Here is a 72,089-nt window from a genome sequence, read left to right as displayed (position 1 = left end):
ACCGCCTTAAGCAGTATTTACCATTAAAACATGAACTTTTGAATTTAGAAATATTGTAAGATGTGCTATTATGGCAATTATTATGAAACTTGTGTTGGGCAACATTTTGTGCCGTGCAATGTTTCACTGGTCTTACTTTCATTTTTCTTTGCATAATTCAAAATTGTTTGCAATGAGTTTCAGTCCCATCAACGTTTGATTTGACCCTAATAGTATTAACTTCTCAATAGGCTATCACTTTATAGCAGCAATTTTCATATAACATTCAAAGAAATTGACGTTCAATCAAAACAGCCAGTCATACACTATATTGATAGGTCATTATTTATCTGTAATAGGAACCAAGAGGATTATTGAACCTTTTCCGTCTGTATTTCATGTAACTTCCAGACACATCAGTGCGAAAAACACCTGCCCTGTTAATTGTCTTTTAAATGTGTAATGTTTTTGCTCATTCTAGACTGTCTGTACACAACAAGCAATTCAACCAATTGTCATTTTTTTTAACCAAGTATTATTTTTTTTACTAAATGATTTAATGTATGTGTTAATGATGTTTTACGTAAGGGCTAATGTATTTCGCAATAATCAATGAAAAAAGGTAAAAGCTATCAAGAGGTACAAATCGTGAAAAGAAATGAAGTTGATTCATTTTCTAAGAAATAATAATTTAGCTACATGTTCATTGTATTCTTTATAACACCTGTTCAATGATAATAAGGCAAGTAGAGAGCCACTTGAAGAAACACTTTGAATAATTTGTGAAACATAATATAATGATACATAACCTCGTCGAAAGAAAGAAAGAAATATATTTTTTAAGACTTTTATAAAGATGCAATGTTTTGTTTACGAGCATAGATTGTTATCTAACTATAGCTCTGTTACATGCAATGATTTTTAGATTTTAGGATGAACAAAAATGATCGTAAGCAAAGTCTATATAAACTAACCGTTACTTAATCGATTATTTTTTTTTTAATAAATAAATATGCTTCGTAAATTTCAGAAAAGCACGGTGTGATTTTTTGGCAATCATTATTCATATCTTTAGAGGAAATATCTTCTTTCATTATGAACTTTCTGTTGACAAACCAGATATTTTGATATAAACAGATACTAGAGTACACAAAAATAAATGGTCAACTCCTCATCTATTATCAAACACATAATTATCATAATACAATTAATAGTATAATGTTTAGTGATCTTCTGGGCTCCTTTGCGGTGGTTCTGTGTTGCTGAGTCGTGTGGGGTTTATGTTCATTGAACGCCGCCCTTTCTTGTTGATCTTGTTTTTCATATTTCAACCGGTTACTCTCGTATGACTCCACGCACTGTTAGCAAACCAATCAATTACAGGACGTAATTTAAAGGAGTTTGTTCCAATACAACATACTGCTAAACCAATTTATAATTTGCGAAGTGATATAGTTATGTCTTTCCTGTAAAATCAATTATGTTTCTGTTTGGTTACAAATGTTTGCAAAACGTTAATGAAGACAAATCTGCTCATATCAATATCGTTAATAAAAATATTAGTTGTGTCATTCCTGAAAGTCTCTAATGGGAAATATCGATGAATTTCTGTGTTATTTCCTTCTTTTCTCTCATAAAATACCAGCTTAATACAAATATAGACAATGTATGGCCGGTAAATCTTATTTTGCATGACGCATCCGAACTGTGTCCTTGATTTTGTTTCTGTTTGATTGGTTGTTTTTAAAGCTTATATTTAAATTATATTGTGGTGTTATATATTCAAGCTTATTATAAAATGATTTGTGGTAATGTGTGTTATAATTCATTCATGAAATGTATAAAAATTACCTTGTTCATCAAAAACTAATTTTAGGTATTTTGAACAAAAAAGAAAGGTACTGCTTTGTTAAGTCTGGCAAGTGTATTGTCTAGATTGTGCAGATAAATCAGCAAAAACAATATTTCAAGTACAGGCACATATTTATAAGATGTCAATGAAAAGATTAACAAATATTGAATACATTCATTTTAAAATATGTTTAATCAGAAATACGTAAAATGTTTATCAAATATATCCCTTTTCTAATATGAAATCAATTATAAATGTATTCAATATAAAACAATAATTTAGAGATATAAAGATCACAACAGGATGATAAGTAAAGAAAGTAAAAAGATGATTATCTTATTTATTTATTATAACGTATAAATTTTATAAGTATTATAAGTAAGTAAGTAAACACGTTAAAATATGACAATTTACAAAAATCATTGATAAATAATCAACATAATACCCGGTCCAATAAAGCTGTAAGTCAATTAAAACATATTTTATAATTATCATACTATATCTATCATCAGCATTGTAATATAAATGACAAAGACAAAGTTATGTTGTTTATTGATAGGTGGCGGGATATATGGGTCAAATGTTGCATGAATGAGATAGAATTGGCGATTAATTGTTGATTGTAATTGTTGTGTATCTTATAAATAGTTTATATTTGGTAGTACAATTAAAACAAAAATTAAACAAAAATAATATCAAAATGGAGTAAGAACATGTTTTTCTTAAATCTTAAGTTTTATATTTTTTCTTAGTTTAACATCAATCAATTTCTTTCTACAGTACATATGTCAAATGTACTTTTTGTCTGAAGTCGTTTCTTTGTTGACTTATTTTTAAGCAAAATAGTTGGCAGACACTTTCACTTTCAGACAATAGATAAGAATAAGAATAGTATAATATTTATTCCAGGACGGAAAAAGAATTAAATATGCTTATACAAGCACAGACACAGCATCAACTTTATATAAGACTGACTATAAACCTAACATAGTTAAGATATTAGTAAGTGTTTGCAGGAGGGTTTCTTTCTTTTGCAGAATTTTTCCTTGATAATCTCAGCTTGAAAAATTGCGAGACAATACTTAAGTACATGATCACATATCAGACAAGATTGTCTCTGTTTTGTTTTCTTACATGATATCGTTGAAATAAGGTTTATATCAAGTATTGCTTATTCTTGTAATATTAACAATTTGACCTCATATGTTTGTAAACCTAATATTTGACATTTTAATTTTATTTTCAAAGTAATAAAAGCTACGAACACAAATATTTGAATAAGTATCAACGTGGCGACAGTATATATATAATATATTCTTTTGTCATTTCCTTTTTATATTATTATGACGCATGAAATTGTGATTCTCATACTTTTTCTTATTACGTGATTGGGATCATACAATCATCCTCGGCATATCACGACAATCATATTGTGGTCAACAATGGAATAAATCATTTAAACAGTCACTTATTACCATATATTCAAGCAGCAGTTTTCATTATTATAGATACGCTATTCATTAAACACGACCATGCTGAGAATTAAGTTTTAAATGAAACTTTGGATGTATTTCAACAATTCAACACGCAGGCAAAACAACTGCCCGAACGAAAAGAAACATTGAGAAATCATCAGTTTATGGGTGTTTTTTAATGTTCAATTACAGAGTCCGGTTACGTCTGTTGTTGATAACCAATATTCTATATTTACGAAGTACTGAAATTTTGCTGAAGAATCGGCTGAAAGGAAATTGAGTATTAGCTTTTCATCTTTGAATGGTCCACCTTAAAATGTTTTGCACAAATAAATATCTTAATTAGATAAAAACAATTATCATACATTGATTGTATCTATAGTTAATTATTGTCGTGATACTTACCTTGTTATATTATTTCATGTAAAATACCGATACTTGCTTATAGTTAGGCATGAGTATCAAATATCATAATATGTGGAATATATCATCAAAATGATAGTTCTTCTTAACAGTAGGGTCAAAAATGCCAATTTGATAAATGCTATGGATTTAAATGCCTAAGATGTATTTGAAGTTAAAAGGAAGGTGCATAGCCTACGACATACCAAAAGAATCTAACTTAATTAAATGCTTCATCACCAGCCATGTAGAGCAATCTATGCAGTAACATATAGTATATTTCCTACTCAGATGCGACAGTTAATACAAATCTTGAATTTCAGTAATTTCAGGGAATTTTATTTTCATAATTTACAGCATGCATTGTTAAATATTATAATATAACACTCAATTATACAGAGCCCTCGGTGATAAATCGGTAGTTTTAAGTTTGGACCGATTACAACGTATTTAACACTGATATCGCGTATTGGTCACATGTTTTCCAACTGCTTTGTTTTATCGGTAAAACAAAAACATGTTTTAAAATCTCGATCGGTGAAAATGTTTACATAAAACAACCTGTTTACAACCGATATCACTGATATGTCACTTATAAGCAATCGATTAAGTAATACATGGCGATGCCTGTCCGAAAAGTGCGTCGCGTGCCAAATTTTATACACAATTCATTCATATAATTCATATAAATTTAATATTATCTATAGATTTATTACTTTATATAAAATTAAGTCATTTTAAAATATCTACTCTAACTACTTTTAAATTCTCATTATCATTATTATAACGTATTGGTCGATATTCCCGGCACACGTCAAAACATTTTGCATTTTGATACGTATATGTTTGAATAATTTACGTATATTAATTTTTCAAACATTTGATTTTGTGTCTGCAAAAAATCACATTAATTTCTTTTGCCGATATCATGATGTCATCTCAGAATTTTTTTGTTTAATAATGTTAGAAACGACCGAGAAACTAACGAGTGGAAACATAAATTATAAATATAAATGTAAACTTGTTTTAATGATATATGTATATATAATCTAACTGTGTTATAGTACTTTGTCATCTCTAAATACTCTGTTTGATTGGCATTGTACTTTCATGCTGAAATACGTTGTGTATATAATGTCTATACAATGATGAGATATAAATCAAAGCACAGAAGGCGCTGAATTTGTTTGTGTCTCAGAATATCAGAAACATTTAGGTCGAGAGATTACATGTCATTTATTTGTTCTGTTCATTATTTATTTATTGCTTATAAAACACATACAGTAAAGGTAAGACATACATTCTGAACTAAAAATGTGGCCGCTTTGGTAAAGGGCCGAAACGTCCGGGGCCGAAACGTCTTGCGTAATTTGGGGCCGATCTGCTTTGGGCCGAAATGATTCGAAATCCCTGATTTTTACTTCTGTGCGAATTCGCGCAAATTAATAACTTGAACAAACTAGTGTTTTCTGCAAATGAATTCTACAATCATATAATATTCAAACAAAGATTCAAAAAGAGAGTTACACCATTACCGCAAAAATTATTCTGGCAGCGGAGTATCACATCCACATGATTCATGTCATGAACCAATTTGGCGTCGCTTTATATATAAATTAACACACATATGTGACCTAATTAAAATATATGCGTTTTAATCAATGTTTCAATACTGTTACAAACTTGTTTGTTTTATGCAGTCAACTTCTACATTTATCTTCTGCTTAAAAAAACAAAAACAAATGATAATGTACAACAAAATTGTATGAATTTTTGTACAACCTTTCTTCTTCGTTTTTATTTTTCAGCGGGTTTTGATCAAGTGACAAATCGATGCCTTTTTTATATAAACAAACGCATTTTAATAGAATAGTACAAAATTGACGTATTTATAATCAAAATTATTTGAATATATTTCCGATAAGTTGTTGAAATTTAAAGAATTGCACACTATTAGAAATCTTTGACCAATTGGGAACTATTCTTCTGCTATCTGAGAATGTGTGAAAATTAATGCGCCTGTAAGTTGAGACTGACAGACTATTTGCGGATTTGGTAGTTAACGATATTAGAGTTTGAAATTCTGCTAACATTCTTTGTTTGGGTCGACCCAGACAAATAAGATTTGGTTTGTTCAAATGACGACGTCAGCAGAACGTGCAGGACAGATATCCAGTTTTGTTTGCACTTTAAGATTTTACAACTATTTCACCGAACAGAACAGTGAAGCAACATATCACGAAAAGAAATGTTCAATAATGAAGACAAAAATAACAACCCAAAAAAATGTGGACCGGTCTCCATCACCTATTTTTAATATTAAAATGAAGTGTAACGGGTCGCATGAAATTAATGTCTGCCAGCCTGTCGTTTAACAGAAACTAAAAACAACATGTTTCAAGACTGTTTAAGACGACACATGCCTAAAACCGCAACGTAAATATTTTTAATTCCATGGTCCGGGAGACTGCTTTAAAAATAGCGCTACGTGTCGGTATTACATCGTCTTTTGTAACTTATAACGTGCGCCGATAATTATAAAGTTATCATGGTATTTATGTCATTCTTTTGTTATATATCGATATTTTCCTGTAAATATTTGTAAAAATGTTTTAAATATAAGTGTAAATATTGTATTAAAATTCGAACCTATTTCATTTAGATTTTAAATTGTTTGTCGCCAACCCTCGAAACGACGATGGGAAAACAGATGAATTTTGTCTCTGTGTGATCGGTGATCAATCGATTGCCGCCATCGTGATACCGGTTGGTTTAAATTTAACGGAAGATTACAAGGGTGCGTGAGCTCATAATACCCATTGACGGCTTGAATGATGGAACTAAAAGGTCATAGTTTCAGGTTGCTTAGAAGCTCATTTACTGTTGTAGAGTTACCTGCTTTCGGCTCATAATTCATATCTTTGGCTAAACTCTGTGTAAAATTGCATGGAGGTAAATAACAACCAATATGTGCTTCAAAATTAAACCTTTAAGGGCAAGACTTGTGACATGTCAGGGCTCTGTACTCGAAAGTGAAAGCTTCTTTTTGTGTCCTTTTGTCAGACGGAGGCTCATTAGCCATATATTTCATTCATGTATTCGGTTGCTCGATAAACTCATCAACAACCAATTACTCATTTAATGTTTAGCACCTTTCCATCACCGATGGAAAAACGAGAAATACAACCACGCACAACAACCAATCAAAAAATTGAGTAACTATAGATTGAAATGACCGTTTGTGTTACTGATCCATTATCATTATACAAACTGATTTGCTTTTTCGTTATTTACAACTTGACATAATTATTACTAGATCACGTGAGACAGCGTTATTTCACTAATAAAGCTGATTTTACTAACCATTAATTATTTGTTTTATCTAACACATCTCATTTTTTAAAGGAATAAATCAATAAACTAGTATACACTACACGATATATTCATTTAGTTAATGGCAATCTTTAACATATGAGATAATTTAGTATATATAGCAATACTCTTAATTATTGAAGCTCATTATTTCTAATGAACACCGGCTAATTGTGTGATTATTCTTTCAATAAAGCATGATTTTTTAAATGTATTATAAACTAAAAGTTTACGCTCAATGTGATTATTTTAATTATTTTATTACGTGATGCAAAAACAAAACCAACAATAGTTCCCGTGCTATCACATTACATTCCGTACTAGATAATAGCATCTCGTCACAAGACATTAATGAGAAATAACGAAACATTTCATTAACTCATCAAAAGATTGTTTAGAAAAAACAATACAAAATGCATTATCTATTGATACTTCTAAATATGACAATGTTACAGTAGCCAATAAAGAAAAAATGCTGCAAAACAATATAAATGGAACTTTGCGACTTAGCATCGTATTTATTTGATGTAGATCTAGAACACTAGAACACAATTAGCCTTTAATTGTCATCTGATATCATGCAGATATCATGATTATTGTTTTGTTTTGTTTTACTTTTGAAGTATTCTGGTTCAAAATTTAAAATATAATTTTGAAAAACAAGATGTATCATATAAATAGCTTCATGCACTTTTTAAAATATGTTCATTCACAAGGAATTACTTTTGTATTTTCAGGGAATAAGTTTGTTATTTTTTTTTTAATTTTGTTCCTCATAAACAGTTGCTCTGAATAAGTATTATCATAGAAAAATGATTTTCCTTTTGCTTTGCTCGACAAACTTTTTCTGATATTTGTCATTTTTCCGAGTGTTGTCTTTGTATGGATTTTTATGTTAAATCAAAATGAAAATCTTAAAAAAACTTCAAGTAAAGAATGTTCATGTGAATTTTGTTCAATGTGAAATTGAAGAACTTTAATTCAATTTCAAATCAAACATAATTCAATGTATAAGGAAACACTAACGTTCTTACAAATCAGCATAACACTTGGCATTCCAATTGGATTAATTAGTTTTGGAGGTGAAACAATGTATCACTTTTTCTTAAAAGAAATAGGCTGACAAATGTTCCAATAAAATTAGTTTCTGTGCTTTCTTGTTTTTGTTATTAACTTATGAAAATCAAAAGTGCAGACTTTAATCACTGTCAAAGGAGAAGTTGTAACAAAATATGCATGAGTTTATATTCTATTTAAAATTCAAGTCAGGATAAAATATAGTTTGTGAAATTGACATATGCATCATTATTATATTGTATAACATCATTCTACAAATACTAGTCAGTCAATTAGACAAACATATCAGAAATTTGTGAACAGAACGTTAAAGATTCTTTTGAATTTTAAAATACATTTACGATAGAGTCGGGAGAGAGCTGCAATCAATTGTTTTGGTAACATCAGTGGCGCTAGGGTTTGTCGGTGCATTGTATCATAAAATTATTTCTATATGCAAGTTATTGGTGTCGATACACTTTAGAGAAAAATAAGAAACGTTCAACGAATACATGTCAAATGAAGTTATACTGTAAAAGTATGACAACGATATTAAAGCGTATAAAAACTAAATCCACAAATAGTCTTGTAAATATGTTTAGTTGTATAGAACAACTATGTGATAGGAAATTAATCTTCCTTTTTGGCTTTTGGATTTTCTTTAATTTATTTATTTAGTACATATTTGTATTTAATTATTACACACACAACAATGGTGATATCTTTAAGCAGTCTCGAAAAAAACATCATATGCTAAGCATATTTAAGATGATTTCCAGTTAGGTTTGGTAATATATGGCGATGTTAAATTGAATATTTAAGGAAGTTATGTCAGGTTTATTGATTCACTTCTAATTAATTTACGATCTTCTTACACTATAAGAAGGTTTGTTGTGTTCGTGTTGTATTCATTTAGAAGATACTAAATTTATTGATTTATTATTTATTTATTTATTAATCAGGCGATATAATCTGTTTTGAATGTAAATGTTTTATTAGTAATTTATTCTAAGTTTGCTTGAAACTTTGTGTATTAAAAACCAAATCTTTTATAATACAGTATTTGTGAAAAACTACTCCACTATCATTTTACTAGTTCTCTAGTTGACAAATTGCCATGTTTGATTTCCTTTACACATTTGTTCGTTCAAAATGGACCCCTTCCATTCAATGGGTAAATACGCGTCTTTGTTCGTGATGTCTACAAAATATCCTTTGAAAATGTTCTGCTATGACAAGAAATCATTCATTCATGCCAAGAAAACATGGCATGTGTTTAGAAACTTTAAGAAACTTGGACAGGTTACATTGACTCTTCTTACGACATCTCAACACTTCTTTGAAGAAGTACAAATTAAAGTTATTCTTACTTATAATTGACATAAACATTTCTAGTTAAAAGATAGCCGCCTGTGTATGTACTTATGTGAAGCGGTAATAATTTACACGTTGCTTAGAGCAGACAAATCATTCTACTGTTGAAAAAAAGTTACTTTCTTCTTAGATTCAAATGCAAATGCAATGTTGCTTAAATTTCCTTAGTACTTTTACCTCATTTTTTCATCATATTTTCTCAATTTTATTACTATAACAATATGTGCCTTTGAAAATAAAAACTCTCAAATAAAACCTCCAATAATATAGCGACAAAAGAATCCCGTCGTAAATCAAAATAAAACGCGGCTTATATTATCCTCAAAGATAAAACGTAAATCAGTTCAGTATTATTATTTTCAATTCAACTGAATTATCCAGCAAGAACCAATTTGTACTAAACATGGTTGTCTTTTATTTGAAATACACACGCACACGCGCGCATGCACACGCACACGCGCACTTAAAAGTAGTCCCTAAAACAGCAAATATTTGAAAGCTTCAAGGTTATTTCTAACGACAAGAGTGAAAATAATCTAAGCTCGTTTTGATTTATCATTTTCATACTCGACACACTGCCATCTATGCCGAGGGTTTACTTTGCCGAGTAATTAATGTCACTGATTTAATCGCGTCCCTCTCACAAACCGCTGTCGGTTTGAATCTCGTTAGAGACTTTAGGTTCTGCCATTGGGAGAGCTACAATACTAGCTTACGGAAGGTCAGTGGTACTACTCAAGCGCCAGCTTGTGCCTGAAAAATGCACGAAGGGGCACCTCTATCAGCCAAGCGTGAAATTTGCCGTTTTGTCTTCATAGTGTTTGTGTGACAATATCTTACAAGAAAACTACGATCTACGCTTTCTGTTACTAACAGTGTAGTTTCAAAAGTCATTAAATACTATCTTTATAATACTATCTCAGACCATACCTAACAATAATCGATACAATAAATAGTCCACTTTTCTCATTTGAATTAGAACATTTCCTATACTTCGTTAATTTTATGAAGAATTATTTCTGAAATATGGGGGGAAAGCGACGGGAGCTACTTTCTTATTTTCCTTTTGTAAAACATTTTTGAAAATGATAAAATTCGTTGATTGGTGTTAGCAAGCGTCCTTATGAAAGAATAAACATTTGTTCTGCCATTGATATTACAACATAGGAATCCATTTATAAATTTCTATTAACGATATGTTAAATATGATATGCTTATGTGATTAAAGTTTGAAATACAGGAAGCTATCTTAGTAATTTACAATCGTAAAATGATATAATAAACATACACAATTATATCTCTTTATTATAATAATACAATGAAGAAAGTATGCTGAGTAAAATTCAATCTACATTTGAAACAGCTTTTTTAAATATATTTCTTCGTCTACAGACTGAAACACATTATTTTCAGATTCAATATATATTTATTTCATTCATTTTATACCAAATTATTACCACTAGACTTTTTAATTCTTAAACAAAATTTAATGAAAGTATCTACAGATATGATCGCTTTACCTAAAGAAATGCTATATCTTGCAATTATTAAAACCATGTACGTCCATGTTTAACTAGCTAGCGTAATCAAACCATTACGGAACTTTGCTATTCTATCAAATAAAATATTTATCGGAATTCAAATTAGATGTTCCTATGTCGTGTTTGATTACAGAAAACGATATTATATCCTGTATGTAGTGGATGTTTGCCAAAATATGATACTTAAGTACATATATAAAAGGCTTTTATAATCATTTGAATGTTGCATGAGTCTCGCCGTCTTTATATAATCAATTTTCTCCTAAATTTATATACAATAATTCTATGACTAACTTTATCGTGACTGTTGACTATTGACAATTTGTCTGATGGACATATCTCTAAATGCTGGTACAAGTTACATGTGAGATAAATAGCCGGTCACTTGTGGAAGAATTAGATATTACTGGTTAGTTATCTATGAAAACCAGGGAGGTGGATCGGTCCCCGATATATGTTAAAAGGGCTTAAAATCTGGCAAGAAAGTTAAAGTACAAAGAGTTAAATTACTAGTACAAGAACTAGTAATCCGTAGAACTGCAATTATTCTGATTAAAATAAATGTGCCCTGGAAATGTTCAACAAATACCTCTTTATTCTTTTACCCTTAGAAAAAATATGGAAAACAATCTTTTGTTAATAATAAAAGTGCAAACGATTGTGTTTTCTTAATTGTACGCTTATTTCTAAAAAAAAATATTGCAAACCATACATGTCTCATACTGCTCTTCTGTCAATTGACTCTTCATATCTTTGTTAGTAAGAAATAAATTGATATTGTGTTACAACATTGTCTGCAACAGACAACAACAGTTGTCCAGATAATGTCAATACACAACATATGGATAATGTGTTATTGAGCAAACATTATATATGAAGAAAAAAGCAGCTTTTGCTGTCGAGTACGGACCCCGGACATATCACCAGTCAAGCCCTTAAAGAGCACAAAGTGGTGATAATTTATCTCCATGAAATTTCCATGGAGTATTAGTCAAATATTAGAATTGTTTTGAGCCAAAGGTAGGCACGGCGGTAAATGAGAGCCTGGGTAGCACAGTAGTACAGTAGCCTCAGACAATTTTAACGAACGATGCAGAATTGTTCACAAAGGGTTCTAAACAGTGATCACGTCTTGCAAAATGAAAAGAATAATAATAAAATACTTATAACTGAATAGTATATAACTTGCTTTGTAGCACATCTTCACTTCACCTCAACCTATACGTTATATCCTTTAAGTATTTAAGCCATATTATAACATCAATAATAACAGCTTGAAAATAGGCTTTTGAAATTGTAACATAAATATAACAAACGTGAAACATTCTCTGCCCTGTACTGTACAAGGAAATATAAAATATATGAACAGGTCACGAAACAATAATCTCATGCAATGTAATATTAAAGGGTTAATATTTTATTCATAAAAATTTAAATTTAAAAGCGTCTTTGGGGGTATCAAAAAAGGTCTTTTATGGAATCATGTTATAGATTAAATTTCATTCGAAAACATATTAAATTTTAGTCACGAGTGATTTATAAAAATTTTTTTCATAATTAAGTAACATTCAAAGTTTTTTTAAGTAAAGGTAAGTTGCATTAAATTCACATTTGCATGTTAATGAACTCACTGTAAGCTTAAATACTGGAAATTAAAAGTTATCCTCATCAATTTATTCTTTCACTTTTTTAAGTGTTTGAAAAGAATGCATTTGTGAGAATGTACAATTAAAGGCCCATTATGCCCCAGCAATTCTTTTTTTTTTATTTCTCAAAAGCTGTATATTTTAGTGTCCTTTTATAGTTTCCTAAAAGGCCACTTACCTGAACCATCTGTGCTTCGGTTGTTTTTTTGCAAATAGTATAGTTATAGTGATTTAGTATTTGGTATGAACGTAAAATTGCTGCTTTATTTACATTTTGCTACTTTAATGACAAATATTTACACATTAATTTTTACTTTCTTCAGGAAATAAGCTTCAAATAAGCTATTAAACCATTATTTAAACGTTATAAAACTCATTTTGCCGTTCCTTAACAAGGAAAGAATAATTGTTTCTGAGGCTTAGACTCCCCCATTGCATACTGGCAAAATCAACAAAGATAATGTTATATTAAGTACACAATGATATAAAAATGTATTTTCTTCTTAGAAAGATAAAAACGCATTTATGAAATAAGCATTTAATACAATCCTATATTTAACCATCCTTTATAAACCTAACATGATTTATATTTTAATATACAGATCAGCTAATTACAGTTCTCTCCCTACATTCTATACTCAGGTCAACTGCGTTGTAAAAAAAAGAATATCAGGTAAAATTTAAGTACTTTATGTTCATGTAAGGAGAATTCATTCATACATTAATCCATATCAGAAAAGTTTAATTAGCTGATTAAGTTTCTAGAGAAATATTACGGGATTCAAGATAAGAATTGTCTTAAAGCTATATTATGCTAAATTTTGATATTTGAAAATATTTAAAATTGCTACACTGTCTCTTTGTAAAAATAAAATAAACATATTTGGACTTCACACAAAGTAGATATGATATGTTTCAAACCATTAACACTACAAGAGGCCACAATATGATTACATAGTGTCACTAAAAACACCTGGCACTTTACTTATAATAGGGATTTCAGCGTCCCAAACATAGTTTACTCATTCTTTTGTTCAACTTAAACTATTTAGTAAGGATTTCAAAGATTTCAATTAACTTATGAGATAAAATTATTTTACTCAAAGATGAGCATAGTATATCTTTAATTTATTAGATTTAACATAACACATATCTTAATTGTAGAAAATAATGAGAAAAAAATTGAAGACATAATTCTAAATGAATATTTAAACATAAAATGAAACTTTGCTATCATGTTTAAAGTATCAAGAATACAAGAATATTGGAATTTGTGTGATGTACTGTTTTAATAACAAATGCAGTGAAATAAAATCCGGTAAAACTCCGTTTATTTTTATTCCTTTTACAATTTCTTGGAGAGTCCGTTGATTGATTTTTGTGAGGCCTTTTTACAGGTTACCTTATTTATATAGACATATATGAACATATATATAGTATCAAACAGTGATGTATTAAGAATTATTTAACAACTATAAAAAGTATTCTAAATTCAATCGGGGAACAGTGATTTTCCTGTATTTTGTGTAAAATAAGACATGTAAGAAGATAAATATGTGATTTATAAAAAATAAACAGGAACTCCTTGAAAAAGAGGGGTTTAACCCCTCGAAACGTTGGAGATAGAAAAGTTTGTGTAGTAGATAATTATAAAAAAATGTATACAAGGTAGAAAAGAAATAACCCAACTATTATACGAAAATAACATTGTTATATGCACTTTTTCGTCTGCATATTCTCACTGCAGTCTGCTCTTTAGCGTTGTTATCAGCCATATAAAAACAATTTTGTATTCATTTTAGTAAGCTATTCATCTCTAAAATCATTTTAAAGGAATAGGAATGGATGGATTGATGTCTGTCTAATATAAATATTCATCATTTAAAAAGAGGTACCATGACAGTTTTTCTGTTGACATCAATCCTATAAGTGAGAAATTCGTGTTTTAAGACACTATTTTTTACTTGAGAAATAAGTTCATGGGCGCCGCCATTTTGGCGTTCTGTCATTCTCGCGAGACAGACGAGACCGAGATTGTGACGTGTTACACCCACTTCCGGTATAGGTGTACACGCTGGTTCAACTGAAATATATCTGAATGAAGAACTTATTTATCTTATTGCGTACATTATATATTATTTATGAAAACATCATATGGAACTGAATTGCTTTAATTAATTAACTGAAGACACCGCGACATTAATTATCATTTGTCCGATTTTCAAGCTTGCTGATGATCCCACCACATGATTTAAGCAATGACTACTTAATTTTCAAAGATAAACCATCAATTTAATTTGGGTACTATGAGAAACTTCTTCAAATTGACGATATATCCTTTTATTTTGTACTTAATTTTCGCTAGACAAGCTGTCCGAATAGGGTACATCGCCGGTCATGTATCTTTTTTTTCAGCGTAAAATATCAACTAAATCCAATATGCAGAGATCTGCTGAGGACGCGATTTTCAGCCATTGACGCTAAAAATGAGAATGGCGCAGGAAAATCGGCAGCCAGTCTAATATCGTATGAAAACAAAACTGTCCATTAGGTTATTTAGGCACCCAGTCAAAACTGGTACCAACAGCAACAGGTTGCCCATTCCCCTGTAATTACGCATATTCTCGGTTTATCCACGTTATCTACTTACCCAATTCCTTTCCCACACAGATACGCATTTCTACTACCGTAAAATTAATCCAATAAAACAAAAAATCATAAATCTACTTAATACTAAAATGATTATTGGTAACTGAAAAAAAATGTGTTGCTATTTTATGACATGCTGTAATTTACTTAATTTCCCCTAAGGTCATTCAGTTCACTGATGAAGCGTAAAAAAATAGATGTCTATTTCGTCATTAGAATATTTGACAAGGGTGATTAACCAATCAGGGCTACATTGTGCATGATCAAAAGGTCTGTCGGCACAGAGGCATACAAGGAGCAATAAAGATCGTCAGTACACAGTGTGACAGGAATATTTGGTGCAAATTAGGAACAATTAAAATGGACAATGTACAGTATTAGACATAAGTAGTAAGAACCAGCAATTGTGTGAATAAATTATGCAAATTAAATTTTTGGCAGCCAATGAAAATGTTTTGCCAGCAGTTAATATTAGGCTACGATAACGATGCGCAGCTTGCTTCCGACTTCCCTTCGTGGCGTGCACGTCGCTCGGAAGGCATAGGTCACACCAGATGGGTGACCTAGTTAGGTCACTTAGCTGGTGTGACCTAACCAACGACGAAGGGTGTGGCCCTAAAGAGAGCTGCTGCTCCCGGAAGAGGTGCCTTTCCTCTATTGTCAACCTTTGTTCATGAAGCGAGGAATTTGGTCCTAGAGAAGGTCTACGACGATCGACAGCATGAATAGACCTCCGTCGCGGCTCTACGACATCGACGACGTTGCAGGCGAATAAGTCCTCCGTTGCAGGCTTTACGTTACCAGCAATAGTAATAGAGGCCGACTAGTCTGGGACATATGGGAAACCGGCGCCCAGTATAAATAAAACCAAAAACACACACACACACACATGCGCAGCTTCATACGTTGACAGACATGTTAACAATTTACTTTTCAAAAGAATTGCTTATATTTTGAAATGTCTACATCAATTATAACATATGTTCACACCTTTTAATTTGAAAGTCAGAATCAAACTGCAAAAACTTAATTACATGTACTATTAAGAACACGTTTTAGTAGGATTTTTATAATAATAATAATTATCGCCGTTCAATAATTAACAGCCAATTATTCGTTTGTGCGTTTGTTTGTTTTTTTTAATTGCATTATTTGATTGTGAAACTTTGTTTAATAATAACATGTGTATTTATTAAATCTCTGAAACATTGTTTAATTACATTAAGGTGAGACTTTAATGAACATAGCATTGTTTGGAGTAACGGGCATCACTGGCCTGAGGTGGTGCGACCGGTAGACGTTGATTTTTTTCTGTTTCTTTATTTTTTATTATTTTTTGGATATGGTTACGTATTTTGAACCATAAAAAATCTCCTCTACACCTCCTGTGAAAATTATATTGTCTGTTCAATACTTTATTATATTAATATTTCCCTTTGATTCAACTAGATTTATCATAAATCTAAAGATGTGGGGAAATGACATCACGCGCACCTGTTTTAACACGGCCAATACACAAACATGGCCGCGCTTACTGATTTGTAGAAATCGGTGATTTAGCGATTTAAATTTTGTTATCATTCGTGTAATATTATTATTTGCCGGCAGAAAATTTGCAGATTTATTATTTATAGTATTCTTATTCTGAAATCAAGTTTTTATTCTAACCTTGTCTTTCCCTTTAAGGTGGGAAAAATAGCATAGCTTACGTAAAGTTGAAAAAGGTAAAATGGAGTAAATATTAAAGTATGCATATTTTGAGGTAATAAATAACTACAGTACTGCTAACCTGAATTAGGAACGATATGATAATAATTCCATGCTGAAATAAAAGCTTCAAAATTGTTATTTATAATTGCAGTCCCTTTCTAAATGTTGCAACAATATGTTATATATTTTGGCTCCTACAACTGCAGGAATATTCTTTCGCATTTTACATTGATAAATATACACCTTTAAATATATAAAGATTATATTTTTAGTTTCATAAATTTAAACCAAAAATCATTTCCTCTACAGTTAATGATTGAAAAAAATGGCTTTAGTAAATTTGTTTAAATTTGCTTTCGTCAAAATTTAGATTAAGTTTTTGCATCCACTGGTGAACTTACTTGTTGGTTGTGCGATATAAGTATTCAATAAATGGTAATTATGTTTGATCCATTGTTATTCATATTCATGCTGTGTTTTTGTTGTTTTGTTTGTTTGTGTTTTTTTGTGTTTTTTGTTGGGTTTATTTTTCGAATAAGGAGGCAATTTTGGTCTATTAGCTCTTTGTACGTCATTGATACTAGGAAACTGTTTCAACATTTCATTTATATTACTCTTAATTCAACGAAAAATGAAAAGTTTTCATAAAGCATGAATATGTTATTAAAATCTTCTAACGAAAGAAAAACATCGTAAGAATCAAACTTATCTAAAATATAGTATTCGGCGGCTTTAGACCGTGAATTTAGAAATATAATAAGGTCTTTTGTTAGCAGTTAGCGATCTATTGTTTTAAAACAATGATATTTCTGCAAATGATTTGCTGCTATTTATAGGGTACTTATCTATATATGTAGATAAAGTATTAAATGTATATTTCAATAACACGTTTGAAGCGCTTTTTTGCAATTGTATCTATACATCTGGACATCGATATTATCCTATTTAGTTGTGCATTGTATTTATGTATGTATTTAAATAGAACTAACATGAAATACGTCTATGTTTAAACACACTGTCATCCTTGAGACTTCAAAGATTTACCAATTTTTAAGTAAAACTGGTTTTATTTATATCATCGTGTCTTAGAACATACTTCTAACTTCAACACATTAAAGAAAAATCAAGAAAGAATTGTATCCGTCTATCCGATATAAAAATGAAAATGAAAGAAAATGTTTAAACCAAATTTACTAGCGTTTATACAATTCACAAAACAACATGATAACAAAAATTGTATCACCTTATGCATGCAAAAATGTAGTTTAGCGAAACATTTCAGATGGAATGAAAGAAATACAAATCGTTTCGATAAATAAACAAGAAAACAAGTACAAAAACTTTTGGTGCAGCATGGGAATACACCTTCCCAAAACGCTTGAAAACAACCAAAAATCCATCTTCTTCTTGTTTTTCAACAACACAATCTTCTCGCTTTTAAGAAAATTCAATCAGAAAAGTTAACTTTGTTTTGTCGTTTTTCGTTTCATAGAATAATCACATTTGAACTCTGATCAATTACGTTAAAGCCTTTGTAAAGATATTTTTCTTGCAGATATAATATGTTCATTTAAGTTTCATTCAGGTCATAAGCTTATTGAACTATGTGACATTTTACTTGCAATTAATGGTTCATACGTCATTAAAATGAGCTTAAACATATTGCGCATCACAACAGAATAAGAAGTTACAGACAAGAAGAAAACATTTATAAGTATGAGTGAACAAGACTTAAAAAAGAATTCAAAACCTTGCATGTATAAAGAGTTACATTACTTCAAAAAGGACTATAAAATTGTTCAATCGCATGTTAAAGAGTTGTAGTTTTCGGATCGGAAAATGTATACTAGTACATGCATGCATATTCCACGACATATTTAATAAATAAGGACCATTTACCTTCCATATCAATATATCTTAAACTCGGATTGTATCATTTGTCCTTACTTTAACAATGCATTGCTCAAATGAAAATTATACATATACATAACTTTGAACTTGGTCGTCTATATTTATTATTAAGGACGGTTGCTTCCAAAATGTGCGATTTCGAAGATTTTTTTCTACCCGTTTGTTTATGCGCGACTTTCTTTTTGGTATCCTTTTTGGTACCACTTTGGTAACCTATCCCGAGAAATGCTGTTACTTGAAAACAACTGAGTGGCACTCTTCTTGTTGTTTTTATTGGTTGTTTATGATCTTGTATTTGTTTAACACTTCACAGCTTTACCACGGCAACTAGCTCCTTGACGCTATCATAAGTGATCAGTGTTGTCAGCATATCTGATAGGAATGAAAGAATTAATTAACCATTTTCTGTCTGTATTTGATCCAATTTCAAGATACTTCAAGGCGACAAACATATGCCCTATTATTTGTCTTTGAAGTATGTAATGCCTTCGCAAATCCATAATGTCTATATTTGGTTATCAATTCTAAAACAAAAGCAATAATTAGACACATGCCATTAATTCTGTTTCCTCACATTTTCAAACTATGTCTGGAATAGCTGGAATGTTTGTGTTTTAACTAGAATTCTAAGCATATACATTAATATGATTTACATATAATCTCGAATAACTTAACCCTATTGTGAAAAATGGCCGTTTTCATTGAAAATCCTACTGTTACAAGTTCAAACTGCTATGAAACTATGAAAAATGCATCAATACTAATCAAACTTGGCACAAATGTTGACTGGACCATTGCCTTTGTAATGACATGCTCAGTTTTAAATTTCCTGTTACCATGGCAACGAGGGGACATCTTAAAATTGCCAAAAATCACTATTTTGCCTTGATTTTTTCCATCAAAATTTATTTCAAAGTGCTGCAACTTCTCAAGAGATTGAGATAGAGTCAAAGGCTTTTCAGCGTTGGTTACACGTTACCGTAGGATCAACTTGGGGTCATTTTCAGCCTCTCACAAGTCCAAAATTTTCTTGGCGACAAACAACCCCCAAACAACCCCCTGATGTATCTTTTTGATGAGGGGCGGCGCCAAAAAAGTGCTCACTTTTTTAAGCAACATTTCTCAACGAAAACATGTGTTTGGGCCCAAATAGGACATTTTTTTAACTATTTGAGGCCTAAAAGAGTGGTGGGTCGAAAGTGCGTTGTTTCCCGTATATTTGAGGTAAAGGGTTAACTGAATAGATGTAGGATGTATTAATATTTACAAACTTCCGAAAACGGTATGAATTACTATTATAATAACTGTATTACATTAATATTGATACGCACAACTGATATCAACAACTTACTGATAATTGAACAAAAACATACACAACGATATAATACATACTATTATAAAAATCTGGAACCAAAGTGATCTCTCGGAAGCATAAATCACAACAACATTATATGAAAATTGCAGACTCGGTTTGATTGAGTCAGTACATAAGGGGTAATGAATAAATGCAACATCCCTCACGCCTCTAGCACTGACTTGAGCGATACTCAATTTTCAACACTTAATAGTGCTTGCATCAATGATCCCGAAGGACCAGAAAAATATAACAACACTGAAGTGAAGTACGGGGCAACTTTTTATAAGTCTACCACGAGGACGTGAACCTTATTCGGTAGTTCCAATATGATACTATATTATTGGTTGTGCGAGGGTTTTTACGTTTCGCATAGTTTTATAGTTCTTAACAATTTTCTCACATTTTAATATATCTGTTTTCTTCAAATTCTACTTTTGTCATTCAGCACCCTAGTTATCATCTGTACTGACTTTAACGCTATTGAATGCGAATCTGTGTAAAACTTGAACCAAGGTCTCCCTACCCTCTGCAACAATGAGTAACGGTTAAGGTTTTGTAAAGATTAATGCGACAAAAGTATGTTTTATATAAGAATAAGCGACACATATCTGTGTAAACAGATAATGAAACGAAATCGTACTATACACAGTCGGGCTTAAAACCACACAGCAGCTAGTATATCAATCATGGACTCTGATTGGCCACTACATGTTAATTATAAAATTACTAAAAGAACATTGACAGCGAAGAAAGTGTTATGCGCAACTTTCCAATATCAAAGGTGTGTCTGCAAGTTTCTGTGAGAAAGTGGTTTTGAAAATAAATTGTGTAAAATATTTATTAAATCAACTTTTCTATTTCCAATTCTCAAGCCCACAAATCCTGTAGTCAAGCTTTCAAAAACTTATTGCTACATCGCTACATCGCCACATCTTCAATACAGCAAAGACCTGGCCACTGTGATTTTCCACTCTTTCCGCAATCAAACAACATCTATCTGGTAAGAGGTATAGTTCTATTAGTGTGCGTACCTAATCCGCAGTGAGCTTGTTTCAAGGCCGCTATTTGTCTTGAAAGTGCGATATGTCTTCGCATAGTGTGTGGGGTCTTCATTATCACTTACAAATCAAAACTAATGATAATAAAACTTTTTGAATCACCCACATATAACGTATAATTACTATACAACCATCAGATTATTTAATCATATCATAAAATAAACTCATTCATGGACAGTAAAGATATTGAAACTAAACATCAAAATGGTATCGTTATGTAATGCCTGAATGCCTCAAAGTCGTAAATCAAAAACAAAAAATATGTCATGAAGCAAAACTTCTAATTAAAAGTTTAAAGTCGTGACAGTCTCCGTTTTAATTCCATATTTCATACTGTAGATTACTTACAAAATAAAAAGCGTTGACAAAGCGTGATAGGCTATATTTCTTATGTGAGACGGTTGCAAGCATGTGTCCATTAATTGTATTTGGCATGCGGTTCTGATAATGATGTTTGTTGTTTTTTTTTAGCTCACCTGTCACAAAGTGACAGGGTGAGCTTTTGTGATCGCTTTTCGTCCGGCGTCCGTCCGTCCGTCCATCGTCCGTCTGTCCGTCCGTAAACTTTTAATTTAAATGACATATCCTCATAAACCATGGAATCACAGGAATGTTCCTTTGGTGGTCACCTTTAAAAATTGTTCAAAGAATTTAATTCCATGCAGAACTCTGGTTGCCATGGCAACTGAAAGAAAAAACTTTAAATATCCTCTTAAAAAAACCCTAAGAGCTAGAGCTTAGATATTTGGCATAAAACATCTTCTAGTGAGTGTCTACCAAGTTTGTTCAAATAAAAGCCCTGGGGTCAAAATTGGCCCCGCCCCAGGGGGTCTTTGATTTTCCCTATATGCATATAGTAAAAACTTAAAAAATCTTCTTTTAAAGAACCCAAAGAGCTAGAGCTAAGATATTTAGCATGAAACATCTTCTAATGAGTGTCTAGGAAGTTTGTTTAAATAAAAGCCCTAGGGTCAAAATTGGCCCCGCCCCAGGGGGTCATGGATTTTCCCTATATGCATATAGTAAAAACTTAAACAATCTTCTTTTAAAGAGAACTCAAAGAGCTAGAGCTAAGATATGCAGCATGAAACATGTTCTTATGGGTGTCTACCAAGTTTGTTCAAATAAAAGCCCTGGGGTCAAAATTGGCCCCGCCCCGGGGGTCATTGATTTTCCTTATACATGAATGTGTATAGCAAAAACTAAAAAAATCTTCTTTGAAAAAACCCAAATAGCTTGAGTTTAGATATTAAGCATGAATCATCTTCTAGTGAGTGTCTACAAAGTTTGTTTAAATAAAATCCCTGGGGTCAAAATTGGCCCAGCCCCGGGTGTCATTGATTTTCCTAATATATGTGTATAGCAAAAACTTAAAAATCTTCTTTGAAAAAACCCACATAGCTAGAGTTTAGATATTAAGCATGAAACATCTTCTATTAAGCGTCTACAAAGTTTGTTCAAATAAAAGCCCTGGGGTCAAAACTGGCCCCACCCCAGGGGTGTCATTGTTTTTAACTATATGTGTATAGTAAAAACTTAAAAAACCCAATGAGCTAGAGCTTAGATGTTTAGCATGAGACATATTCTTATGGGTGTCTACCAAGTTTGTTCAAATAAAAGCCTTTTGGTTAAAATTGGCCCTGCCGGGGGGTGGTAGGTGGTTGTTTTTCATTATATGTGTGTAGTAAAAACTTAACATCGTGAAACATCTTCTAATGGGTGACTTCCAAGTTTGTTCAAATAAAAGCCCTGGGGTTTAAACTGGCCCACCTCCGGGTGCCTTTATAAAGGTGTGCGACCTCAGGGCCATCATGGCCCTCTTGTTTCTTAACTAAATGTTTTCGTAAAATTAATAGTTTTATAACCCTGCTGTCATTTACTTACATATATTAGTATATGATATAATGATAAAGCCTATTGAGTGAATCTTTGACATTATCGTTTGCATTTTACTCACTGTAGCACTTGAATAATTGTTCTATGTTTAAACTTTAGATTCCATGATTATAATCCTTTTAATAAATCGTTATACTGTTTTCTTTACATTCAAACAAAACGACTTGTCTAACAAGACTTAGTCTTAAATAACAGATTTGCTTGTTTACAAAAGGTGAAGACATTATTTCTTTTATTCATAAAACTTGATTATAACGTTTACAAAATTGACGGTATAGGTTTTGTTACGAATAATTGTATGTTTTTTGTTGATCATATTTTGTTTTCTTTTGTATTTTGATATTCGCTAACTTATTATTTTTATTATTTATATTAAATTGCTGTATTTTCTTCATATAGTTTTTGTCATGTATGTGACCATTGACGAAATAAAATGGCTATGTTGTTGTTGCTGTTGTCTTATTTATATACAAACTTGCAGAACAAAAAATGTTGACATCTGTAATTTATTTACTAACACATTATGGACTAACCATGTACTCTCATAAGCTGGAGACATTTAGATTTAAAGTGTTTTTACTTATAAGTTGTACCTTATTTTCAATTTATTTGTACATATACTTCCTGTAGTGCCTGGCAGTTTTAAAGCAGTGAGATGTGTTTGAAAAAGCAGAGAGTTTTGCTAGTTTTGCAAAACACTATGTTCTACTAAAATTATTATCATTATTCAATTATTCTAGATGTTTTAGCAATAAAACTGTTTAATATTGTGTTGAAGAACAATTGGCTTTACACATTCTAGATGTTCTACAGTTGGTACAATATGCTTAAATAATAATCTTTCTACTGAACAAAGGTATCAAATCAGCTTAAATATTGAAAGACCCGTTATGCCCAAGAATTGCTTTTATTTTTATTTCGCAAAAGTTTTTTTTATTTTGTTTGTACTTTTATAGTTTCCGAAACTTAACTGAATAGTCAATTACATGATCAATACCTTTCCTCTTTTGCTTGCTGGCAATAAGTACAGTTATAGTTCTTAAAGTGGCCTTCAGTTTTTATTTTTATTTGAGAAAATAATTCATTGTTGTTTCAAACGAAGTGCTTCAATAATTTTTTCTTTAAAAAGTGCGTCATATCACTGTTGAGCTTTCTTCAAAACAGCGTCCCGAGAGCTTTTTATAACGCGCCAGTTTCTGAAGTATTATATGCTTTAAATCTGATAGGGACACATAGTAACCAACTAGTTTATTTCTATTTCTTTTAAAATTGCGCCTAACATTTTATATCAATTGATAAATCCGATTTGATTGCACAGACATTGCCTTTATAATCAGTTGTAATGTTATATGAAGGTACAGGTGTTTAGAATGCAGACAGTTGTTGCACAATGGTAATTACTTTAGTCAAGCTGCCGTGTGCATTCTCGACGAAATCATAATGAAGTAATACAACATGTTGATACGTGCGCTTCCTTAGAGATTTATCAAAGAAATAAGCTTTCCTGTTCTTGTTCTTCAACGCATGGTAATTAAATGTCCAAAGATATATATTGTGGAATTTTCCCCAAATTAGCATGTCTGTTCAATGTATGAAATATACTGTTGTAGATGGAAAAAAATGGATATCATTGAAGAATTTACAAGATATGTTTGACTTAACGTATTAATATAAGTGTATAAAGCTATATGCATATGCTGCAAAAAATTTTGTTTGAATTTAAGAAAAAAATAGTACCAAAAATGCTTGTATAAAGACACATGGTTATAAAGTGTCTTAAAAGCGAATGGCCGGTGCACAAAAATCATTGCTATATGGATAAAACCCTACTAAAAATGACAGTATAAGATTTTGTTGCGCAATGTTTAATTATGTTTACGTACAATATTCATGTAGACATTCGATGCCACAACTCTTTCGAGAATCGACCATCAGCTTAAGATTATGGAAAAAAACATAATTTTCTTGTTGGTAAATTTTGTAAAGTTATTTCACAGCATAGACGAGTTTGTTTTTATGAACAAAGTATGAAATGACAGCAAAAGTCCACGAACATTTTTAACATACCTCGTTCAATATCATAATGTAGCTTTATACCCTTTAAAGTGTATAAAACATGATATTCTGAGTTAAGCAGTATGCGTTTATGTTTATAAAATAACTTCATGAATTCACTGTACTATATATATTTGCTTTGAACGCATCTATATTATATATTGAAAAAAGAGAAAATTTTCTAGCGGTTAAACGTCATTTTAGATAAAATTCAAATTAAAACAAGTATCCGTCGCACTCACTAGACACTGACTAGAATAGTTTTATACAATCTAAGTGGTTCATTTGGCATATATGCAAAAGTTGAATATTGATTTTGAAGCCAAAATAAATAATCGTCGTCTTTATTCCAAATCACAATTCATTTCCAGTCGAGTATCTAAATGAATTACGCATAATTATGCCATTGTTTGAAATTCAATATGTATCAATTCCGTTGAAAACATTCCATATCCAGGATTCCAGCGCCAATGTTTATTTACCATGTTGCCACAACTTTATAAAGCCTTAAATGGGCTATCATAAAACATATGCATCACTGACGTTTATTATGTTTATGCAGTAAGAATGTGATTCAAATACATGTAGTTCGATTATAGAGTTTAGACAATCATATTAGATGGTCACATTGGTTTAAACAGTATTTATTTCATATAATGCAAATATATACAATTATGATACAACAGCATTACATAAAAGAAAATTGAAAAGGAAATCAAAGACTTATGTAGATTTCTTTCCTGTAAATTGTAAAAGTAAAGCAAATTGTAATGTTACAACACGTACAAGTACACTAGTTACTAAGCATTAGCATTAGCATTATTTCCCTACATTTTAATGTCAACTTTAACTAATCTTTGTAAATAAATAAGATAAACATAATTCTATGCTTGAATTTAAGATACAAGTGTGTCATAAACTTTGTCAATTATCTATGATTATCTAAGAGCCTATTAAAAACGTTTCCGTTAATCACAGTGTATTCAAACGTGTCTATCCTCTTTTATCGCGGGAAAGGTTTTAGTTTAAGTAACTTGTGATTGTGATCGCAATGCAAGGTACACAGTTTGCAGGTTTGCAAAATATAGTACAATGATTTTCTTATCAGTTCAAGCAATTACACAATTGATATAAAGGAAAGTCTCAAATTACCTGCTTTACAATATAAAAGGAACATTCTTCATTTTCAATTCAATAGCTGACTTGTATTCACAATTTAAGTAATTAGTTTTAAAGTTGAAACAGTTACACTTTCGCTGACAAGTTTTGTCTGTACTTCTGCAAAAATCGATACAGCGTGATAGATGTATCTAAATAAAGTAACTGTAAACTAAATTAAAATTTTGCAGTACGAATTTCAGTTACTTTTCAAAGTGTAATTTAATTAATTTTATAAGAAAAATGCAAATGTACGATATGTTGCTATTTTTCGCAGATAAAATTCGATCAATCAGAAATTCTTATCTTCTAGCCATACTTGATTATTTTAAGTTTGTTGCGTATAGATTACCATGTCACTCTGCCTGCAATGGGCTGACTACTTCCTGGAATCACGTGATCTGTGGCTTGCTCGTGTATGTAACACAACACTCAATAACATTTTCATACATCATCATACATGGCAAATAAAATTATAAGTCATCCTTGTTTACTACAACGAACATTAATTAAATTAAAAACAAAACATGTACATATAATTATATAGAACGTTAGCGTCTGTGCTTTTCATTAAAGAGCAGATTCAAATGTAGATAAAATCAGATAGAACGTGTACCACCTATTGCATTATTGGTGAAAAATGTATATTCTAATACAATGTACAAGACCGATAAAGATTAAAATACAACTCGCAATTTAAAGTTATTGAAAGAGAATCAACTTTCCTGGTTTCCATAATCAGTCATAACCTTCACAATGTGTTTGAATGTCAGCGACTTAATTGAAATCAAAAGTCTGTTTTATAACGTACGAGTGAACTATTTTAGAATATATGATAAAGGAACATTAGAGCAAGGTCGAATCTTCTTCTAATATATTTCAGGATGATCTACATAGATCTACTAAATGAACAATGAACAAGATAATTATTTTCAATAAGAATACATTAAATATTGAACAAATATAGTTTTGAAAGAAGCTGTGTCAAAAGCAGGCCCCATGGTTGTAAAACCCTTTCCTGGGATTCTGAGATCAAGCTCGAATCTCAAGGTTTTCGCTGGTCAATTCACATTTAGTGCCTGTTTCTGACCAATCAAATACCTAAGATCTGAATTTGACATTAGAATATTTCCTTATAACCTTGACCACACTGTTCTCTGTTTGTTTAAGAAACAAACACATTTAGAACATTTCTCCTGTAAATTAAAATATAACATTGATTATGTTTGATAGAAAAACAGATATTTAGTTTATCTTGTATGTAGTCTTATTGTATTTTAATTAAACTTAATTTACAAATTTAAGCACACAGAAAATATCAAGTACACATACTTTAAGGTTGAACATATGTGAATGGACCTTTAAACATCTCTTTAAATAAAAACTGGCCAGAAAATAAAGCAACAAAACTGACTGATACTTTGCAAAAAAGTGTCGTTTTAAATGTTTTAAAAATTATAAAATGAAGCAATATCTCCAGTGCAAACAGTATGAAATTCATAATGTTCCGTTGCTATATGAATAATCGACCGGATATAGTATTTTCTCGCGCATAGACGAAATGCTACTTCCGTTTCTATGAAAATATCGTATTGTAAAAAGATCCATATTTTTTCACATTTTATAACCAATGCCTGTACTTCATCATTATTATGTTTATATAAATTACATGTAAAAATATATTTTGGTTAAACATATAAGTACAATACGATGTAATTGTCTTTATTGTGAAGCATATATAAAACATCTCGGTTCAAGATGTACATATTAGTACACAAAAATATATGTTTGGAAAGTAGATTCATAAACTTGTTGTTTTATTTTGTTAAGATTATAATGCCAGAGGAAGTAAACTGAAAAGGTAATTTAATTAAAGACAGTACAACTCGGTCCAGAAATTCCATTAATGTCGGAAATTGGTAGATTGATAAACTTGACAAAACAACATGATTATTTATTTAGTCTGGATAACAGGAAATCATTCAAGTATGCCTACTTTATGATAATGTGGTCAGTCAGAACACTCACCTTTAATTCCATCTGAGTTAAATCATTTTTCTTAATAACTAACTAAGACTATGTCATACGGAATTCCATAAACGACAGCCTACTGCTCACTGCCTACTGGTAACTGGACAGCCTGCTGCTCACTGCCTACTGCTAACTGCTTATTGACAGTCTAAGTCTATGTATGGATCAAATAGAAGTATTCCGAATGTACACACATGTGTACCCGCCATTTTGTTGAAAAAAATCTGCTGGGAAAACAATGGTAAGCAAATTAAAAAGGATTTTTTTTTATAATTAAGCCTTCGAATTCATTGCAATGACTTGTGTATGTCCCACTATTGCATTGATTATGTTATGAAATGGTTCCACGTGCCTCTTGCACAGGTGATTGATAAATTGTCAAATATAGGACTCATTTTAGGGTAAATCAACTTAATAATTTATTCACAAAGAATCTGTGTTCTACAATCAACATGGATGGGCTTGAGCCCACCACTATTCCTCGGTTGAGAGGCGGAGATTTGGTCCATTATGTCAACACTCCCTTATTTTATTTAGAATTTCATAGTTTATTAAACTTTCATTTGACAATGTAATACATTTCTAGAAGAATATCTGTAATATACTGGTGAAATTACTAGTGAAATTTAGGCTAAACATTCACTCATAATCAAAAATGTGTGAGTTCATTTAGAGATCATTTAGGTTCAGTTTTCTTTGGCTGTTAGTTATAGCTTATAAATGGGTAATTCCTTATAAGATGTTATGTTATGCATTTTTGTTAAGTTGATTGCACTCTTGATAGTTTATGATGCAAAGATATGAGCTTTGAAAGTTAATAATACCAATTGTAGAATTAATTTTATTCTAGTACAGAGGATGATAAATCTGACAGAAACATTTCAATGGAGGAACAGCCTATACTTTCATTGACTTCACAGACAAGTTACAGAACCAATACACCTGTATGAAAATATTGAAATAACAGTGGAAGAGGAAAAGACTACAAAAATGTATTGGATCTTATGAAAGCATAAACAAAGATAAACTCGGCTGTATTCAAATTGTTTCAAAAACGTTCAATATTTCAATGACATAATTTAAAGAGTGCAAACATGAAGTGATAAATTACAGTTTGGATCAGCTTATTTTACTTTTATGAAAAGCCATCGTTATTCTCTTCTTTAAATTCAATAGTGCAGTTGAAAAACTATGAGAAATAATAGATTCTTAACTATTTATATTTACTTAAAAATTTCTGATAGATCATGTTAATGTTACAATATATTTTTTTGACGTGTTTGTTTAAAATCCATCTTTTATATAATTTTTATAATTATCTTGTTAACAAACACACTTAAAAGTGATCTTTTAGGTTAGTTATTTCTTCTATTTCTTTTTGCAATTACCTCAAGTAAAACCAATGAGCAAATCTGCCTTCGTATTTGCCAGAAAGTCATTACTATTTCTATCAGGGTTCTAGAGGTTTGACAAGTTCAATTGACAAGACAATGGTAAACAGTTCTAAGACATCGTGATAGTGTAGAGCTTCTATGATATGATATGAAGCATTTTTAAGTTACCTTTCTTACAACGTGTATATCACTTTACATTGCAGAGTATATTTACATTAATATAATTTCATAACAACTACATGTATATAATTCATAACAGAACTTTTAACTATAATCCTGATTTTAAATTAATTGCTTTCCCCGAAACTTTACAAATATTTTATATAGATTTTGATTTTTTACAGGCGTGTCATAATTTTTTTATTAAATAACGGTCTAAACAAGAAAATATTAGCTTACTGGTCTCATTATTGGGACTTAACATACTTTTTATGTGGTGTTATAATCAATAAGTGTATTTTGTTTTCGTTTTAATTGTAAATAAAAAAGTTCTTTAAAAAAAAAATATCATAATTTTCTCGTAATTTTGTTTATGTTTAGCTCCCCGGAAAACAAAATTATGACAAAATGAATTGAAAATGGTTATAGATATGTTAACCATAAAGCAAAGTTTGTTTGTTGAATGTTGTAACATGACCAATTTGAAAAAAAAAACAATTTTCAACATTGTCCACATTTAACTCATTACTTTACGAGCATCTTGTGAAAAATGGCTGTTTTCATTGAAATGTTCAAATTGCTATAAAACTATAAAAAAAACTGCTTCAATACTAATCAAACTTGGCACAAATGTTGACTGGACCATTGCCTTTGTAACAACATGCCCAGGCTTAAATTTCCTGTTACTATGGCAACGAGGGGACATCTCAAAATTGCCAAAACTCACTATTTTGCGTTGATTTTTTCCATCAAAATTGATTTCAAAATGCTGCAACTTCTAAATGGATTGAGTTAGAGTCAAATGCTTTTCAGCGTTGGTTACACGTTACCTTATGATCGATCTAGGGTCATTTTTAGCCTCTCAAATGTCCAAAATTTTCTTGTGCCTCCTTCTGGCAACCCCTGATGTATCTTATGGTTGGGGGCCGTGCCGAAAATGTGGTCACTTTTTTAAACAGCATTTTTCAAACAAAAACAAGTGTTGGGGGCCTAAATAAGGCATTTTTCACCATTTGAAACAAAAAAGGGGGTGAAAAAGGCGTTAAAAGGCGTGTATATCGGGTAATGGGTTAAACAGTGTCTTAGTCCATCAATTTTAAATGGATGGGATCGCGAAAAGTATGTATTAGGAAGAGGAAGATTACGTTATATCATTAGCTCCATAAGAAATACATCTGAAGCTCCAATATCTGGCAAGTTTACTGAATATATTTCTTCAAAACAGCTTTACAAGTTAACCTATAAACACTGTTTTCTTAAGGCAATGAAATAAAAAGACGGCCGTCCAGCAATATATTGATTAATCTGTTTTCTATCATGTGGTTTTAATGCATTTATCATAAATTATAAAAATCAGAATGTAACACAGGCAATACTGCAAAAACTAAAAAATTACATGCATTATAGTGACTCAAATTTAGGATACCGCAGTTCATTATATCGCTAAACAAATACTAACAGCACTTTGTATTAATAATGCCCAAGTAACTCAAAGATCTTTCAATGATTTTATTATGCATCGACTTTCCAATTATAACACAAATAATTGACATGTTACTCATCATGCTTTTTTAACATCTACTAAAGTAACATTGCTTGAGTCAAATCTAAGGCTTTGTAGAATTAAGGTTTAAATGTACGGTCTACAATCACCAGAACAAGTAGTAGCTTTTTTAGATAGAACTAAACGGTTCCATGTATGATTTGTACCATGAAGTGTTTATACTCTACCAGTACGTTTTACTTTTATCAGAAAAAACTACTGGTAATCCGAGACGTGACTGGTATACATATTTTTTTCTGAAAATCTATATATCTATGTTTTGAGAACCATTACCTAGATTATTTTTTAACAAAACATTATTGCATTATTTTCAAAATGCGAACTTAGGGTCAATATCATTTAATAAACAAATATTATAATATACATGTTATATGGTAGATGTATCTAAGCTTGAACAGGGATATACATGTATAAATAATTAAGCAAGCAGTTAAATTTGGTAGCTCAAATTACCGACAAGATTTAATGACAGAAAAAATTGTAATATTTGGTAAGTTTAACATTTCTATAAAGTTCACAGGTCTATGATTTGGAAAAGTTCCAGATGCCTGCAAAGATATATACTTATTTTTCTGCTTAGTAAAACGAGAATTTATACATGTACATGTATAAATGTAACAAGTTCCAAGGTTTCAGTCAAAGTCTTCATAAATGATACTGAGTAAATCCTTGACCAATACTGTTTCAAACGGCCTCATTGTAACATATAAACACATTGGAAGAAGGACATAAAAAGTCAACATTTACTTTCAGGCAATTAATCGGATATTAGACAGGTGTAGCAGTAGGCATTTATCAATTAACAGTAAGCATTAAACAGTTGCTGTAAGCATTAAGCAGTTTAAAGTAAGCAGTTGACAGTAGGCAATTGACAGTAAGCAGTTGACAGTAGGCAGTTGACAGTAAACAGTAGGCTGTCGTTTATGGAATTCCGTAATGTCTTCAACTTAGCGATTATTTTTTAAAATAAAAGTTCAACAGAAGTGTTTTAAAGGTTTGTTTATACATGTACTCCTATATGTGGTTCTGGGAAAAGAGTATTGTGTAAAAATTCAAAAAGAAATGGTAAAGTGAGTTTCTGTATATTAAGTAAATACAAAATTTGAGTGTTAAAGTAATATGAGAAAGAAATGTCGTAACACTAATGTTTCTTTTGAGGTAGTACATGTGTAAAGGCATGGTGTGTCTGAAGTATGTTAACCAGTATTTAAAACTGTTCGTGTATACGTAATATGAATAATATAAGTGTTAAAGAAGGTTCTCCACTTATGTTAATAAGAAGATATAATATCACTTTTGCTGTGGTACTAACATATTTAGTTCTAGTCCTTTACAGAATTGCATGACGTTTTACTTTCTCTGCTCCTTTTATCTAAAACTCGCATGTTCATCACTTATGTTTATATAATATTCAATTTTTGTTGTTGTTGCGCACACAAAGTCATTTAAAGACTGTTATTTTGTTAAGGCTTATGGACTTGGAAATAACTTTAGTCAAGCCACCGTATGTAATACAGTAATACGTGTCCTTCTTCGGAGATTTTTCACTGAACTAAACTTCTCTGTTTTCTTCAAACAGATGTGAATTAAAGGGACTCCACTGTGATTGTTCAACAGGCTGGGAAAAACATGTTTCTGAGATGTGTGTGTCATTTTATGAATGTGTGCAAATTTTCAGGGCATTCCCTCTATTTTCAAGAATAATAATTTTATTGTGCGAAATGACTGAAAATTGAAAAGCGCTTTTCAGTAAAATCCAGCTAATAATACAGCTCAAGAATCAATTTCAATTTAATCCTGAGTATATTTTTGTAATCATTTGCAGATTGTTCTATTTTATCCAGCTTCACTTGATATTTGTAAGATTTTCAAATTAAAAGTTTTTAGGCATTTGGACACCAAAGGAGTTCCTTTAAATGTCGAAAGATGTATTAAGATTGTTATGCAAGATACTATTCTATGAAAAGTATCTTGAAATATGCAAAAGTTAGAAATCTAAATTTATAGCATGCATTTGTAAATTAAAGTGAAGTATAAATAATTATTGAAATATTATATCCCTTTCACAATTACTCTAAAATGTGCACAAAATTTGAATTTCTACGTCTTGATTAAGAGGACTTGCCTTGATTCCATGACGGAACTGTCTGCATGACAAGTGATGTAATTTAACACTGGTTCATTAATACAAATATTACGTGTGTTACTTGGCAATCATACAGAGCCTTTCTTAAAAAACCTGTAACACAATTTTCTCATGGTTTTATTTCATAAATATAATGCTCAAATTAAGATTTTTCAATATTGTAAGTTCCAATAAGCATTATTTGAAAAGATATTACCGCATTTAACATTTCATGTAAATAAAGGGAGGTAATAAGAAAATTCTAAGTCAATTTTTCCAATAAGAAAATAATGCATATGAGTCATTGATTAAATATAATGTGCACAAATATTTGCAGTACACATTTTACATATTCTTTGATGTTTGAAAATTGTTTTATTTGCATAATTATATACATATATAATTTGTTTGCAAGTGTGGTATACACACAGGGAGCCTCCGTTAAGGTCGCTGACTTGAGATCACAGGTCCCTCACCGCTGTAGGTTCGATCCTCACTCGGGTCGAAATCTTTTCATGTGAGGAAGCCATCCAGCTGACTTACGAAAGGTCGGTGGTTCTACACAGGTGCCCGCTCGTGCCTGAAATAATGCACCTGGGTCTTCCTCCGCCAATAAAGCTGGAAAAAAAAATGACGAAAAATCTCGGCGGGACGCTCTATGATGTCCCAACTTGAGTGTACGGTCGCCCATATGGGCTTTCCGGCGGCGACCTTAAATAAACGCATTAAAAAAGGTATACATACAGTCACAATATCAATCACAAAACATACTGGATTTTTAAGAATTTTAACGAAAAGAGTCATATTGTTTGAACCACTCATTATCGACATTTTTTATTTAACGATAACAAACTAGTAGGTAAAATATGCAATGGTACATTAGTACAACTGTAAAATGAAATACAGAGCACCACATGCGTTTTAAAAACTCGTCTGGTAAGGGCAACGACTTTAAATAACCAATTTTCACAAATATTCAAAGTTAAAAGGGGGCATAACTCTTAAATTTATTGCTTTCAAGATAATGTACTAGTATAACAATTGTTCTTAGTCATCATAATCTAGTTTTCCAAATTTCATGTTGATGGCTTTCAGAGAACAGTGTTTTTATTTGACAAATATTCTTGGATAAAAGGGGCATAACTCCAAACATATATCTTTCAGAATGATACCCCTTGTCTTACAACTGTGCTTTGTCATGATAAAGAAAAAAACTTATTTAAAAATTTAAAGGTCGATGTTGTTACCTTTCATACTTTTTAAATCATTCGTCTTAAAATCCTAACATATTGATTTCAGAAGTATGCCCATTCTCTCGTTGTAACTGCATCATATAATTAAGTACTCCACATTTCGTGCTGACAACATTCAGTTTCTGAGTGATGGGCTACAGGACTACAACACAATGATTAATCATTAAAGTTCTTCTTTTTTTATTCAGAAAAGATAAGCTTATAAAACAACACATTTATTTAATCTTAAACGGTTTAATTCAAATGTCCAAGTGCAGAACAACAATGTTTTAGCACAGAGAACAAGGGAAAGCTTTACAAAGTAAAGGGATCATTTTATATATCAATTCAGTAGCGCAAGTTTAACGCCAATTCGCTGACAAATTTGGTCTGCTTTTTGCAAAATCACTGAAACACAAAGAGGAATCCGCATAAAGCGATTTTTGTTGATTCAATAAGGGAATTGTAAACTTTTGCATTGTTTAAAATAGTTGTTTGTAAAATGTTATTACATCAACTTTAAATATTATTATGAATTACAAGATTTAGACCTGATTCAGTCGAATTCAAGCTTTTATAACAATGTACTCATAAGAGAAAAAAAACTTAGATATTAAAAATGGATGTCGGAATTAAAATATAAAAAAGAATCTTATTGAAAATAACCAATTGGTTTCATTGAATCAAGAAAGACAAACATTTTGTTACAGCACGATGTAGGCTATATTTTGTCTTTCATCATGCAGTCAATACATATTACTTATTTTTGTATATGAATTCAACCCTTTCCACGCACGCTGAATATCTTAAATGGATTTGTCAATCTTTCGATCCGGACCAAACCATTCATCACTTTCAGGGGAATCTTCAAAAAATGCAGACTGAATAGCAAACAGTACACAAATGGGTTTACCAATCCTGGTCGTCTGGGCTGATCGCAGGAGTTGAAACATTTCCCGCCAACAGGCTAGGCGTCAAAAGTAAACTTCCTTGCAGTCTTGCCATGCTAAATTCTGCCGGGAGAATCATTTTATCTTGATATCCCTAAAACTGATAATGGACTGTCCCAGAAATGGAAACTATGTATTTGAATAAGAGCATATATGCACGTGTCAGATATTACACTTTTACATGTAGTGGTTCAAAACTTTTTTTCATAGGTGATGCTGTAGACATGGTTATGAAATTAATTGACAATATACTATAGCAAGCTACTGCGATTTCAATATCCTTCAAGCAAACAAATCTGGCTTCAAAAGTAATGTGTTGCCCGGGGATTATTTTAAATCCATATTTATTTATCTTTGTTTTGGTTAGGTTAAAGTTTTACGTTACACCAACACGCCAACACAGAAAATAAAATATTCATGGCTCCTTTCCAGCATTACTTATCGAGGATAAACTGAAGTGCCCCTCCGTGCAGTATTTCAGGAAGCACCTGATTAGAACCACTGACATTCCTAAGTAAACTAGATAGCTTTCTCACAAGAAAGAATACAGTCCCCCACAGAATTTGTAAACATACAGCGGCGAGGGACATGTTGCTTGAAGTCATTTATTAGGGTCGGCCTCAGACACCCATAAAAAGTCAATAATAACAATCTACAGCATAAGGAAATTGTATTTTACGAGTAAGAAAACCATGACATTTTTTTGTCTCATTTGTACTACAATCCTCATATTTGTCAGATGAATTTAGTAGATATACAGCTTTCGTTGTAATGGTTGTGATGCATACGAAAATGCCCTTTTGAGAACAGTCTGTTAATACGTTCAGATAGGTTTCTTGCGTGACATGAAAGCATATAGAGTGGTAAGTTAACACTGAAAAAAGGTGTCTAGCATTTTCTACCAGGACACATTGACACAATGAAAGGATGCCTACAAGGCCGTGTATTTCCATTGATTTAACGCAGAATTCTATCATCGTCACTTTATCTTATCTACTATAGTAATCCTTAATTATAACTGGCGAAGAACATAGTGATCAAAATACGGATGTCTATATTGTCTGCTGTGCAGGGATCTTCAGCATGATGTTGCATGTCAGCAAAACAAAACCGGAGTGAGAAAAAAAAACATTTATCAGACAAATTGCTTACTTAACTAACTTTGGCATCTGCTTATCCTACAAGTTATAAAGATTTATACAATTTGGATGTACTAGACACCCGGTGTGAACGCTTGTAAGATTCTGTTATCTAGGGATATATAGCTAACAGTCGTTTTTACACAGCCATATAACCTAGCAAGCATCATTATTACAAATGTCTAATGCTAGTACATTGTACTTTGTTGATTATGAGAAACCATTCATAGATTTTAAACAGCTTTAGCACCTGTTAGGGACATGATGGGGCCTTTTTGGAAGTTTCATCAAACGGCGTGTTGTCGCTCTCTTGTCTTGTCGTTCTGTCTCTAGCGAAGCATGCCAAACGGCGCGTTGTCGCGATGTCGCCCTGACGCTTGACTTATAAGGCAATTTTTCGATTTGAACCGAGCGACAATGTGACATCGCGACAACACGCCGACGACAACGCGCTGTTTGACGTACATCGTTAGCGACAATGAATTGCACAGTGTGCGTTTAATAAGTTGAAAGAGTACATATGTGGGCCCCAGTCTCCAGTGTTTCCAGTAAAACATTAAAACATAAAACAAAATTCAGTCAAATACTTACCGCAACAGCAAACGGCCATATTTTATCCACCGCTTCTGCGACGAATACTCCATCGCCTCTGCGATGGATCCACCGCTTCTGCGAAAGCTATGGCCAGTGTGTAGTCAATCTTAACAGGCGACATTTTAAATGCCTCAAACAGGACACTATAGAAACCGATGGAAAGTAGTGCGCATCTCATGAAAAAAAAACAGTTTATCGAGAAATTGGATGGCCATTTGGAGGAACAAAGTAAGTGTTGATTTTAGCATTGACAAAACTAACAGTTGTCTGTTGGAAGATGGTACAATACTTAGTTGGTTTTTTTTGTATATCTTCTGACACTATCGTGACATTTCCTGTACCCACCGCCCGACACACACAAAAAATCAACTGCATAAACGACTGAACATTGCGTTAAGGTAAGCATGTGAATAAGGAAACTTACTTTTGGGATCCAAAACGTAATCATATAACATTGACGCAAAACAGGTTAGAGACGATTTCAATGTTGACTGACATAATCGATTTTAGTAAATTTTTAACATTGTTTATCATGAATGAAAGTGAATTATGTCTGATTGAAATAAGCGCACGTAAATTCCGTGCAAATACAATTTACCTTCACCTTTCACTGCCCAAAGCTTAAAGCCATGCACATATTTTCTATAGTTTTATATTTTCAACGTGAACATACATAGATCTATTTATAATTAAATGTGTTTATTAATTTATCGGTTCTTTACAATTAAACGTCGTACAAGTCAGATACAGTTAATTGTATTTTCTTCAAAATTGTCTTCTTATGTCTGTAAGACGACACTTTTGAAGGAAAACTCGTACTGTATCCATTACATTCCTGTGTCGGCATGCTTGTATTTTCCCTTGTAGTTTCAGTTATTGATAGACTATTATAAAACTTATAGATAACTTAAAGCACAACAATGTAAGTTTCTTGCTAAGAAACATGGGATGGTCGCTGGCAGGGTTCAAGCTCACGCCTCGACAGGCGATGCCATAATTCCAAGTCCGACGTTTCAGTCTAGAAGTCACGGGTTCGATTTCTTACTCTTCTAATGTACTTACTCAAATTCTTTAGTTTAAACAATATTTTATTTATAAACATTTCATTGACATGATAATTGACAAATATTAAATTGCACGGATTGGGTAGAAAGCTTGAAAAGTTTTTTAGAAACTCCCTCCGTAAGGACTATCTCAAAGAGTATGTATAAAATGATAACAATTATATATGCATATTTGTGTTACATATACATATCATTTTCACTATAAACTTGCTTCTTTACATGTACAAGAAAGTTCGCAATTTGCACTCTGGTTGTCCTAATCGAACTGATTTAAATATTAAAGTATAGACTCAAATTCTTTCGCATTTGACCGTGGTCCCATGTGTTTACACCGGGCACACAAAAGAACCAACTGAATAGTATATATGCATTTTCCTCCGGTTTATAAATAATAAAATATACATGTACAGGCCTCGCCCAGATGGGCAACAATTAATAAATACAAATAAGATTATTCACCATTAGGTTAGTCATCATGATGCGGTGCAAGTCTAGCGCTAATGTATACGGTGCCACAATTTTCGGTGCGGACCCATGATACGGTACCAAGAACTCGGTCAGTTGTGACACTTTAATGACTTTTTTTAAGAAAGTAACAGCTTAAATTTGTGTGCAATATTATGTGTATAAATATCTTTAATCCTTACAGTTATATCAAATAAATATTTTGATTGACAACATAATTTTCTCATTTTAAAAGTTTTCCAAATGATCATTTTCCCCAAACCAGCTCTAGCTGTTTTCATTAAAACAAAGGAATCGTACAAGTCTTTGATAGAAACTAGGTGAAAACAAGCTTCAATGATCATAATATTCCGTAGACAACTTTTATGGATACACTTACTTTCATGCATGTTGTGTTTCAGTATTTATTTTTTGTCTAAAATGAATACGGTACTGCACGCAAGGATGATAAAATTATCGACGTGTACGTTGAAAAAAAATGATGCGTATAGCCCTTGACAACCCCGTGGTTATGCTTAATGTTTTGGGACATTCGGATGTCCCAAATTATATTTATATTTTTTTTACTACAGTAGATTAGATCGTGTTTTGAATCTAAAGTGAGCCTAATTCTGAGAACTGTACGTTTCTTGTACCAGAAATAAGGGAAATTGTTCAAATATATACACATATTGTAACAGGGTCTTACTTTTTCAAGATTTGGTGTTAAGGGACAAAACTCTTTGCTCGCTTGCTAATTTAATATATTTTGGGCAAAAAGGAAGACAAATCCGTCGAATCTTGTATGATACTTTTCAAGGGAAGATTACTATATTGGGGTTTGGTTTCACAATAATATATATATATATACACATAAGTTACATGGAAACCCCCAAAGCCAAAAAAGGAATGAATACAGATTGAGAACGACATTTATATTATTACGATAGTAAATCCCCAAATAATTTCTTTCTGACATGAATGGGAAACGAATCTCATATTAAATATATGCACTTATAATCTTGATCAGTATGAATGAATTCTTAATAAATTTCATAATTTGGCAATCCATCTTGGAAGATATCATTAATTGTGTGGGCAGGCTGGTGCCCCGAATCCAAAAAGCTTTAATGGAAAAGTATTCCCTTCTACAACATTTAACAGAGTAAGGGAACAATAAAGTTAATTAAAAAAATAGAAATATTACCCTCCCCATTAAATATACCTAGAAAAAAAATCTAATATTTTGAAGGGGTCGGTCACGCAAGATCCTTTGTAATAAGGTTTTTGGATATATGTGTGTCAACACAACGCGTTTGCAATTTTAATCGGATACAAACGCTAGATCATGCAAATTTGCAACCTCTAGTAATAGCAAGCAAAAATAAATTAAATCTCCTGCTTATGTTACCGCGACTTAATAACATTTCGCCTGCTGCTTTCTTTATTTTTAGTGAATTGCAAGATGTTACTAAAAATATCAATAAAAATTTTATTTTTATTTATTTTAACCCTTTTGATGACCCCAAAGTGCCGGCCGTTTTATCTGGGATGTTAAAAAAATTGCATACGTACCTGTTTAAAAACGCACTTTGGGGTCAAAATTGGACCCCAAGTGCGTAACGCACTATGGGGTTGGACCCCAAAGTACGTTACGGACTTTGGGGTCCGACGCGCAAAGTGCGTTTGACCCCAAAGTGGGGTGGGTTACATATAGCACTGATTTTCCTGGATTTCACGTGATTGGGGTCAAGCGGCGAATTCTGGATAAAATCGAACAGTTTAGTTCTAACGAACAAATGGGACTGTTGGCACGGGCTGTCAAGTGTCCATTTGCAAAACATTTTTTTTTTATTCGGAAAGTTAAATATAAAGTTTCCGCAAGTCTCGAATCTCGTTCCTGGCAATTTGTTTTGTGTGATTTTATTTTAAAACAGTGGTGCACAGGTCATAAAAATATTATGATAATGCGGAATATCAATTAATGAAAGACTTAAGTTTTGATCAAGTAGTTTTCATTATGTACAAGGAGAAAAATGGCACCAAAAATCAAGTTTTCTTTAGTAACTTATTAATGGTGTAAAAACCTGAAGACCCCATAGACTTACATTGTATCTGTTCACATTGCCCTTAATACAACAGAGGCAATGTTATTTAATTTACAAAATATAAGTTGATGCACGGCTGAATGCTTCAGATTAATTGCACTTCCAAAAAAATGTATTTTTTTTTAGTAAAAATTCTTTTATGCGCATAAAAATAATTGCCCGGTATCAAACATTGATTTTTTTTTTATGGCATCTATCTATCATATACATCTCTCTTGTTATATTATGGTGCTCATTACAACAATCTAACTTATCAACAAACATGCATTTTCCCATAACATGCAAATTTTAAAATACTGTCTTACATGTTAAAATTTTTGTAATAAACGTCCCCTTATGAAAATAAATTGTATCCGCCGCAGATACATAGATCAGGTATCCTCAAGTTTGAATTTCACTTATCTCCGTGGTTGGGGCTCTAGGTCCGAACACCGAATTCTGATATATGGGTTTTGCCTGCCTGCACGGCATTAAATATTTACCTCTTCGTATGATAAACCTAGTTTGACCGTAAATTTGTAGATGTTTGCCCCCTTAGCTTTCGCATTAATTAACCAATGAAATAATTTTTAATTGGAAAAAGTTTTCCATAGAGCTAAAACAAAGAGCAAACTTAACAACCGCCGGGACCAGGGGCAAACGCTCGAATTTTTACTTTTTTCTAAAAGCAAACAAAAAAAAGGGTTTTTGCGCAAAAATCTTAACGTTTCCTTTTTTATTAAATTTAATCGGTCTGTCCCTTGTCACATTAGTTTTTTGTCTATATATTTTTGTATATTATATAATTATAAGGCTCAAATTTATATATATGTCTGGTTATTTTTAAAGGGTTTCCTTGAAGATTATCATGTTCATGCTTGGAGAGACAATCCAAATTCAAAATACAAAGGTTTTTAAGCCAATATAGCAAAAAAATGAAAATTTCAATAATAATTTGACCTTCAAAAAGTCATGTGAATTTATGAGTGAAAAGGGGTTTTTTTTTTTTTTTCCAAAAAAAAAAAGGTCTTTCTGGTTATTTTTTTAAGGGATAATCCCTTGAAGATTATTATGTTCAAGTTTGAATTCCATTCAAACATAACCCAAAGTTACAGCCAATAATAGCAAGAAAAAGCAAAAATTTTTTGGACTTTTTTAAACCCTTGAAAGGTCAAGGTCATTTATAGGATGAAAGGTCAAGGTTAGTGTGTGGTCTACTGAAAGGTCTTGTCCCAAAGGGTTGTTGTGGCAAAAGTATGAAGACAACAATACAAACCAAGAACTAGAAAAGTTATGATACAGGGTACAAGTTTGCGGATGCAAACGGCAACGCCGCCGCGACTATAACAGTACCTCTACTTTTTAAAAAAAAAAGTCGAGCTAAATATGAATAGAAATGGCTTGGTTAATAAGAATATTTACCAACAGATCAACATACAAGTAGTGGAATATGAACAAACAAAACAATTTAGCTGATGTGTGTTATTTTTTATTAGTATTTTATTATATCTTTCCAGTTCTGACTGCCAAAACACAAACCACACTACTTTGCGCATGCCATACAAATACGCATTCAACGATATGATTTGACAATAAATAACTGCTGTAAAATTATATATTTTCACAAGGCAAGATTTTGCAAATATCAACATTTTGATCTTATTTTGGAAGTTAGATATTCATCAATTTCTCTACTTTCAATTCTGTTAAAAAATTTACACTGGAGATACTTAACCACTTTTTAGCAAAAAAATTTAAATTCATGAAATTAATGAATTTAAATCCCTTGTGATTTTACAGATACTTATTAAACAGGAGTAATATATACATCTTTTCATTCTGAAACAATTTTAACAAAGTATCCATATAATTTCATAAGTATTTGAAAATGTGAAAACAACAGACAACAAGAGCTGTCACAGGAGACAGCGAAGCTCGACTAATAAAATACTGGACGCAGTAAGGAAGACAAAACTATGAAAGAAAAATCAATTATGTATAATTATTTTTTAAATTATAATGAAAAAACACTGTTAACATAAATTCCAAGATCAAGGGGAATAATTCTAGAAATAGTCACGCTAGTTATGAACCTTGTCACACAACATGACTGTGTGTAATGATAAGAAATATATATTTGAAGTTTGAAGTAGATACCTTAAAAAGTAAAGAAGTTATGATTTTTCGTGAAGAAAATCCTAAGTTCAAAGAGAAATAAATCTGTAAATATTGCTTCAAGAGTTATGAACATTGTCACATAAAATGTAATTGATGATAAGGAATAAGTATTTGAAGTTTTAGGTAGATACTTTTAAAACTAAAAAAGTTATAGTAAAAAATAACATTTTTCTAGTAAATATATCTAAATTTATGGGGATATAATTCTTGCAATATTGGTGCTAGAGTTATGAACCTTGTCACAAAAAAAATGTGGATGATGATATGGTACATATATTTGAAGTATGAAATTGATCACTTAAGAAATAAAGAAGTAACAGTAATAAATAATATTTTTAAGGAAAATTCTAACTTCAAGGGGAGATAAATCTGAAAATATTGGTGCTAGAGTTATAAACCTTGTCACATAAGATGTGGTTGATGATAAGGAACATATATTTGAAGTATGAAGTTGATCCCTTAAGAAATAAAGAAGTAACAGTAAAAAATAGTATTTTTTAAGTTCAAGGGGAGATAAACCCGAAAATATTGGTGCTATTTATAAACCTTGTCACATAAGATGTGGTTGATGATAAGGAACATATATTTGAAGTATGAAGTTGATACCTTAAGAAATGACAAAGTTACAGTGAAAAATTTTTTACTGCACCAAAACTTTAATCTGAAATATGGACGCAGACACTGGGGCGAGTAGGACAGCTCTCCATATATTCGTATAGTCAAGCTAAAAATCACAATGGATTTTGCCTTTGTAAAAACAAGACCACAGTTTGTTTGTTAACATTTATAAACACTTTTGACATACATGTAAATTCTAAGTTAAAAATAGGCATTATTCCAGAAATATAGCTTTCAGAATTATGATTCTTGTCAAGATTAGCAAATATTCCAAGTTTCATGCAGATAACTTTTAACATGCTTGAATAATGTGCTAGTATTTGGAAGAGTAAATCAACCAGGATAACGTTGACCGGAACAACTAAAGTGACAATGCAGTTATCATAACAGCTTGACTCTTTCTTCGATGCAGACAAGCTAAAAATGGTTGTTTTGTCTATTTGAAGCTGTATTGAAAACTTTTTATCATGATGTTTCAACAGGACATGTTACAGAGTATGAAATTTTCAAAAGATTTAAATTATTTTAACATTCTTTTGTGATTCAGTGAAATCTACATATAACCATCTGAAACTAAAATTCAGAAAAATTCTTTACTCTTCTTTTCCCAAAACACAAACTTGCAATTACAGCAAAAGATTCAAAATTGCTCTCAACAACTGAGAAAAAAAAACCTTTTATATACGTCCCCATAATTTTATAGAATTCAATCAGCAACAGTCTTAAAACTTGAACTCCTCTTTCATCCAAGTACAGAAGGCATTATTCAAAATCAGATTTTTAACAAACTTCACACAATCACTCTAAACACTAGCTTTACATATATTATCTTAGATATCTGTCCTTATCCATATCAACAATTATTCATTCAATAAATCAAATCTTTCATTAACTTGGTACATGGCAATTTCCCCCTGTGTCAATACTGCATGAATATGCTTTTTATCATAATATTACATTTTATAAAGTCCAGTCATCCATTTAGCTCACAATTTCTTTTTGCCCTTCTTATTCCCCTTTGTTGATTTTAATCTCGCCTCTTTCTTCCTCTGTGTAAGCTTCATTTGCAACTTTTCCTGAGCTGTCAGTTCTTTCTCCTTTGGTTCATCCATGACTTTGCTCTTTTCTGTTTCATCCTTCAGTTTCTGCACCTTCTCTAATAAACTTAATTCTTTTGTTGCTTTCCTTTTACCACCTTTGGTAGAAGCAACATTGTTTGCTTTCTCAGAAACAGGTTTATTTTTCATAGTTTCCTTTACACTTTCCTTTTCATTTGTTTGATCATTTTTCATTACAAAACCGCTATATGTTTTCTTTTTTGTCTGTTTACGTGCAAAAGAAATACCTGTAGATGTTGATGCTTTGTTAGGTTTTTCTTCAGGACTATCTGTCTGTGTCTGAGTAGCTGTTTGTGTATCAGTTTCAATGGGCATTATTTCTCCACTTTCCTCTCTACTGGTACTATCCTCACTTGTATTAGTAGCTGGGAAATTTTTCATAAAAAAGGCCCTTTGTTTTTTCATAAAGGAGTAATTTTTAAAAAAGAAACATTTTACACATGGGGAAATTTTGGGTTAGTGAAGCTAGAATTACAGTTTCTAAATATCTTTTAAAGTGCATGCCTCCAGATGAACCAAAATATTCAACAAAATCTAAATTGAGAAAAATGTACAAGGATTTTAAAAAAGTAGAAATAGTCAAGATTCAAGTAATATTATGTTAATGACTGACTTGTCAGTATTTATCACCATGTTTCTACTGCATAACTAACGCAGTAATGACTTTTTTGTCTTTTTCTACTTTTTTCTTGTCCAATCCAATTTCACCGCAGTAACACAATATTTTACTTTCAAAACAATTTTCAAAATTTTCATGAAAATTAGCATAAATCTGGATGCATGGTGCTGTAAGCATTGATATCACTAGCAAGAACTGAAAACTTTTGTTGTTGTTAAAATTGCATGTTAGGCAAACAAAGAAGAAAATCTTAATCATATTCTTAAATAAATTAGATTTTATGTAATCAACAGGAGCAGATCTGGGATTTCTGGCAGGTGTGGGAAGGGGAACTGTTGTTGACAATGCACCAACAAAACAATATTTTAGAGCTTTGAATTATTTTATTTTTTGTCACAAGGCTATTAAAAGCAATCATTTGTTACTGAGCCAATTAAAGACATGTGGACCAAAGGTGCATAAAAATACTGTAAAAATATATGTAAAACACAAGTCATCATGAAAATTTTTTGAAGGTCAAAGATTCAGTAGCTATGTAAGTACTACAAATATAGAAAAAATAATTGTTCAAATAGCTTGATAGTTAATTGAAGAAAAACCATATCAAGTTAAGAAATACTTGCCTTAAAGGAATTCATATTAGTATTAATATGACTAAATATGACTAAAATTCTTAAAACAAACAAATAAAGTCAATGACTTCTTTGATTAAAATTAATAAATGATACAAATCTGTTCACTACAATTTGCATAAAAAACAACAGAGAAACAATGGCATTCATTACATGTAATACACAACAACATGTAGTTTTTGCTCAAGAAAAGCAATTCAATGAAATTCAGGAAAGATAAATGCTGTTCCTACAATTATGATTTCAAAAACATGAGTACAAAAATTTTAATCAAAAACTTTCAGTGGTTTATGAGACAGTACTTATGCATGAAACAAACAGGTTAAATGCTTCCATAAACAGTAATATTTATAGTCAAAGGGAGATAATAAACAACTGGGTCAAAAAGGAATGGAGACAATACAAGAACACTCCATGAGATTATCTATTTGTTGACTCTAGCTTAAGCACTTTGAGGACCAGAATTCTGTCAAAATGCATGTAAGAGTAATGGGCCTAGATAGTGAACTTTTAGTATGCTCTGAAATAAGTGAGTGAAGTTTCAAGCCATTCTCTTTAAAAGTTTAACCGATACCAACTTGCACACAAAAACTTAACCATAGTGTGACGCAGACGCCTGGGCGAGTACAACAGCTCTCCCTGTTTTCATGATGTCAAACTGCCATGCCTACAGGCTCAACAGAATGTATAATCAGATGAAGGTGGAGTCAAACACATACAGTATACATATCATTACACAAGCTAAAAATGGAAAGTTCAATCATATTTTGCATAAAACAAATATTGTCTAGATTGGGATCATTTATGCATTTCTTGAAATACAAATTTAACTTTTTTAAGTTTAAATGAGTTTGAACATATTTACTTTACTAGTCTGAAGGATTTGCCAATTAAAAAATATCATCTTAAAACAAACCTGTTGTTTCAGAAGTCTTCGGGATAACCTCATCCAAATTAGGCATGCAGAACAATTCTTTTATCTGGGAGATTTCCAAAGGTGCATCCTCACCCTCTGAAATATAAATTACATATTACGTCAAAATACATCGAACAAAGGAACATTTAAAAGAGATTATATACATAATTATATTAATATCAAAAATGATTTAAATACACATCAATGGAAATACATCATGTTAAGATAAAAATACTAGTGTAATTATGTTCTTACTATTGTACAGTGTATCTAAGTCAGTCATATCAACATAATTACCATGTAAATTAATAGCTAGATTATAATTGGCAATTTTTTAACAAATGTACAATATACAATACAACAAATACAAATAACTTTTATGTAAATGTATAATAGAGGTATAGGTAGGAAAAGTTATGAATTATTTATTACCCATTAATTTTGTATGTAAGCAGAATAATTTTTTTTTTGAAACAAGTTATTTTTCTGCTACTTAAAATAGCGTTGTATCTGTTTAGCAATGATTTTGTGCATGTGCCATCCGCTTTTAAGGCAATTATATCATGTTTACAGTACATTACAAGCATTTTGGAAGTAAAGTGGAAGCCCATTGTATCATAGATCTAATTACAAATCATGTGATATTTTGCAAAATGCGCCACCTAATGATTGATTTCATTTGCAACAATGTCATGTCCAACTTTCTTTTTTTTTTGTTGCAAAAATTATCAAAAACATGTTCCCAGTTTGTAACATCATTGTACATGATAGACTTGTAAATAGTGTGTTCTAGTTAAAGTTACATTTGCTATCTGTTTAAAGTTCCTAAATTTATGTTGACATTTTAAAACAGACATCTTTGTCTCTAACTGACTAAATAATCTAACATAAAGATGGTTCAGACTTTCCAGTCTTTGACTTACAGAGCAATTCCCACATTGCATCAATATCATGATGTGACCTAATTTTCCAACCTGTTTGACATGGCTGTCAATATCTGTATATTCAAAGCTAAAGACTGTATTTCAGTGAATTTTGCCATGTAAATATTTACAAAATAAAGATTCAAGGTTTAAATTTTTATAATTGCTCTTGTAATATATGAGTTACTAGATCGATACAACAGGGTTGCAGGCTACTGTTTTTTTAAATTCTGACAATAATTTTTGCAGCAGATATATAGCTTTAAACACCTTAAAAAAAATCGAATGGATAATGATGGAAGCGCTTGCCTCTGAGCAATTTGTGCTCAGGCAAAGTAAAAAATCCCATAGAAAAAGAGTTAAATATTGAACATACCATCTTTGTCATATAAAGATCTTTTCTTCTTTATCCTTTTTGTTGTGTGTAGCTCTACATAATTATCTACACACTTAACTTCTGGTTCAGTGTCCTCAGTTGATTGACTGCCCTCTGTTAAAAGTAAATTAAGTAGTCATTTCTGTGTTTCAATTTTAAGTGACCTTAAGCAAAAAATCACACCAAGGCCATATGGTGTTTAATATAATTAAATTTGAAACAGCCTTTTTTGTACATATCTTGAAGTTTCAGACAATACAGTTACAGACTTATACACTACAGTTTCAGACTGGTATTTACACAAAAGTTTCAGACTGGTTAATACACAACAGTTTCAGACTGGTTTATACACTACAGTTTCAGACTGGTAGATACACTACAGTTTCAGACTGGTAGATACACTACAGTTTCAGACGGGTAGATACACTACAGTTTCAGACTGGTTTATACATGTTATACACTACAGTTTCAGACTGGTTTACACACTACAGTTTCAGACTGGTTTATAAACTACATATTCTAACTACATATTCTGACTGGTGTATATAAAACTACTGTTTCAGACTAGTTTTTATATGATCCTAAATTTGTGAATTGCAAATTATGTTATTTTAAAGCTGTTCTAGCTATTCTGCAACTTGAGACTTGTTTAAAATATGATGCAGTTAGTGACTGTGCATTTTGAAATTTAAGACTGATATTATATTTATAAGGTCACTGACCATATATTATTAGTTATAAAGATTTTTAACAGGTTATATGGCCCTATATAAATGGCAGTTTGTAAATATACACCAAGCCAAAAAGAGAGGGTTAAACAGAATACAACCGTTTACATACAGTCATATAACCTGTCTGAAATATTTATAACGAATTTATCATACCGCAAACATCTTTTTTTGGGGGAAAAAAGTGACTTTTTTTTTAAATTGACAGCATCTTTGTATATAAAACTATATAAATATCATGATTATCCAATGAAAAGCCACATTACAAACATGCAGTATTATAAGATATATATAATTAGCAAACCATTATCATCCTCTGCTCTTCCAGGCAATGACTCTCTGTAACCAACCGTGCCTTGCTCAAAAGCTTTCTGTTTCAGCTGCTTTTTGATAGACTGGGACTCATTTGTCTAAAGAATAAAGGCAAGAAAAAAAGTGACTTGTTTTCATTTGAATATTATTTTAAAAATTAAAATAATTTCAACAACAAATATACCAAATGTTGACACTTTAATTTCAACTAAATTTTGTTTGAGCATTGGAAGATTTTATTTCAAACTTCACATTACTTAAAGCTTTATAACCTTTTAAACATACATGACTATAAGCAATAACAATTTAAGAAGAATAAAAATTATCATGAAAGCCGAATTGTTGATAAATAACAATTTATCAAAATTCATGTGTTGTTGTTAGATTTTTCTATCTGTTAACTATTTAAAGGGATACCATTGAAGCTTTTTTACATGACAGGACTGTATATGATTTTTTGAGATAAATGTTTCATTTGATGTAGTCTAGATAAATACTTGCGTGCCAAAATAAAATATGATTAGAAAGTGACTAGGTGAGACTTGTTATTTATGTTTATTGTACCACTTTGTATCTGTTCCATTGTTAGCAGGAATCATAAAATAAAAACAAACCTTTGAATCTTCTTTATCTTCTGCATTCTTATCTTTCTGAAAATAATGAAACAGAACTAGTTTGTTTGTTTGATTTGGTTTTACATAACAACAACACAGTATAGGTCATACGGCGATCTTCCAGCTTTACTGGCGGAGGAAGACCTCAGGTGCCCATCTGTGCATTATTTCATGCACAAAAGGGCACCTGAATAGAACCACAGACGTTTCGTAAGCTAGCTGGATAGCTTCCTCACATGAAAGAATCCAAAGTCCCTGTAGGGATTCAAACCCACAGCGGTGAGAGGCAAGTGGTTTGAAGTCTTGAATATTTCTGCAATAATGAAAATTAATGGGGACATTGTATCACTACAATTCTTTAATGTTTGCTTCCTCTTTTCTTGTTATGCTTTTACGTAACTTAAGTCAAAACTCTTTTCCAGGACCTAGACAAGCACTTCAAGTCCTGACAACTGCTTCTGGTGAAACCAGTAATAGTACCAGTATTAAAATTGTGGCACTCAAAAGAGATTCTCACATCTGGTGAACCAACAAGCCAAGGTTAAAGATTTTCCTAATGTTAAAAATACTTTTACTTGTCCATGGTTTCAGATGAAACGACATTTTCCAGATTATTTTGTTCTCGTCCAACAACAAAATCTGATTCAATAACACACAAAAAAGCTTTACTTTTGTAAACCTCTCTTCAAAGAAACAACAATAATTCTACTAGAACAAGTTGACAAGATGTATGCTGGGATCATGGCATGAATTACCCTTAAATTGCGAATGCCAAAAAATCCATTAATTCTACCCATGTTACCTATCCTGTCTGACCATGGTCTACACTGTTCAGTATTCAGTCTGTATATATTTTTAAACATTTTCCGTAAAAACTGAAAAATGGTTTTGTCCAGAAGGATGGATAAGTCCATTTAAGACATTTACAGCAGCATGCCTCCAGATTCATGTTAATTTTCATGAAAATATTGAAAATGTATTTAAAAGTAAACAAGTATAAAATAACCAAAAGGAAGCAATATACACATTACAATCAGCAGTGCCAACTCACTTTTAAATTACCGAAACAAGGTCAAAATATTCAAAAACAGCCTTTACTGTAATAATAACAAACTAGAAATGAGGTGATAAATGCTGAAACATCAATCATCAGTGAACATAACATGTAAATTATTACTTTAATCTTGAACCTTTTTAATTCTCCTAAATATTGTAGCTTTCTTAGATTTTACTAAAACATTTTTTTAGCTAATCTGCATTTTTAAGCTGCTAATAACATAAAGGTTAAACATTATCATGATTACTGTATAAGTACTTTTTTCTGCCGGAATTTTATTTCTGCTATTTAAAAACTGCAGAAAATTAAGCCTTTCCTATTTTATATGTCGAAATATTTCAGCTTAAGGGATAGTATAATTACATTACCATGTATCGTTAACAGCTTTTGTAGATGGGATTTTTTCTTTATGTATCCGTGAATAATTTTTTAGGGAAAAAACTTACTTTGCTTGTTCTTTTTGTTGAAATAAATAATTATCATGTTTGTATGATTTTCGCTCACCCCAAGCTTGATGGGTTTTTTTGTGTGAATAGTTTTAAAGAAAAATTATTATAGTTTGACAGGTGATACAACAAGAGCTGTCACAGGAGACAGCCAAGCTCGACTAATAAAATACTGGACGCAGTAAGGAGGACAAAACTATGAAAGAAAAATCAATTATGTATAATTATGTTTTAAGTTATTGTAAAAAAATAACATTGTTAACATAAATTCCAAGATCAAGGGGAATAATTCTAGAAATAGTCTCGCTAGAGTTATGAACCTTGTCACACAACATGTGTGTAATGATAAGAATATATATTTGAAGTTTGAAGTAGATACCTTAAAAAGTAAAGAAGTTATAATATTTCTTAAAGAAAATCCTAAGTTCAAAGAGAGATAAATCTGTAAATATTGCTTCAAGAGTTATGAACATTGTCACATAAAATGTAATTGATGATAAGGAATAAGTATTTGAAGTTTGAGGTAGATACCTTTAAAACTAAAAAAGTCATAGTAAAAAATAACATTTTTCTAGTAAAAAAATCTTAGTTTATGGGGAGATAATTCTTGCAACATTGGTGCTAGAGTTATGAACCTTGTCACATAAGATGTGGATGATGATAAGGTACATATATTTGAAGTATGAAATTGATCCCTTAAGAAATAAAGAAGTAACAGTAAAAAATAAAAAAAATTAAGGAAAATTCTTAAGTTCATGGGGAGATAAACCCAAAAATAGTGGTGCAAGAGTTATGAACCTTGTCACATAAGATCTGGTTGATGATAAGGAACATATATTTGAAGTATGAAGTTTATCCCTTAAGAAATAAAGAAGTAACCGTAAAAAAATAGTATTTTTTAAGGAAAATTCTAAGTTCAAGGGGAGATAAGTCTAAAAATATTGGCACTAGAGTTATGAACCTTGTCACATAAGATGTGGTTGATGATAAGGAACATATATTTGAAGTTTGAAGTTGATACCTTAAGAAATGACAAAGTTATAGTGAAAAATATTTTACTGCACCAAAACTTTAATCTGAAATCTGGATGCGGACGCCACCGCCAACGCCGGGGCGAGTAGGACAGCTCTCCATATACTTCGTATAGTCGAGCTAAAAATGACCCTTGTTTGTTATTGTCATTCAAACCTGCTATAAACATACCTTTTATGTATTTGTACAATATATTGTGCTGACGTGCGATTTTGCTATTGTTTATTTTCACACTTCATATTCATTAAAATTTGTCATTGCACGTTTTCTTGTGGGTTTTTTTAACGTGTATTGACCGATAAATGTTGATTACGACAAATTTATATTATCAGTCATGGAAGTAATGTTACATCATCAAATCTTGAAATGTTGTCTGTTTTTATCGGTAAATATTGTACAAATTCATGTATCTTAGTTAAAACGCAGAAATAAAACTCATCAATGCAAGAATGATGACACCGCAGAAATAAGATACGCAGAAATTTAAAACCCCTTTTTTTAACAAAAATCGCAGAATATTAAGCCCGCAGAAATAAGTACTTATATGGTATCTCAAACATATTTATAATTAATACATTAAATTTCAATTGTTATTTGTTTATTAAGTTTATAATTAATAAACAATTTCAGGACTTATCACCATCATTACTATTTACATTGCTATTTTCAGTGAGCTTAAACACTGCATTTAATGCAACTAAAACAATGTTGTAAGATATCCCTTTAAAGTAAAATAGTATTTTATCTTTTCAATGTGTTTTTTTTTACATTAAAAAAAAACGATGGAAGAATTCAGAGCTCCGATAAGATGTGTATTTGCAAATTTCAAATACCCTTTCAAAAACAAAACTGGCAGTGAAATACTCCTAAGTTCAAATGCTTATCTGAACCTCTTGAAGATTCAATGTGACCGAGTATGAAAAAAATTCTTTCTGTGTACAATTAACAACTTATAAGTATAAATTGAAAATGGAAATACTTACAGTTTGAGTTTTAAAGCCAGTTTGTCTGTCTTTATATGTCTGTAATGTTCTGGAATGGATACAAAATATACATTAGTCACCCTATATTTCTATATAAGCTATCCATATACCTGTCCCACTCAAAGTATCATTTATTAAAGCAATATGCCTTCAGATTCTTGCTAATTTTCATGAAAATTTTGAAATAATTATTGTTATGTAAACAAAGAATGTATTCTAAAAATTGCAAGGGGCACTTACAATCCACATAAATAACCAAAAGGAGGTCAAAATATGCAAAAATAGCTCAAAATGATCAATGATTAGTTGTACATACATGTAACATGTAAATTATTACCTGAATCTTGAATATTTTTACTTTTCTTAAAATCTTATTACATCTTCCCCAAGATTGATTTTCTTGAAATATTTTGACTCATATGTAGATAATATGCAGCTTTAAACAAGATTGATACATCCACCCTTGGGGCAGGACATATGACTTATCTATTCTGCTGAATTTTGTTTTATTTAAGTTTTGGTTTGAAGTCCTATAAATTATTTTCTTTTAATAACTGTGTACATTTTCTTACATTAAAGTATCTGTTTCATTTATATATTTATTTTTTTTGTGTAGGGTTGTGCATCACATAACACAGAAGAGGTCATATGGTGACATTCTAGCAATACTGATTAAGGAAGAAGTCAGGTGCCCCATCGTACATTATTCCAGACCAAAGCGACACCAAAGGTGAACCACTAACAGTTCATAATTGTTCATAATTCAGTTAAAATCCTTGTTAAGAGTAATGGGGCCTTCAAAAGTAACCTCAAAATATCAAATCAAAAACACATGTATAAAGATTTGAAGTAAAAACCTTCAGAAGTTTTGGTTAAAATTCATGAGAGATATATGTAATTTTCAACTGTTACTTACTTATATATACCACTAATAAGGTCAGGGTGTACGATGTTTAAAGAGGTGTCAGGTTCTGAAGCATCTTCCCCATTTAAAGCCAACTTCATCTTCTGATACTGGTCATGTACCAACGCCAGTTGCTGCAGTATATTTATATACACAAATGTATATAACAGAAATATTTATAACTTTCAGTGTATAAAGCTATTTATTACATGTATATGATCTAAAAATAGCTGCAATCTCATAGGTCTGAACAATAGTAAACAGAAACAAATTATAAAATCATATTCACTGGGTGTAGTATAATATTCACTAGATGAATTAGCCTATTCCCTATTATAATTTAAAACAATTATTGACTAGTGAACCATAATGAGATATTCACCGGCAGAAAATCATATTGACTGAAGGGATATGTCATCTGCCAGTGAATATCACATTATATTTGATGGTTCACAAATTCTATATAATTATTTAGAGTTTATAAAAAAAGGCTTGTTAAATGGTGGTGTTTATTTACAGGGTGGTCTTTATTCGGAGTTGGTCTTTAACACAAAATCTGACCACTTTTTTCTACAAATCTCCAGCAAAACTTTCAAAATGCTTCGATTATAATGACATCCAAGAGCCACATGTTTGTGTCTAAAAATACTTACATTTAAACTTGAGCTTGAAAAGATCTCATCTAACATGCTAGTTTCTTCCTTCATACTATCGGGAATAATTTTGCTGTCTTCAACACCTTTTGATTTGTGGCCTGCCTGTAAAACAAAAAAAGCCATATATCAGTAGGGTTGCTTTTAAATGAACTTAAAATGTGGCCTTTGCCTTCTGTATGGGAAAATGGCAATTATCGTGTGAATGCAAGTTTGGGGGAAATTTCATATTCATGAAAAACTGACATGTTACCTTTGCCTTTCTTTGGGGAGGTTTAGGTGTTGGTTTTCAGTCCTGCCAAAACACTGCAAAGGTCATATGACAATTTTTCCAGCTTTACTGGTGGAACCAGTCCTCAGGTTCCCCTCCCTGCATTATTTCAGATAAGCAGAATCAACTCCACATATAAACCCCTGGTTTTCATGGATAGATCAATCCACGAAATTAAGAATCCTCACGAACTTCATTTTGTCAGCTGTAACATTTAATTGCATTATATTATCTACAACAAAAATAGACAATTCACAAATTTAAGAACAAATTAAAGAACCCAAAGGAATGTTAAAGCACAAAACAAAAAAAGTCCATGCGCAAAAAAATAAGTGAATTCACAGCACATTTAGTCTCTATAAATTATGACTGATAGTGCAAAAGGGACAAAAATGGGGGTTTTGGTCAAACCTGCAGCGATCAGACAACCAAATAAAAGAATTACCCCTGTCATAATAGGTCTGTCTTACATGCAAATAAATATGGTACTTTATACTGGTGAGTTATTCAATACACTACGTTGCCTCCAACAAAACTTACCATTACATATATCTCTAATAAATTTCTCACATAAGTACATGTAGTTAAACAAAAGTATTTACAATCATAATTGTAGGAATTTCCTTAAGTATTTATGAATGTAAAATTTCAGGTGAATACTGCCATAGCCTATAGTAACACTGGTCACTGGTATGAATTATCATAGCCAGGAATTCTATTTGAATACAAAAAAGGGCCATATTTCAGTAGAAATCATGCCAGATTTAAAGTTATAGGACAGCGATATACATTTTTCATCCTGAAGAATGAATAATGAAGAGATAATGAGAAAGATACATTCTACACTTCCACAGTCTTACACTGACTCCAACACAACACTGATCCACATCCCATTCTCCTTCAAAAAGGTGGAAAAGCATTTTATTCAATATGATATAATTGGAGTTTTTTTGTGTAAGAATGTGTGTTTTTTTGTTGTTTTTTTAAACACATGGTGATTTCACATAAACATGGTGATGAAAAAGTACTGCATATGACTCTCCATTAATTATTGCAGTCTGCAGTCACATATATAATATGAGGAAACCCTGACCTGGAAGGCACCAGCATAACCTAATTCAAATAGATAAATTAAATGCGAGCACTCAAAGTCAAGAAATCTTAACTTCTAAGCTAAAGTTGCACTAACAATACCTAAATGAGAATACACAGAGTAAAGGCCATAAAACAAACCTCTTCAGGAGTAGCAACAAACTGAAATGCTTTTTCCAACAACAGTTTCTGGAAGACAAAATCCAGATCCAGATGCTGTTGTTCTCGAGCTTCTTTCTGGAACTCGACTATTTCCTTCCATTGATCAGGTGTGGCTCGGATCTTTATAAAAATAATAGCAAACATTGAAAAAATATACACATATTAGACTTTACTGGATATATTGTTTCATAAAGGTATATTGAACAAGTCCTACAAATGATCCTATGGTAAGTTTTAAGTTACTAGTAGTAACAACTACAAGATTCATTTATCACATTAACCTTTAAAACAATTGCATAGAAAAGCTGTATGTAAAAAGTGTGCACAATTACCATAAGTTGATAATGAAATATGAACAGGCCCCGGTTTCACAAAGAATCTTAAGTTATTACTCATAATATAACTCAAATTATGTCTTAAGTCGAATAACCTACTCAACTGAGTAAGTACCTTTTTGTGCGTTTCATGAAAGTACTTAAGTTTAAGCTCAGTTGAGTCAAAAGTTATAACTAACTAACAAGACCTCCTTGAAGTAATACTTAATAAGAATACATTCTTAAAAACCGCACTTGAAAAAGAAAAGGTATTTAGAATAAGGTGGATGAAATAAATCATTAACTACATGTACATGTATGTTGGCAACTAGAAATGAGTCCATAGGATAGGGATGCCCTAACATTTCACTGTTTTGACACAAAAATCTGTACAATGGCTAGTGCAAGTAAAGATAATATTTATAGTTTAAAAGTTACACAAGACAGTGATCCAAGTCTAAAATGTCTAGATTTTTGTTAAATCAGGAGCTGTAACTCCACAGATCTTCAATAAATTTGCATCAATATATATGTTTCAAACATTAGAAATGTCAAATGTGTTAAGTACTGTTTAAATAATGGATTTTAGGGCATGTTAGACGTTAAATGACTGAAGAAAGTTTCACAGAATATGCAGTAATCTGTCATTAAAGATAGCAAAATGTTAACAAAGTAGTAGTTTGTTTTCAATACAAAATAACCGTTCACTATGATTATACCCAGCAAAAGAAATCAAAGATAGTTACCTATGTGGCATTTCTTATTTTGAAAACTGTAACAAGATGCAAAAATGGAAATTTTTTGAGAAATAAAAATGATTTCTGAGGCATAATGGGTCTTTAAGACAAGAAATACCACCAGAAGAATTAAATGTATGTATTTAAAGAACGTAAAATGAACCATACTTTTACTTTTGGTTGAACCAGCTGATAGTTATAAAGTCCATATAAAAGGTAAAGTGCTCCTGCTCTCACAAGAAACGATGACGGTGGTAACCAGAACTGCGATGCTATATTGAAACACTGCTCAACAAACTGCAACAAAAATTTATACATCATAACATCATTAACATTGTTTTGGGATTAAGAAATTTGCACTGACACTGTTTGGGTCTAACGGCAACTGTTATTGATGCCTGTCTTAAGTCAGAAACTCCCAACTACCCAGCAGGTAACTAATACAACCATTCAACACATAACAACTCACCCAACTTAAGTGATGTTTCGTCCCACTTTTATTTTAATGATGATTTGCCAAATTTTAATGACAATTCATCCCACTTTATATTTATTTAGAAAAAAAAATATTCATTTGGATTAAAATTGTATATGGTTTGGGCATTTTTGCATTTATCTTGTTTATCTTTTATAGGTAAAATTTGAATATCTATATTTGTATATACTTTTTATTTAACATTCTCCCAGAAAGATTCCTACATTTTCATATGAGAAAAATGTCTTTTAATGGCTAACTATTCATATATACACAATGAAAACTTATACAATTCTTGTAATATACATAAATCTAATGCATCAAAAACAGTAGGAGTAATTTTTTTTTTAAATTTTATGTAAAGTTCAACTTCATGATATAATTTTAAATTTTCATTGATAAGACTTAAAGTGAAAAGTTATTAAAGGCTTCTCATAATATTGTTCGGACAGCGATAACGCTGGTTTCTACAGCCAGAACATACATTGCCGTTGAAAATTACTTGGACTCTTTTAGGGTATTTAAAAGAGACACTGCCCCCAAATAATCTTGTTGTAATATTATTTTGTGATGCAAGAAATTTTATACTTGCATATCAGACAGGTGTTTGTGCTGGAAATATAATCTGGCATGTGGGTGGGGATGGGGGGGGGGGCAGATAAGTCGCATGCTACACAATGGCATGCATAGGATGATGTAATTTTGCCGTTAAGAATGAAATTGTAATTTCTTACGCTGTTGTGAGAAAATAGTTACATGTATGTGTAATGACATAATTTCCACGGTAAATTGTTTAATAAAGTTAAAGAATATAAAATATAATAGAATATGCAGGAAAAAATATCTGATACATGTTTGCGGTTCTGATTGGAATATCTTTCCCGGGCAGCACGAAATACCCAAATATACCCAAATACACCCAAATATACCCAAATATTGCCCAAATATACCCAAATATTGCCCAAATATACCCAAATATTGCCCAAATATACCCAAATATTGCCCAATTATACTAAAAATAAATGTTTTATGCTAAAAAAGGGCTGTTTTAATCACGAATACAATATACACTTTCACTAATATATATTCAAACATACCCAAATATAGTTTTTCCTATCATTGTGTTTTGAACCATTAAAGCTATTTTTTTAAATAACGTGGACACTTGTATATGATATGAAATTTCAACAAAATTACATCTTAAAAATGTAATTGTAGACAACAAATATCATATCTTGATTTAAAATTGCAAGTACATTCATAAAGAACCTATATAGTAGATAAGCAAATGTCACAACTTTATTTTCTTACAACATCCAGAGCAACAGATAAGGTGCGTATTTGCGTATTTACGCAATTAATTTTATAAAATACGCAATTGATTTTTTAAGAATGCGTATCAAAACCCATTAAAAAAAATAAAATACGCAATTGTCTTAAAAACCCGTGCGTATTGTCATTTTTATCACCGCAAAATTAATCTGTCGTACACTCGTAGTTTTGGACAAATTATATCGATATGCATGATATCCGAATATTCCCGAATCAATGCTAACTAATCAACGGTCTCCGGTCTTCGACGGTCCCCAGTCTCCAAAGACAGACTTAAGCATGAGACCGTCGATTTGTCTACTCAGGTTGACGGTCTTTACAGACCGGCAGAGACCGTTGATTTTGAGGAGACCGTCAATAAGTAGGTCCCAGCTGTATCAATAGACGCTTTGAAAAGCAATATGGCGTCGTATAAAGTGAAAATGATTTGAAACAAAACAGTCGCAAATAATCAAAAATCAGTCAGAAAATGAACTTGTTAAAAATATTATGAAATTTAACATGAGCATTTTATATAAAAATAAAACAATTGTGAAAAGTTCTAGTAAATTGTTAATCCTATTTTCTTTTTAAAACAGTTAAGATATCTAAATTTAATTTTATTGATATTGAAACCATAAAATTCATATCTTCATAATTGAATACCCAATTGCTCTTGAAATCATAGGGTATCGAGTTTTGGAATACCCAATTAAATGGAGCCAATACCCAATTCCAAAGGAAATGATGGAGTAATACCCAATTCACTTTTAAAGCTTATCTGTTGCTCTGACATATAAACTGCCCATTTCAATGGAGTGAATGAAAGTTAAAGCAGACAAAGTAATATTATTTTTATAAATATTTATTTATTTCTCATTATAATCTATATTTTATACAAACAAAATTAAATATTGCTATATTTGGGTATATTTGGGTGTATTTGGGTATATTTGGGTATTTCGTGCCGCCGATCTTTCCCTCAACATTAGACTACCCGTACGAAAACTTCCGCCCTGAAAAAAGCAGAAATTCCGCCTAGCTACTAGGCGTAATCCGTCTAAGGCATTTCAGGTTTACATATCACAGATTCCTCCTATAAGCAGGAATACGCTGCGAAATATGCAAATTTTCTTAGGAGGAAAACAGTTAGGGTAGCAGGAAAAAAATCCTCCTTAGAAAATTTAACCAGGAAAAAATTCAGCTTAAAGAAAGCACTAGCAGGAGAAAATTCCGCCTTAGGAAAATTCTTAGCCGGAAAAAATTCCGCCTAAAATATTTTAACCAGGAAAAAAATACCTACTTAGAAAATCACTAGCAGGAGAAAATTCTTCCTAAGGAATACTAGCAAAAAATCCGCCTAAGGAAATAAGTTATTCAATTTTGTGATAGTACACTAATAAAGCTGAATTATGGATGGATACAACATTATTTTTTAGCTGCATTAAAGAATAATTGGAATCCAAAATTGCAGACAGACAATAGGTGATCACAATTACAAAGCTTTTAAGTTATTTTTGTGAGCTTTACCATAATGTTTTCTACATTAGGGTGCATGTACAGTACGTAAAAGAGTCACACACAAAACAGAAAACACGAGTTATATTTTTTATTGCACTGCTATTGTATTGTTTTAATCCATGGCAAATTATTTCATTTTATTTCACTGTAAATGTTTTTTTGTTCAGCCAGTTGTTTTCATTTTTATTCCAAGCATATCTGATCTGCTTTAACTTATGGTATCGTTAATATCCTTGTCCGTTACTCCTCCCCTCCCATTCTTTTTACACCAGCTTGAGACATATCCTGAAAAACACAAAACAGTCATCAGTAAAACACTGCCACCACTAATATCTTATATTATTGTTCTTGTCATTGTATGCAGTTATAATTTACATGCATTTAAACTATAATTCATACAACCAAACTTAGTGTTACAAATTTACTCTTCAAACTTAATGCAAAATTATTTTATTTATTTGAAATATAATTTCATTGTTTAAATGTATCCAAAAGTTACTTACCTGAATTTTTATGATTTGGTATTTATCTTCTTATCCAAGGTCAATGTAGCATTCAAAATTCATTTACAACTGCCGCATATCCAGATTATTGTCATTTCATTCACAAGGCTATAAGTCTTATTTTTTTCTTTTTGAAAAATTCAAAAATATTCAATCCTTACACTTTAAACAAAATATTATCTCAAAAATTGCTTATATATTATCACCACAATTTTTAACTATCAATAAATCCTTTGTTATTTGCTTTATTTCCACTGTCTAAGCTTCTGCTGACCCATATTTCCTATAGATTTCAAATTATGGACAAGTCCATGATATGATGGTAAAACAGGGATAATCCAACCCATCGTTTTATTTTCACAATTATATAAAAATACCAGAAAATAAATGGAAAAAAGAATCCAAAATTCATAATAAATATCTTTAAAAAAAACTTTGCAAAGTCCTTCTGAACAGACTCATCATATAAAATGTACAAAGTAACTGTTGCTTCCCCCCAAAAAATCGCATGGAACCCAATCTGGACTGTAGCAGAATTTACGATCTGACCTGTGTGTTAATCAGGTCGGTGGTGTTAAATCATAGCAGAGTGGTACTAGAGGGCAGTATTTATTTATGCGGTTTTATCCGGTTGATAAGAAAATTTTCAGGATATTACTCAAACTTTAATTATATTACATTAAAAAGCTTAATATATGAGTTTAGTTTATTACCCAAATTTAACAAAGTGAAATATATTCTATGCAAAAGTCATCACAACATCATTATATAATATGTTTGTTAAGTTTTAGTTTTGTTGTAGAGTTTTTTTTATCAACTAATAATTATATATATTTATGTTTGTACAAATTTTAGTTTGTTTCCACAACAATATTTTAGTTTTGAAAATCAACAATGAATAAAAGCAGCAAAATAATTGTTGTGCATCACTTAATAATCGAATTCGATTATTAATATACCTGTCATCTGCAGAAATTTCATCCAAATCCAAATTCAGAAATCTATCTAGTAAAATTTCTAAGTTTCAATTTTCTGGTTAACAAGAAAGTCTAAGTACATAATTCCTGTTAACAAATAACTGACAAAATTCTAAGTCCTAAAACCCGTCTAAATTATTGCTCATCCCATATTTTCCGCCTAAGCCTTAGGCGGAATATGAAATTGCTTAGCAGGATTTTTTACAAAATTCCGTGTCCGTCTTAAATTAGCAGGAAAATCTTATATACACGGAAATTTTAAGCGTTTTCCTGCTTATATTAGGCGGAATCCTGCTATCTTTTTCGTACGGGTATGAAACATAATTTTCTTTCAATTGTTACAATTTGTGAAGCCAGCATTTTGGATTTGTTAAAGATCCTCCTTATTTTTGGACAGGGGCCTTTATAAAGCAGCTATTATATAGTGCAAAAAAGCCCTGTAACCAAGATCCAACAATACTATACGAAATTGGTCTATCCGAATATACAGGCACATCTTTTTATGTCACATATATTCGCGATATACTAATTCACTGCTCATCCGTAACATACTTTATGAATTTATTATGAACTGAAAAAATATCAACAAACCTCTTTTGCTTCTCTGATTGTTTGTCTCCCAGCGCAGTAGCAGGACATGTTTAATTCTCTCCAACATTCTGCAAACTTTTCATAGCGTACAGTGCCTGCAGAAGAAAACTTCTGAAGCAAATTTTCAAAATCCGTTTTCACACCTATTGCAGGTTGATATGGATACTTTATTTTTGGACCATTGACCATTTTAAAATCTGAAAATGCTCCAATTTTATTTATTTTTTACCTATTTATCATCAATGTCTGTAAGCGTCTCTGTAATCAAAGGGAGACAACTGCGTAGGTATTTGAATATTTTATCCGAAGATTGACAGTTGCGATTGTTTCATTTTTTTTTATTTATAAACAAAAACTCATTGCGCTTAAGGTCAAAGAGTGTACAGCATGTGATCATATAATATAGGGAAAGTCTTTTAAAATTAAAGAGAAAACATTCCATATTATAATAATTGTAGATCTACATATAAAAATGTATGTATTAATTAATATGCAATGGGTGCAATGAATTTTATATTGGATGACCTGGGAGTATCTTGCATGGCTTATTATGAGTGCTGGTTTTTGGCACAAGGATCGCAAGAGACTTATATATCAAATATAGCTATGTGCTTTTACCAAGGATTTAGGGGATATTTAAGCTAATTAATTGTACTATATTAAGTACTATTGTCTTTATATAAAGTTGTGAAAATAACATCAAGTACAAATATTGAATGTAAGAGAAATATAGCACAAAGTCTAACGTGTACACTGATTAATTAGTTCAAAAGTTATTTGCTTATAGAAAAACAAAACATAGCCAGGTGTCTCTTTTGTAAAAAAGATGGGTTTTATTTCCTTATGTAACAAGTTTAGTTTTTTTCTTTGTTATTTTTCTTTTGTTTCACCATAACTTAACGTGAGATATAACCAAGGAAAATATTCTTTAAAATGATCTGCATGACTTTAATACAAACACAACAGCTTAAATGTTTAGTGAAAAAAACGTTTTCGTATTCACAGCTAAAATGTAGTATCGCACGATCATTTACCTTCCTCAAAATATTTTTCAATGCGTATTATGTCAATTTTGTAGCCCAATAAAATATTGTCTTACACATTTTTGTTCTCAACTTTTCATTCGAAATATTTAAGTTATCTCATTACAAAGTTGAATGCCTCACGCACATAAACATGTTTGGTATAAACAGACTCCCCAAATTTTTGTTATCAAAATCGGCAAAAAATAAAAAAATTTTAGAAATAATGTGTTTATAGGGGTTTTGTATTTTTCTATGTTTAAAAATTTATTAAAAAATGAGACTCCACAAAAAGGTTTATACAGAGAATTTTAAATTTCCCCTTTGCGGAAAAAGACTGTTTTGATGTCCATTGTTGCCTCGGGGGAAAATTTTCCGAAGGTACGAACATCCCCAAGAGCATTGCCATGCAGCAAATCTATAAAAACAAATTTTCCAGTCCCTTCTGTTAGTGATGTGAAAAATGAGTGAAAGGCATGGAATATTAATAAAAAAACTTTCAATTTTGTGAAAATAAACCCATATCTTTATTTAAATTTTTTACTTTGATAGGGGCACTAAACCCTTAATGCATGTCTGGGTCTTTTTGACTTTCAGAACGATTATATTCCGGAAAACATTCAAAATACATGAAAATTTGTCATTTTTGTGTACGAGTATTATATTTTGTGTGTGTGTTAATTACATTACGTAAGGTTCTTCAAAATAAGGACATAATTATTAATTTTGCAACAATAACAATAACTGCAACATCTAAATTCTTTTCAGAGGAACAAGGCTATAACTGCGCTTATAACGGTTTTTACCACAATTCATCTGGAAATTTTAATTATACAATATATATTTTCAAATATAGAATATACATATAGAAAATTATCGCACACAAATATTTTTTATGATGAACAAATATTCAGCAGGATTGAATAAATGTTATGGTATAGAATATAAAAATAGAGTTATACAATATAAATATTGGATATAGAACAAAAAATTAATTTATTAATTATCGCAACCTTTAACATGCCATAGATACACTGATTATCCACTCTAAATTTCAATCATGTTACAGATATTTGATAAATTGTTTTTCCACAAGCACAGATCCACGCGTCGGGGGGGGGGGGGGGGGTGGCTGAGGGCTAGATGACCTGCCTTGTTGTTTTTTCTATCAAAACAAAAAGTATATTATCTTCAAAAAGCTGGTTAAACAAAAATAAGGTCACTAAATCTTTGTTAATTGGAGCTATGTTGTCCCCTTCTGAGTGTCCAGTCATAAACACTCTGTTAGTCAATTTGGTCAATTGCCGACATATATATATAGTGTGTACGAGTATATACTCGGAGTTATGCAGTGCACACCAAACAAATGATCTTGATCCTTGATTAAATTCTTAGATTTGTCCAGCTTTTTTGTTGTTGTTTTTTCTTCTTTTTTTGTATTGCTATAAATATTCACATATAAGTTTGTTTATTTGTATATATATATAGTATAATATTTCAAAGTATGAATACCTCAAAGAAAAGATGTAACAAAATAAACAGAAACTATCACAACCGCTGAACCTTATAATACAGTGTAGCAATATTGTATATTTCATTTAACAATTTAACAGGACTATTTCTTGATAGATTTTTCTTTCTTAAGTATAATATATTCCTTTATTAATACATTTTTCTCATACATTGGCGGCCTTCTAAACAAACATATATGAGCCGCGTCACGACAAAACCAACATAATGGGTTTGCGACCAGCATGGATCCAGACCAGCCTGCGCATCCGCGCAGTCTGATCAGGATCCATGCTGTTCGGCATCTGTTTCTCTACTTGTTATAGGGTTTGTAAGCGAACAGCATGGATCCTGATCAGACTGCGCGGATGTGCAGGCTGGTCTGGATCCATGCTGGTCGCAAATGCATTATGTTGGTTTTGTCGTGACACGGCTCATATACACTTACTATCATATATTCTGTTCATTCATAATTTACTCCTTTAATAATTTATCTACAAATTGCCTCCCCACATACATTACCTGGTACTCACAACATGTTGCTTCTGTTCATTGGTCAAGCATTACATCCAGGCTTCCAAATTCGGCACAACTGTCCGATAACCGCACCCTGCAATCGGCAGTTTCGAATATCTGAGTTCAGGGATTTGATTTTATTTCAGGTAAGCAAAATTATTAAAAGAAATCTGTTCATGGTTTTCATTCTTTGTTGTTCGTGTTTTATTCATTATTCATTAATAATGTTATATAGGATTGAGAAATAAAAATATCATTATTCTGCTAGAAAATCACTTTCTTTACAGAATTGCTAAAAACTTGATATAAATCGATTACTTTTATTTAAATTTGCTTTTATTAAGACAATTTAGTACTAATTTCTTCTATGAAAATTATCATTTAATTGCTTTTAATATATTTACAATGACTCAAAGAACATATGTTTTATATCATATGTGTGTGTAATTCATATAGTATAATACCTTTATAAATATGTATATGATTCTTATAAAAGAGAAACAGTTTCGAATAACGGAGTTCAGGGATTTGCTCTTATTTCAGACATATAGTCAGCCTCCTTCAACAACCCAATTCCGAGTAATTCCCAAGGTCATTTTTTTTTTAAAAGACTTATCATTATTAAGTTTCCACTCATACATACAAGCATACAATTATTTTTTCCAGACGGGGTAAATGACAAAAAGTGCTGTTATAGATGAAATCTAATGTTTCATTAAACATTGCTTTCTATTGGTTGTTGATGAATAGACAGCGATAGACACTCAATCCTTTTTTTCAGCTAGTCTAAAAAAGTGAGAATACCGTGCATATCCAGTAACGCCGGAATGTGAAAATAACGCACGATTCGTGCAATAAGTAACGCAGAATTGTGCAATAAATGGCGGATACCTGACAGGATTTCCAACGCGGTAAGAAAACTGGCCAACATATTTTTTATATAACCGAACTGAAAAAAATCAATAGCCGCATACGGCTGCAAAGATATAACTCTTTATCCCTCATCAAGATTATTTCCACGAAATTGTTTACTTTTCAAGATCATTCGTGAAAATGATGGCTTGACCACCGTTTTGAGCGAGATTTTGGCTTTTTGTCGGCTCTTATAAGTACAACAATGCATATTATACCGTATAATTTCGATTTTCGGTAGGCAAGTGACATAAACCTAACTTCTTGTGATATAGAAAATTGAAAATAAACTGATAAAATGTGATTCAAGCCGTTTTTATGAGGTAACGCCGATGTACGTGAATTGTGCTTCGCGGTAACGCCAGAAAATGTGTTTTTTTCTTATATGGTACAGAATTATTACACAGGTTTAACGCCTTTTATCGGCGAATATTATCAAGTTATTTGCGACCTATAGTGAATGTATTTTCTTCGTACCTTATTGAGAAATATATGATAATTAGATCTTGACAAACTTTCAACATTTTGATTGCAAATTGTAACTTAGTACAATTTGACAATTGTTTCCTAAAATAAAAAATCATTATTTGCTGCCCACGTCTGATCAATAAACAATAAGAACAATAAACTTAGTTTGCAAATACACTGAATATAAAAATAATATAAAACAATCAAGAGAAGAAATGTCTGTATACTTTATGCCTGAAATAATTCACCAATAAAGCTTGAAAGTCTCTATATTTCCATTAATTGTGTTGGCGTGATGTAAAACCCCAACCAAAACAATTTTTTTTGGCTGTAGCAATTTGTCTGATGAACTTCTGTGAAATTGATTATTTATTTAATTTAGTTTTTCTCTAATATAATGAAGTAACTTGTCTGCCAAAGATATTTTACTTGAAAACTATAATGCTCCAACACTTGTAAAAGCACAACCTTATCTTATATTGTCCTCTGCTTAAGTTAAATAAATTATAACCAATGGGCTACTCTTAGGGTTTATTATTATATGTTAACGTGTATGGGAAAACATATGAATCTAACGTAAGAGTGTATGCTAAGCATTACTATAGACGTTTACAAAACTAACAGGACTAATGACCCTAAAAGAGGCCACCATAACAGAGCCAGGTCACATTCATACGAGTGACCATTTGCTCACTCAGGTAGCTTATTTGTACAGAGTGGAGCAAGCTCAGGTGAGCTAAAAGCTAAAAAGTTAGTGAAGGTAACTTGGCAGTTACTGATTTGTGTCCGTGACAAAGTCATAAGATTAAAGCCAGTATAGTAAATGTGTTTTGCTATTTCTACTTACAAAGTACGTCAATACTCATTATTGAGCTGGTAGCAGAAACTACTGTGCTAAGATATATATTTACGTATTGTTGTCAAAATATTTATGTATACGTCGGGTTTTGGTGCGATAAGATGTCTGTACGTCACAAAAAGTCCGATAATTTGACAGTGCTAACAGCTACTTAAACATATAAACCATAAATTATCTTAACATATAAACCATAAATTATCTTTCTTTTTCGGGGGTGGGTGGGGGATAGGATGGATGGGTTATTGATTACCGACGGCACTCACCTTGCTTACATATCGTATATTGTCATATATTTTAATTTAAATGCTATATGTACATGTATGTTAATTCACTCACTTACTATTTACACAAAGTCTTGCTGAATATTGGAATTAATGTAAAATCTCTTTTTGGTGTTTCTGTTTTTATAAAACTTTCTTATAAAATCATTATAAAATCTTAATCATGTACGTGGTTTTCTCTCTAAATATCTAGCTGACAAGTGGAATTTCTGGGTGAAAATGTCCTTCCCTGCTAAATATCATACTCAGTTTTCAAATACACTATTTATTGGCTCAAGACTATACTCAGGCAACATCTTTCATAATCAGGGAAAACATTCAGTAGGTCAATATGCCCTGTCATGTGTGTCTAACGGATCCTTCGATCCTTCGTTAAATTTGGCATGTCACACACATTCCACAATTTTCATTTTGCAGTTGTGTCTAGAAACACATGTCGATTAAGATAGTCTTCTTAATGTTCTTGTATCAGTATATGGAATGAGAAATATCCTTCCTTATATCAAATTTCGAATGATGTGACCATACGCATAATTTATGTATGATACTAGTATAGTTAACTTTTCACTAAATGAAAATGCTTTTCACCATGCCAGTAATGCCCACGGTCACATATTCACGGATAATGCCACGGAAGAGCTACGGTCTAAATCGTTCACGGATTACTACGGAAATGGAAATTCCGTAATCCGCTACGGTTCCAGTACGGACACACAACGGTATGAGTACGGAGTCCGACGGATTTACCACCAAAAGCCCCCGGAGAGACACGGATTGTTACGGACCAACACGGTTTGATACGGAGCGACACGAATCAGGACGGACGCACTACGGATACACTACGGTCTGCTACGGTATAAGCACGGGTTAGTACGAATAAGTACGGTCTGATACGGAGAAGAACGTATTGATACGGAGAAGAACGAATTGCCACGGATCTATACGGACCTAATACATCCGTCCACAACCTCTTGCTTGCTCATTTTCAAAATGCCTCAAAAGAAAAGAACACCTAGAAAACGAATTGCAGCGTTCAATGATTTTGGCGGAGAGGATTCAGTCTAATCGCGTCCGAACCCCGAGACACATCAAGTCCAATTAAAGTGAATTTCTTGAAGGACGCTGAATCTTCAACAAGTTCGGCCATACTTGAGCCTCATACTAAACATGAAGCGGTCTTCGTAAAAGCCCATCTCTAGTCCAACATCTCGTCTGTCTTCTCTTACCTGATTAGATATGGAATCATTTATGAAAAATGTTGATCAATACTGATTCTCTTTAACTTTTAAGATTTCCTGTTCATCTCACAATTACATTAATTATCGTGATGTTTATATTTTTAAAATATGTAAAAAGCTTGTTAATTAATCTTATTATCTAAATCTTATTATCACTCAAAGGCCAGTGTCCAAGGCTAATGAGACACTTCGTTTTATGTACATATTTACTCCATTTTCACGATCCAATTTTTGTAAAATATGTAACATTAAATGTTATTCTATTTCTTATGAATTGTAGTACGATATTAATATAAATTTACTTCTATGCATGTCATCAAGCAGCTCGACCACTGCCTCTGCATTCTGAGCCATTTCAATATAAAGTTGCAGCCAGTAAATGGCAATTATCATTTATTAAATGTTCCTGAAAATATATATCTTTGTTTTTAACAAGAAGGTAGTATTTATACCCTTGAAAAAGTACATGATACTTTATTCATCCGTACTAAACAGTGGTGGGCCGTACCATTCCGTACAGTTTCGTGTTGCAACGCAATAAACCGTATAAAACCGTGCTAATCCTTGCCTCTCCGTAGTACAACGTATTACGATCGTGGCTTTCCGTGACAATGCCGTATTAATCCGTATTAAAACCGTAGCTTATACGTAGGGTAACCGTACAAATACGTAGTTCTCCGTACCAAACCGTGGAAATCCTTGACAAGTTGGTGGACTACGAATCAGTACGGACTATTACGGTTTTCGTACGGACCAGTACGTTTCAGTACGGATTAATACGGACTATTAGGGATACGCTACGGTTGATTTTTCCGTAGCAAATTTTTGTGCATGTTCAAAAATTGTCAAGGATCGCTACGGATATACAAGGACTACTACGATTGATTACGGTTACAATACGGAGAGCTACTGACCAGTACGGGTAGCTACGGACGATGCCGGAATTAATCCGTAGCTCTTCCGTGGGTGTATTCCGTGAATATGTGACCGGGGTATAACTAATTACCAATGCGTAGAGAATATATTGATCAGTCGAGCATGAAAACGCATCACGACCGTACGGAACCAAAATTTGTACGTACAGTTCTTTTATCGGACCAGTTACTATGCTTTCTGTAAGAAATACGAAAATATTGTAGATATATGCGACATAGATACTTAGAAATGTTCGTGTGTATTTTGTTTTGCTATTTATAGTTAACATGTTGTTGCTATAACTAATCAAATATCTTTCCAAAACGTCTGTTATTATATTCTTTTTATAGGTATGTCAGATTGTCGATGACATTTGAAGTAGTAAATATACCTCAATGCCTTACAATGAAATAGATTCTTTTAGAATCACATATGATTATATCATTTTTTTTTCTTACTTTATTTTACAAACCTTGATTACCATGTTTGTGCATGTCAGTCACCCATTGTACGACGTTATTAATTACATATAGGCATATATTTAAAAAGAAATACCTGGAAATAATCAAATGTTTTATCCACTAATGCTGCATGTCCGTGAAGTACGCGGGCTAACGGGCTAGCAGTCTAGCGGGCTAACAGTATGAACTGAGCGGGCTAGCAGTCTAGCGGGCTAACAGTGTGAACTGGGCGGGCTAGCAGCCTAGCGGGCCTAACAGTGTGAACTGGGCGGGCTAGCAGTCTAGCGGGCTAGCAGTGTGAACTGGGCGGGCTGGCGGGCCAGCGGGATAAAATCTAAAACTTTATTGATTGAACATAAAAATGTTATGATACATTACCTGGCAGTGTGAAGTGGGCGGCTAACAGTGTAGCGGGCTAGCAGTGTGAACTGGGCGGGCTGGCGGGCCAGAGGGCTATAATCTAAAACTTTATTGATTGAACATAAAAACGTTATGATACATTACCTGGCAGTGGGAAGTGGGCGGGCTAGCAGTGTAGGAGGCTAGCAGTGTGAACTGGGCGGGCTGGCGG

General features: G+C 31.6%; 1 protein-coding gene and 1 long non-coding RNA gene across 3 annotated transcripts; one reads left to right on the top strand and one right to left on the bottom strand.

Moving 5' to 3' along the window:
* The first annotated feature begins 28,579 nt into the window (after nucleotides 1-28,579).
* LOC132750504 (uncharacterized) lies at nucleotides 28,580-30,433 on the top strand. Its single transcript, XR_009628554.1, has 2 exons — nucleotides 28,580-28,763; nucleotides 29,373-30,433. It is a non-coding gene; the product is annotated as an uncharacterized LOC132750504 (long non-coding RNA).
* Nucleotides 30,434-42,747: 12,314 nt separating this feature from the next.
* On the bottom strand, nucleotides 42,748-63,612 carry LOC132750503 (snRNA-activating protein complex subunit 1-like). Of its 2 annotated transcripts, none has more exons than XM_060740501.1 (11): nucleotides 63,338-63,612; nucleotides 58,128-58,256; nucleotides 56,888-57,028; nucleotides 55,384-55,488; nucleotides 54,743-54,864; nucleotides 53,827-53,875; nucleotides 50,309-50,344; nucleotides 49,687-49,792; nucleotides 48,655-48,768; nucleotides 47,356-47,451; nucleotides 42,748-45,556 (listed from the first exon to the last, which is right to left on the bottom strand). In XM_060740501.1, the coding sequence occupies exons 1-11, from the start codon at nucleotides 63,524-63,526 to the stop codon at nucleotides 45,057-45,059; spliced, it is 1,587 nt and encodes a 528-aa protein (XP_060596484.1). In that variant the 5' UTR covers nucleotides 63,527-63,612; the 3' UTR covers nucleotides 42,748-45,056. The 2 variants fall into 2 exon arrangements, with proteins under 2 accessions (XP_060596484.1, XP_060596485.1); XM_060740502.1 differs by having other exon boundaries at nucleotides 42,748-45,553.
* Nucleotides 63,613-72,089: the final 8,477 nt, after the last annotated feature.

Source organism: Ruditapes philippinarum, unplaced genomic scaffold, assembly GCF_026571515.1.
Source record: "Ruditapes philippinarum isolate M1 unplaced genomic scaffold, ASM2657151v2 ctg261_1_1_1_1, whole genome shotgun sequence".
NCBI classification, from domain to species: domain Eukaryota; kingdom Metazoa; phylum Mollusca; class Bivalvia; order Venerida; family Veneridae; genus Ruditapes; species Ruditapes philippinarum.
Note: the sequence above shows the minus strand (reverse complement) of the source record. Positions and strands in the feature narration are given on the sequence as shown.

Coding starts and splice junctions, on each gene's coding strand:
- LOC132750503 (XM_060740501.1), bottom strand. CDS start 63,526: ATGGTCAATGGTCCAAAAATAAAGTATCCATATCAACCTGCAATAGGT. Junction 57,029..58,127: donor TGGTTCAACCAAAAGTAAAA/GTATGGTTCATT, acceptor ATTTTTATAAAG/ATCCGAGCCACACCTGATCA. Junction 49,793..50,308: donor AAGATAAAGAAGATTCAAAG/GTTTGTTTTTAT, acceptor TTTATTCTTTAG/ACAAATGAGTCCCAGTCTAT.